Source organism: Dromiciops gliroides, chromosome 1 (assembly GCF_019393635.1).
Source record: "Dromiciops gliroides isolate mDroGli1 chromosome 1, mDroGli1.pri, whole genome shotgun sequence".
In the NCBI taxonomy this organism is placed as follows: Eukaryota; Metazoa; Chordata; class Mammalia; order Microbiotheria; family Microbiotheriidae; genus Dromiciops; species Dromiciops gliroides.
In genome coordinates this window covers 482,395,329-482,467,417 of record NC_057861.1, presented here as the reverse complement: position 1 = coordinate 482,467,417, position 72,089 = coordinate 482,395,329, and positions in this window count along the sequence as shown.

Sequence of the window (72,089 nt, the reverse complement as noted above, 5' to 3'; positions counted from 1 at the left end):
GGGTTTATTCTGCTAATTGTATTTACACTAATATTTGGCTTCTAATATCAATCAATACTCATCAATACTTTGTTTTTCTTTGATTTACTCTGATCCATTTCTCAGTAGATTTCATGAACCCATCTTCTAATGTTGGCTGTTAGGCATGGTCTCTTGTTCTGCTTGAGTGGTCTTTAACATGAGACGATGTTTTTGAGGTAGTTGAAATTAGTTTTGCTTTTGCTTTTACACCATAGACTTTTCCCATTGTCCTCCGTCTTTCTCTCAAATAGCCTCATTCTTTGTAGTAAATGATTCTAAACAATTTGCCTTCTATCCCCTTCATGGCCAGCTAGCCACACCTTTAGATCCATGGTACTCATCAGCCCACTACTCATTGTGACAGTTTGGAAACATTCACTTTTTTCTTCACTTCTCCTTGTGACTATCAGCCTCTGAAGTAGCCTACCTATATTGGCACAAAATTAGACACTTCTCCTGTCTATGCTCATAGATATTGCTGAACTGAATATAAGTTTGCTAAGTGATCACTGATCTTTGTTGTTGTTCAGTCATTTCAGTCATGTCTGACTCTTCATAACCCCATTTGGGGTTTTCTTGGCAAAAATACTAGAACAGGGGCAGCTAGGTGGCTTGGTGGATAAAGCACCAGTCCTGCATTCAGGAGGAATTGAGTTCAAATCCAGATTCAGACACTTGACACTTACTAGCTGTGTGATCCTGGGCAAGTCACTTAACCCTCATTACCCCACAAAAAAACCAAACAAAACAAAAAAACTAGAAGAGTTTACCATTTCCTTCTCCAGATCATTTTACAGAGGAGAAAACTGACACAAACGGGGTTAAGTGACTTGCCCAGGATCACACAGCTAGTACATTTCTGAGGCCAGATTTGGACACAGGTCTTCCTGACATCAAACCTGGCAATTTCCCCATCTTCACAAAAATTCCAGCATTGTGACTTCAGAGTCCAATGATTTCATATAGGACATATTAAATGTTGGCCCTTTGAGACTTTCTATTAACTCTTTCTACTTCACAGCAGCCCCTAATCTCTGATGATATGCATACCCTATCTAGTACTTGGGGCAGCTAGGAGGTGCAGTGAATAGAGCACTGGAGCTGTAGTCAGAAAGCCTCATCTTCATGAGTTCAAATACATATTCAGACACTTACTAGCTGTGTGACTCTGGGCAGGTCACTTAACCCTGTTTGCCTCAGTTTCCTTATCTGTAAAATGAACTGAAGAAGAGATGGCAAACCACTCTAGTATTCTTGTCAGGAAAACCCCAAGTGGGGTCTTTAGACATGATTCAAAAATGACTGAACATCTAGTACTTGAATAATTTCTCCTCAGTGTGACATGGCTTTCTCCTCAAAAAATAAAACAAAACAAAATCTTTCTTAACTTGGGATAATGAAATCCACAAATCTGTATGATTATAATTTGATCTCCCTCTCTAGCTATTTATGATCTTATAGGTATTGATCCCACAAAGAAACCTGCCCTCTATCCTCAAATAATTTCTCACTGTTTGGGAGGATTTTTTTTTTGACCCTCTGTAGTATCTTTTTTTTTTGTCTAGAGAGGGTTTTTTTGTGATTAGCTTGTAGGCACTCTTTCCAAATTTTTTTTCCCTCCAGGGATGCTGCAATGTACCATTGGTTAAGTTAATTTATAGGACACAGGCAGTTTTTTTCCCTTCATTTTCATACAATTTAGGAAGTACTTAAATTATCCATAGGAACACAAAGAGCACTCTCAATGTTTTTGGCCTCAACATCAATGAACACCTAAATACTCAGAGTCGTTTGTGAAGCTCTAAGTACATTGCTGTATACCAGTGCTCTGAAGACATAATATCCATTTTGCTTCTTTTCTCACTGAAATTGCACGCAGCAACTCGCCAAGTATGAAAATTTTATAATAGAACCATGCAACAATGATAAGCAATACCCTAAAACAATACAATACAAATAGAAGCAATAGCATAAAATTAGAGGCACAATGAGAGATGTTCTCTACTTCACGAAAGTAATCCCAAGAGGACCAATATAATAGTCAATACATTGTAAAGCAGGAAAAAATGGAGAAAAACATTTCAGCCAAAAGAAAAACATCTTTAGGCTTAATGAAATACAACCTGTAAGCTTCCAAAGAAAATTGAATTTTAAAAAATAATTTGACCCAGACAAGTTTGCATATGTCACTGGCATTAGAAGATGCTTTGTATATCAATCAAGTTTAATATATCTTCAAGGCAAGTAGCAACTCTCTCCCTAACTTACCCATTAGGTTTGTCCCTGGCTCACTGAGGTTTTTCTATAGATCCAGAGCACTTATTTGTTTCCCAATCAAAATTTCTTGCCTTTTACCTACTTAACCACATCCTTCTCTTAACAGCCCCTGTTGAAACAATTTTGTACAGAGTCATTATCTTAGTAAACAATTTAATTGAATTAGATAAAAGAGTAGCAAAAAAATTAAATTCAGGTATATATGACTGAATAGGCAATTATCTCAGTTCTCCTCCCCTAAGCAAGGGAGAATTCACCCTCAATAGCTCTAAATTCAAGAATGAAATAAACATAAAATTTAGGTACTTAAGCAAATGTCCCAATTGCTATTAGCTAAGGGAGAGGGTGGATTTGTCACTGATGGACTCTACTGCTGGGTGTTGGAGTTCTTGATTGTTGCGCCATTGTTGTCGAGAACCTGGATCTCTTCCTGAACTTTCTCTGCATAGTGCTCCTTATCAGCACCATTGAATTTACTCACTGGTCATGTCTGCTGGCTTCTCTGGCAGTAGAATAAGAATTTTCCTTGTTGGGCAGAAAAGCAGGCCAAGTCATAGAGAGAAATGTCCCCTGAAGTTGCCATTCTTTTGCATCTATTTCCAACATTAATCTTGAATGTTTGATATTTATAATATCCATATATTTTGAATTGTCTTCTGGTAAAATCTACAGGAGTCAGCCCCAACTGGTTTCTGGGAGATGTGATCTTCCGGGAAAGTAAGCAAGACAAAGAAACCATCATCTGTTACAGAAAATGATGAGACCATTTTGTGTTAAGAGATTTAGCTCATTGAAATCTATGGAAGGATTTATAACAAACACCAAAAATATGCTTTCTGTTTCCTTTTTTGTTTGTTTGAGGGACTTTATGCACATTGATTCCTCATTGGTTCCTGGATTTATGAAGAAAGCATATTCATCTTTGATAAAAAAGACATCCTAGAATTATCTCTCATTCTTTTCCTTTCCCCTCTCAGTCTTTCTTGAATAATTAATGTTTTTAGTCCAAATATCTAATTATATTTTATCTTTTAAAAATTGTATATTATCTGAAATTAATAATGCAAGCATTTCCATAATATAATAGAATAGAAAAAGGATGGTTTTATGAGAAATTGAAAATCTATTGTGTACAATTTGTTATCCCTTTTAAATATATTATAAAGTTATCAGATAACTCTCTTTTTCCCACCCTTTGCCCTAGATATGGCTGCCAATAGACATGTATATATATACATATATATACATATGTATACATGTATATATATATACATACACACACATATATACATATATATGTAAAACCATTCTGTACATACTTGCATTTATCAGTTATTTCTCTGGATGCAGATAGCATCTTCCTTCATATGTTCTTTGTAGTTTATTTGTATATTTGGAAGTCAAAATGACTTAGTCGCTCAAAAGTTGTTCTTAAAACAATATTATTGTTTTTGCATATTTTATCTTAAAATGTCTTAGGGTCATAGATATAAAGCCAAATATTCCCTCCCAGGGATGTCAGAGGCCTTCACGACCCAATTTTACAATTGGGGAAATGGAAGTCAGGAGAGATTAAGTGACTTGTCCAAGGTCATCCACTATGCTCAGTGCCACCAAATCTTAGTGGTTCTTTTGACATCTCTCTCAAATTCATATATCGTTGTCATTCTCACTATCAAAAGCCCTGTCCAGGACTCTTTCAACTTGAACCTGGATTATTGCAATGAATTCCATACCCTGATTCCATATTCTCTTTCTAAAACACCTCTTCAATTGTCCTATTCAAAAACCTTCAATGATTTTCCATTATTTGGGGGGCAAAGTTCAAAACCTTCTGCCATTCAAGACTCCTAATCTAATCTCACCCAAATTATCCAATTTTACTTCTTACTGTTTCCCAACATTGAGTCTCTGCTTTTTCTCAGTATCTTCTTTGAGTCCTAAAAATGACATGCATACTCTTGCCTCTGTACCATTGCTTATGGTGTTAACCAAAGGTAGGCTTAAGTCCTTCTTCTCTCTCTTCTAGTCTATATCCTACCCATCTTTTATGCTCCTCCAGGAAACCTTCCTCATTTACTCTCAACCACACTGACTTCTCTAAATATAGCAAAAATATAGCATCCACTCATTTCAAAATTTAATCAGATGTGCAACAAATATTTATTAGATATGAGATTCTCTGCTAGAAACTAGGGATGAAAAAAACTTTATTTCCTTTAGGAGTTTATGTTCTACATAGGGATTCAACACACAGCTATATGTAAATACATAGTATTTATGAAATAATACAAAATAATTTTAGGAGGCATTCCCAATAACAACATGGGAGCTCAGGAAAGAACTCCTGTAAGGAGACCCACATGTCATGTGCTTTGAAAGAAGTTATATAGTCCAAGGGGGTAAAGGTGAGGAGGGAATGCATTACAGGGATGGGATGCCACCTGGACAAAGACATAAAGGTGGTAAATAGCTAGAAAACCAGTTTGACTGCAATGGAAAATGAATGAAGACAAGACAATGAATGAAGAATACAAGGCAAGGCTGGTGCAGTAGCTAGGATAAACATAATCAATGGCTTTAAATGACAGACTGAGGATTTGTATTTTATCATAGAGGTAGCAGGGAGATAACCAAAGATTCTTGATCAAATGCATGACATGGTCAGGTGTGTCCTTTAGGAAGATTATTCAATGTTACTAGTGACCTTACAATTGCCAAATCAATGGTCTTTTATCAATCCTCATTCTCCTTGACCTCTCTAGAGCCTTTGACATTGTTTCTCATCTTCTTGAGTCTTTCTTTCCTCTTTGTTTTTGGGACATCCTTCTCTCCTGGTTCTCCTTCCACCTATTGGACTATTCCTCAGTTTCCTTTGCTAGATCCTTATGCAGGTTATACTTTCTAACAGTAGGTGTCCCACAGGGTTCTGTCCTGGGTCTTCTCTTCTCCTTCTATAATACTTCCCTTGGTGATGTAACGATTGGAATAATGCCACCTGCTGGAGACTTACTGTAGAAGAGTTCCGCCCATGAAGTAAAGGTCTTTGAGGGCAAGACCAGGAGTCTTTTCTTTGGCGACAGGAAGTGATGCGGGCTAGTGGGAGGAGGAAGGAAGAGACTGGCGCTCAATCTGGGGCTCTTTCCTCTGGACTCTGGTGGAGAAGGGAGCTAGAAATGTGCTCTCCCTTTAATAGATAGGAATCTAGGCCTTTCTCTCTCTCTTTACCAAATTCTTATTCTCCTTAATAAATGCTTAAAAGTCTAACTCTTGCTAAAGCTTATAATTTATTGGTGACCACTCATTAGATATTTTAGACATACTAGCTAGAATTTTAGCCCTTAACAGAGATCTCTTCAGCTCCCATGGGTTTAATTATCATCTCTCTGCTGATGATTCTCAAATCTACCTATCCTGCCCTAAGTTCTCTGCTGATCTCCAATCTCGCATCTTCAAATGCCTTTTATTTATCTTGAGTTAGATGTCCAGTAGACATCTTAAACACGTGTCCAAAACTAAACTTGTTGTATTTCCTCTTAGACCCTCCCTTCTTCCCTCCCCCCCCCCCCGCTTACTTCAAACTTCCTTAACACTGTCAGGCTTGGAACCTAGTAGTCATCTTTGATTCCTCACTATCTCTTACCCTCCCTATATCCCATATATTGCCAAGACCTGTTGATTTTGTCTTTGTAACATCTCTCAAATATGTTCCTTTCTCTCCTCTGATACTTCTATCACCCTAATGTAAGTCCTCATTTCCTTATACTTGGACTATTGCCATAACTCTCTGGTGAGTCTGCATGCTTCAAGCCTCTTCCCCCTCCAAATTCATCCTCCATTCAGCCAACAAAGTGATTTTCCTAACAGCACAAGTATAACCATGTCACCCCCTTACCCCCACTCAATAAACTCCAGTGGTCACTATCACCTCCAGAATCAAATAGAAATTCTCTCTTTGCTGTCCAAAGCTCTTCATTATCTAACTGCTCCCTCACCTTTCCAGTTTTCTTATACCTTACTCCCCACCATATAGTCTTTGATTCAATGATGCTGGCCTCCCTCCTGTTTTTTTTTTAAATTTTAAAATTTTTTTAGTGAGGCAATTGGGGTTAAGTGACTTGCCCAGGGTCACACAGCTAGTTCCCTCCTGTTTTATTTCTTGGCTCTGGACATTTTCTCTGGCTGTCTCCCATGCCTAGAATACTTTGCCCCCTTATCTCTACTTCCTAGCTTTCTTAATTTACTTCTAAAATCTCATCTTCTAAAGGAAAACTTTCCTAATCTGTCTTAATTCGAGTATCTTCCCTCTATTAGTTATTTCCCATTTGTCATGTACATAGCTTATTTGTACATATTTGTTTTCTTGTCTCCTCCATTAGATTGAGAGCTCCTTGAGGGCAAGGGTTGGCTTTTGCCTTTTTTTTGTTTCCGCAGCACTTAGCACAGTGCCTGGTACACTGTAGGCACTTAATAAAGGCTTATTGACTCCCTGGTTATTTGGTAAATAGGTGGAGGATGAATTGCAAATGAGAGAGATTTGAAATAGGTAGATTAATGGGCAATACTCCAGTTCTCTAGGTGAAAAGAGACCCTGAACTAGGGTGCTAGATGTTGTTTGGATGCAAAGAAGGGAGTAGATATGAGAGTGTTAGGAACTAATTAATTGCATATGGGGGATGGTGGTGAGGGAGAATTGAGAAGAAAGGATAACTCCAGTGTGCTAAACTGGGGTTCAATAGAACAGGAAAGTGTTTTTTATTATTGTGGTGACAGATTCTACATTTATTGGTGCAGGGAATATATTTGTTGTTATATAATATATGGTTGCTATTACAGTACGTACTCTATGTGCCAAGTATTACTTTTCTTGTGAAAATGGGAATTTAGGGATATGAAACATGACTCATCAGCCTGAAGCTCAAGGACACGGGAAGATTTGGGTAAGAGGAAAAGACGTTTATAGATATAGATCTGGAAGAGCCGTCTGAGGCCATCTAATCCAAGCCTTTCATTTTACAGATGAGAAACCGAGCCCTCAGGAGTTTGTTACTTGCTTAAGGTCACACGAGGAGCAAGAATCAGAGGCAGGATTTGAACATGAGTTCCTGTGATGTCAAAGCCAATATTGTTTTCCATTTCTTTTCTTTTCTTTTCTCTTTTTTTGGTGGGGCAATGGAGGTTATGTGACTTGCCCAGGGTCACACAGTTAGTAAGTGCCAAGTGTCTGAGGCCAGATTGGAACTCAGGTCCTCTTGAATCCATGGCCAGTGCTTTATCCACTGCACCACCTAGCTGTCCCTGCCAATATTGTTTTAATTTCACCACACTAATTTAGTTTGCCCCATATGACATTTTCTCTAGCCACCTTACAATTACCAGTTGACCAGGGGGACCAGGAAACTGAAATAATAGATAGATAGATACTAACAACAAGAAGCATTTATATAGTGATTTAAGGTTTGCAACTCAACATATCCAAAACTAAACTTATTACCTTTCCTCTTAAACCATCTCTTCCCCCCCACCCCCTGCCTAATTCAAACTTTCCTAATACTGTCAGGTTTGCAACCTAGTAGTCATCTTTGACTCCTCACTATCTCTTACCCTCCCTATATCCAGTATATTGGATTTACTAATATTTACTCATTTTTATTAATCTTTTTTACTATTTTTTACTAATTTACTAATCTTCACTAATATTATCATTTTACATACTATTATTATTCCCATTTTACATATTTGGAAACTGAACCAGGCAGAGGTTAAGTGAGTTGGTCAGGGTCACACACCTAGCAAGTATCCAAGACTAGAAATGAACTCAGGTCTTCTTGGCTCCAGGTCTAGCACTCTATCTACTGTATCACCAAGCTCTGAGGTCCAAGAAAATTAGTGAGAAGGCTAAGAAGGTCCCAGGTTTTGAGCAAAAAGAGTAGTTTGGAATAGAAGGGAACCCTAGCAGCATAGAGAGGCCAGGCTCATTGGACCAGATTATTGTGGTTTAGATTAAGTGATCCTGTGTCTAATGGCTTCCAGTGAGAAGGAACTGATATTAAAGGATAAAACTAAAAGGAAAGTCAACTTCATGTGTATGAGAGGAAGCTACATAAATTACTAAAAAAATTACTGTGACTGATTAAAACAGAAAGGAAAGATTTAAAAGTAAGAAAGAAGCTACCAGTAGGCTGGAGTCCCAGGATCCTTAAAATAGGGATAATTAGGGGACAGATGGTTTGAACCTGTAGAGAATAAATCTTAGGACAATTATGGAAGGATAATCTTTCTTATTTAATAATCAAGGATCAAGACAGAACTTCTGTTCTTAGTTCATTGGTCAAGGAGTAGAAAAGAGCCCACCTTTAGGAATGGGTCAGAGAAACTGGAGAGTTCCATTCCCCTTAGACAGGGGCTAGAGAAATGGATTCTTTAAGGCTTGAAACATTTTAAACGTAATCCACTGTTACCAAGAAATTAAGAAATAAGTTGACATTTAGCTTAGGCAGCAGGTTGGTTGAATCTAAGGAAAAAATCCAGTGAAATTAGTGGTATAAGAGATAGCATTACTAGGTTTATCTTCCAAAGAGGTCAAAGAAAAAAGGAAAAGAGCTATATGCACAAAAATATTTATGACAGCTTTATTGATTGTAGCATGGAACTAGAAACTAGGGGAGTTACCATCAATTGGAGAATAGCTAAACAAATTGTGGAATGAGAATGTAATGGAATATTCTTATACCATAAAAAATTATGAAAGTGTTGTTTAAATGTGGGAACATAACAATGTATACAATAGCAAAGTTGTAAAGAAAAACAATTTTGCAAGACTTTACTCTAACCAATGCAATGGCTAACCATGATTCCAGAGGCTTGATGATGAAACCTGCTATCTACCTTCTCATAGAGAGGTGATAGAAGCAAGGAGTATAATTAGACATACTGTTTCAGATACAGACACTTTGGGAATTTGTTTAACTACATATTTATTACAAAATTTTTCTTTTTCTCTTTTCCAATGGGGGAGGTAGGGGAAAAGGGAGGCAATGAGAAGGGAGCAAAAATAGAGAAATGAAACAAAGGATTCACTGAATCATTTTGTTGAAAAGTGCATGCATGAGTACTGAAGGAAGGTCATAAGTAACATGGCCATCCAGGATAGATTTGAGAATTATGTGTTGGGGTGGAGCCAAGATGGCAGAGAAAAAGCAGAGACTTGCCTGAGGTGTCCTCAAAACCCCTTCAAAAAAATTTAAAGGATGCCTTAAAACAAATTCTGGAGTAGCAGAACCCACAAAAGGATGGGGTGAAATAATTTTCCAGCCAAAGACAACTAAGAAGGTTGGTAGGAAATGTCTGTTACATCAGGGTGAGAATGGAGTGTAGTCAAACCAGTAGGAAGCCTTGGAGGCAACTGAATCACTGGTAGCAGTGGCGAATTCTAGACCTTTCAGGTAATAGATGGTAAGGGGGTCAGACAACAGATCAGAAGGAGGCTACAAGGCTCCCTTTTCTGGCAGTGGGGGTAGGACTCTGTTGCATTGCCCATATTTGGATTGGGGTCACTGTCACAGGATGAGGAGGATCACTAACATAACAAAGCTTGTGACCACAGGGTTGCTGGGATCCTGGATATAGTTCCAGGTCACTCATAGACCAGACCATAGACCAGGAGAGTAGTGAACACATCTCTCCCTAGATCCTACCATATTGGAAGGACTGAAAATGTACAGGTCCCCAGAATTATTTCTGAAATAGATGCACAAAGAAACCACTGAAACATGGAAGTGTCTGTGCCACTCCAAAAGTAGAGCCTCACTTTAGCATGGAGTTAAAAGTCAAGAAACAGGCTGGAAAGATGAGCAAATTACAGAAAAAGATCCTGACTACAGAAAGTTACTATGGTGAAAGGGAAGATCAAAACGCAAACTTAGAAGAAGACAAGCAAGTTAAAACTGCTACATCCAAAGCCTCAAAGAAAAATATGAATTATTTTCAGGCCATGGAAAAATTCAAAAATTATTTTAAAAATGAAGAGAGGTAGAGGAAAAATTGTGGAGATATGACAATGATGCAAGAAAATCATGAGAAAAGAATTAATAGTTTGGTAAAGGAGGCACAAAAAATACTGAAGGAAATAACACCTTAAAAAACAGAATAGGCCAAATGGTAAAAGAAGTACAAAAATCCAGTGAAGGGAAGATGCCTTGAAAGGCATGATTAATCAAATGGAAAAAGATAACACAAAAATTCACTGAAGAGAAAAACTCCTTAAAAAGTAGAATTATCCAAATAGAAAAGAAGGTACAAAAGCTCACTGAAGAAAATAATTCCTTAAAAATTAGATTTGGGAAAGTGGAAGGTAATGACTTTATGAGACATCAAGAAACAATAAAAATAAAAAGAATGAAAAAATAGAAGAAAATGTGAAATATCTCATTGAAAAAACAACTGACCTGGAAAATATATCCAGGAGAGGTAATTTAAGAATTATTGAGAGCCATGATCAAAAAAAAAAAAAAGGACCTAGATATGATCTTTCTTTTTTTTTTTTTGGCAGGGCAATGGGGGTTAAGTGACATGCCCAGGGTCACACAGCTAGTAAGTGCCAAGTGTCTGAAGCCAGATTTGAACTCAGGTACTCCTGAATCCAGGGCTGGTGCTTTATCCACTGTGCCACCTAGCTGCCTCCTAGATATGATATTTCAAGAAATTATCAAGTAAAACTTCCCTGATATTCCAAAATCCAGAGTACAAAATATAAAATGAAAGAATCCATCAATAACCTCTTGAAAGAAATCATAAAATGAAAACTCCCAGGAATATTATAGCCAAACTCTAGAGCTCCCAGGTCAAGGAGAAAATATTCCAAGCAGCCAAAAATAAACAATATTCAAATATTGTGGAGCACAAATCATCATAACACAAGATTTAGCAGTTTTTACAAGAAAGGCTTGGAGGACTTGGAATATGATATTCTAGAAGGCAAAGGTGCTAGGATTACAACCAAGAATCACCTCCTGAGCAAAACTGAGTATAATCCTTCCAGGGGAAAATGGATATTCAAAAAATAGAGGACTTTCAAGCATTCCTGATGAAAAGACTATAGCTGAATAGAAATTTTGGCTTTTAAATACAAAACTCAAGAGAAGGATAAAAAGGTAAACAGGAAAGTGAAATCAAAGGGATTAAATAAGGTTAAACTGTTTACATTCTTACATGGAAAAATTATATTTGTAACTCCTAAAACCTTTCTCATTATTAGGTAAGTTAGAAGGAATATACATAGACAGAGGGCATGGGTGTGAGTGAAATATGAAGGATAATTAAAAAAATAAAATTAAGGGATGAGAAAGAGGGATCCACTGAATAAAATGGGGTAAATTATCTGACATAAAAGAGGCACAAAAAAGAGCCTGAGGGGAAGATGGTGGAGGTGGGGTTGGGCAGTAAGGTAACCTTACTCTCATTGGAATTGGTTCAAAGAGGGAATAACATACAAACTCAGTTGGGTACAGAAATCTATCTTACCATACAGAAAAGGAGGTAGAAAAGGGGATAAGAGAAGGCAGGAGGCTGACAGAAGGGAAGGTGGATTAGAGGAGGTAAAAGTCACTTCCTTTATCTATAAAGAAGTTAAGGTTGAAGAACAGACAATATGAACCAAAGACATGCTAGTTGGCCGGCTGCTTCATGGCACAAAAAAGCTTGGCTCTACTAAGGGTGAGGATTCTCCTTTTGGAGAGGAAAAGCTTATCATAGGCAAGGCTCCAAAGACAGAGAGATTCTCTTATGGCATAGAAAAGCTAATGATTTTCCCCATGTCAGCTGGATGTGTAACTTTCTAAAAGGGCTGAAACTTAAATCTCTGGAGCTTAAGAAAAAGATAGCCCACACTTCACCTCATGGGAATGGGGTAGCACCACAACTATGAACTCTAGTTGAAGCCAGAAGCTAGAAGCAGAGGGAAATTCAACAATATTGTGTCTAGTAGATCTATATCTGGAAATGGCAATCAGCAACTATGGGACCAGTACAGAACCATCAAGTGATGGTCGTAAGAGACCAGGAGGAAGTAATGTGTATATTGTAGGGATGCTACATGTCAGAGACCAGGGAGACCAGTATGTTCATAAGCCTAGGAAGGTCAGCAAGATGATACCAATCAGCAGATATTATTGGAAACATGAGTTGTCTCTTCACACATGTGCCTTGGCTTCATGTGTTCCCTATTTGTGACCCTCTATGACTACTCTGGCCACATGTTCCCTCTGTGTAGGTCTTCATGAGTTCTTCCCACATATGCACTTTTCTACATGTATTTTTTTGTGTGAGGGGCAATGAGGGTTAAGTGACTTCCCCAGGGTCACACAGTTAATAAGTGTCAAATGTCTGAGGCCGAATTTGAACTTAGGTACTCCTGACTCCAGGGCCGGTCCTTTATCCACTGCAGCATCTAGCTGCCCCTCTACATGTATTTTAAAGGTGTTCATTCTTCCCACCTAGAGTGGATGTTGCATACATCTGTAGGAGAGTGAACCCCAGGTTTATCAATCAATTGATTGATCAATGTATAAGCAATTGTTTAGCATTCACTATGTTTCATATATCATGCTAAATATACAGCATGGGTATACTAAAAACAAGCAAAACAAAAAGGTTTTTTCTCAAAGAACTACATTCTAATGGAGAAGACTACATATGTGTATACACACACATATATGTATATATACCATGTATATACTAGTCTATGTGTGTATGTATGTATTAGACACAGAGCAACTTTGAACTGTGTCCTTCAGCTCACTGATAAAAGATGTGTTTATATCAGTAGATGATTGGAAGCTATGTTTTTTGAGTAGATGTATATACACAGAGTACTTTAAACCTGGGGCAAGTTATCTGATGGGACCCATGAATGAGTTGGGGGTGTGCCTCCCCAGATGTTGAAATTATTTGTATATTTATCTTATTTCCTTTATTGGATTATCAGTTCTTTGAGGATAAGGCTCTCTCAGTGTTTACCAAATCATTTACGTACAGTAGGTGCTTAACAAGGGGCTTAATATTCATCCATGCGGTTTTTTTTTTTGACTGCAGAAATGACAATTTATGTGAATTTTGGAATAGAAGTCCTTTTTAAAGCTCTAATTTCTTATAAATGTTAGGCTTTATATAGAATAAGGGTTTATAACCTGGGGTTGATGAATTTGCATTTCTTTTAATATGAGACATCAAGATTGTATTTCAATATAATTTATTTCCTTTGGAATCCCATGTATTTTATTTTTGTGCATTAACATCATTCCGAAAAGGGAACTATAGGTTTTATCAGATTGCGAATGGGGTCTGTAAATGATTAAGAGCCCTTGGTCTAGATAGATAATTCTCAAATAACCAGGTAATTCATTGAAAAGAAATTAGGGCAGCTAGGTGGTGCAGTGGATAAAGCACCGGCCTTGGATTCAGGAGGATCTGAGTTCAAATTCAGACTCGGACACTTGACACTTACTAGCTGTGTGACCCTGAGAAAGTCACTTAATCCTCATTGCCCTGCAAAAATAATAAAGGGTCTTCTACTCCTGGGAATCATATGATTTATGGATCTTAGAAGTCATTTATTCCCAGCTCTTCATTTTAAAGAAGAGGATTTTGAAGCCCAGAGTGACTTGACCAAAGGCAGCAAAGCAGAAAGAAGCAGAATGAATGAGGATTTGAACATAGGCACTGTGGAAAGATAAAAAAAGAATATGACCGGGATGGCGCAGTGGATAAAGCACTGGCCCTGGAGTCAGGAGGACCTAAGTTCAAATATGGCCTCAGACACTTGACACATACTAGCTGTGTGACCCTGGGCAAGTCACTTAACCCCCGTTGCCTCGCAAAAAAAAAAAAAAAAAGAATATGACCAAGTTTTTCACTTTTGCATTGACTTTATTGGTGCTCTGTAGGTGTCTCTGGCTTCGGAGGAAAGGGAAATATTGATTTATAGAAGGAGGAAGAGTCAGCAGTGATAATGCATAGTACTGGGAACCCAGGAGCTGGGCTGCCAAAGTGTTGATAGACTACAAGCAAAACACGTATTTGGCCATGTCTATATCAGCAATTGTACAATGCCTACCAGTTTATTTTTAAGGTTTTTGCCCCTCTTTTTCCCCCTCACCACTCCTCTTTATTTTTTCAGGTCAGTGAGTCAGTAGCATGAAAAGATCATGGGACCCTAATGAATTGTTTATTCATTTTGTGCATAGTCTGAAGAACTGCTACATATGGCAAAACTTGATTCTACTATTTCTTTGCTGGATGATTTTTTCTATTTCTTTTTTTGTGAGGGAATATAAAATAGCTTTACCAATTTGGCCCTTCATCTAGAATAGCTTTGTCACATCTACTTTTATTTAACTATTTTATTCATCTTTTGTATTAATATTCATCTTATTTAGAAAAACAAATGAGAATATTCTCTTAATTTGAGAATTAAGGATTAAATTAATGTGGGAGGTAGGAGTGTGTATGTATGCATGTATGTATGTGGGGGGGAGGTAGGGAGGACAGGTAAGATTTTTTATTTCTTCCTTCTTAAAAATAGAAATTGGGGGAAGCTAGGTGGCGCAGTGAATAGAGCACCAGCCCTGGATTCAGGAGGACCTGAGTTCAAATCTGGCCTCGGACACTTGACACTTATTAGCTGTGTGACCCTGGGCAAGTCACTTAATCCCCGTTGCCCCACAAAAAAAAATTAAATAGAAATTACTCAGACATGCCCAATTCTAGCTACTTGATGGAACCCCACCATTATTTCTTATTAATCTATCAACAAGCATTTATTAAAGTGCCTCCTATGTGCCAGACATTGTGGTTAGAGCTAGGGAAGTAAAGACAAAAATGTCTTCTCCTTCAGGGAGCTCACATTAGACTATGGAAGACAACAGGTATCTATTTTTTTGTATGCAAAATATATTTGAAATACAAGGTGATATTCTGGAGAAGCAGTAATGGCAGAGGGGGGTGGAGACAGATGAAGAAGGATTTCATATAGGAGATGGCAACTAAACTGAACTAGGAATAAAACTAGGGATGCTAAGAGACAGAGATGAAAAGGGATTACATTCTAAGCATAGGAGACAATCTGCTCAAAGGCATAGAGATGGATTCTGGTTCAGTTTCAGAATCACCCACATTTTAAAGAAAGAAATTCTATTTGGCTGCGGAAAATGAGCCTTGACTTTTTTTTTTTTGGACTTCTTTCATCATATCACCAAATGACAGGATAGAAGTAACTGGGGTAGTGGAAGGAGGGAGTAGACTTGAAGTTGAGTCCTGGGTTTGTACCATAGCTCTAATAGTTACTAGTTATGACCTTGGGCAAGTCAATTAACATCTCTGAACCTCAGTTGTCTTGTCTGTTAAATGAAGGTAATAGAACTTGTACTATCTCTTTCACAAGGTTGTATTGGGGAAAGTGATTTATAAAACTCAATTAGCTATATATAATGAATTGTTGCTATCACAATATTTTGGGATTATCTTGACAATCTTGATCATTAAAAGCCTGGAAGAAACAAATCCCATGGAAAGCTGCTTTGGGCAATTAAATTGATTAAGACAGGATTGATTTTATATTCAAGCACGTTAATCTGTGACAATTCATTTATATATAATGTGTATTTGAGCTGTGACTATGTCATTATAAAATCATCATTAAAAATAAGAATGAAAATAAATCACTCAAAATGTAGAAAGTCCACAGCACAAAAGTGCTTGCATGTATATGCTATGTACTTTTTCTTTCAAACATCTGAACAAAGTAGAGTCAGCCTCTTTATCCCTCTGACTGTGATGTCAAGATATTCAACATGTACCAGTGTCCATGGCGAGGCTCTCAAATATACAGACCAAGATAAAAAAATAAATATGTGGTTGAAACACTATGGTGCTGTAGAAATATCACTGATCTGGAGTCTGAAAACTACGGTTCAAATCCCAGCTCTGCCACCTATTGTGACTTTGCATAAATTACTTTATGAATGTGGTGTTTTATCTTCATCTTCGGATTTGTGATTTAACATTGCTTCCATCAGGGTTCTAAAGTTATGTTTCTCTAAAACATTCTCATTGTATAATTGTTCTCGTTCTACTCACTTTGCTCTGCATCAATTCATGGAGGTCTTCCAAATTTCCTCTGGAACCATCTAGCAAATTATTTCTTTGGCACAATAATGTTCCATTACATTCTTATACCAGAGTTTGTTTAGCCATTTGGCAAATAGAGGACATCTCCTTATTTTCCAATTTAGGACTACCATGAAAATCATGTTCATAAATGGTTTTGTGCATGTTGAACCTTTTCTTCTTTCTCTGATTAGTTCTGGGTACAGGCTTAGTAATAGTATAGCTGTTACATGTAATTTGGAAAATAAAATTATAAATATTAAAAAAATGAAGTAATGGTATAGCTGGGTCAAAGAGTGTGTAGAGTTTCGTGACTTTGTAGGCATAATTTCAAATTTTGTTCCAGAACTGGTAGACCAAATCACAACTCTGCCAGCAGGGCACTAGTATAATCATTTGTTTGGATTTTCCAAAGCCTTTTCAGCATCTGTTGTTATTAGCATAGTTTTAATTGTTTATATTACCATGGTTATTATATTTATAGTTTTCTTATGCTGAAGTAACCTTGCGTTCTTTGTTTAATCTGGTCAAATTGTATGATATTTCTAATAGGTTGTCGTAGCCTACTTGCTAAAATTTTATTTAAATTTTGTATTAATGTTCATTAGGGATATTGCTCTATAATTTTTTTCTCTACTTATTTCTCTCTGGTTTAGGTATCAAGGGGAGGAAGGAAGAAAAGAAAGAAGGAAGGAAGTAAAGAAAAAAGAAGGAAACAAGCATTTATTATATGTTTACTATATAACAGGCAATGTGCTAAGTATTAATACCATATTCTTAGATATTGCAAGGGTGCTTTTTTCTTAATACAAACAGATTATGTAGTGTTGGAATTAATTGTTCTTTGAATGTTTGATAGAATTTACTTGTAAATCCATGTGCTGGTGGAGATTTTTTTCCTTTGGATGTTCATTTACAAATAATTCAATCTCTTTTAATCATATTGGTTATTTAAATAATATTTCCTTTTTTATTAATCTGGGCATTTTATAATTTTGTAAGTATTAATTTATATTTTCTAAGTTTTAAATTTGGTTAATATATGTGATTGGGCAAAATAGTTTCTCAGAATTTGCTTTGTTTCCATTTCATTTGTTACAAGGTCTCCTTTTTCATTTTTTATATAAACGAATTTGTTTTCCTCTTTTTAAAAGAAGAAAATTAGCTTAACTATTTATATTGTTATTATTAATAATAAACAAGTACTAGTTTTATTTATCAATTCAATGATCTTTTGCTTTAAATTGTATTAATCTTTGAAATGTTCATAATGAATATGTATTGTTATTTAGCTGAGAATTTTTTATTTATTGTTCTTTTATTACACACCCAGTTCATTGATTTATTCACACTCTTTTTTAAAATAAAATTATTTAAAGACATAAAATTTTCCCTCAGAACTGCTTTAGCTGCATCCCATAATTTTTAGTGTGTTGTATCATTGTTGTCATTTTTGCATTAATTTTTCTATTGTTTCTTTAATTTTTTCTTTGATCCACCAGTTCTTTATGTTTCTATTAGTCTCCAATTAATTTATATATTTTTACATGCCCATTATTGAATATAATTTTATTACCTTATGATAAGTAAATCATGTTTCATATTTCTGCTTTTCTACATTCTTGTGAGGTCTTTATGTACCTTTTGTAAAGGCGTTATGTATAGCCCAGTAATATATAAATTCTTTTCTATTTTCAATTAATAATTGTGAAAGATCTAACTTTTTTTTCTAAAATTCTGTTCAGTTCTTTCACTTCTTCCTTGTTTATCTCTTGATTATATTTGTCTAGGTCTGAAAGGGTTACCTTAAGTTCTATCATTATTACTGTAGGGGCCAAATTTAATATGTGGAGAGTTAATTGGGTGGCTTGTCATAATATTGGGCTTCAGAAAATAATGAGGGACCTCTAGGTCCAAAATTTCCTCCCCTCTGAACTGCCTTTTTAGTTATTTCTCCCAGGCCAACAAGAAAGGAGCTTAACAGCCTCTTTTCTACAAATGAATCAGGTTTTATTAATGGGAATAAAATATACAGCAAAGGTGAAATTAATAAAGTCAAGGACAAGGGAATAAAGAAAAGGAAAATGGATAATCCCCCTAACTCTAACAAAAGCCTATACAATCCCCAAACTCACTTCCAGCTCAGCTAATTCAAAGAGCCAGGCTCGTTTTATTAACTCACCACCTGGGGTCTGTAGTTTCAATGGGAAACAGCTATGCAGCCAGGGCCAACAAGACAAATACAACAAGGAAATACCTCTCTCGTCTGCTCCCAGGGCTCACCCAACAGGAAAGAGAGCTCCCCTCAGCGAGCATTTACTCTCCCTCCCCCAAAAAGGGGAGGTCCTTCAAACTGCCTGTGGAGAGTGGTTCTTCTGCTGATATCAGCAGCATACATCACTCAGGGTAGGCCAGGTGTGACCCATCTTCCAATCATCCCTAGCCTTTCCAAACACTACCAGATCATTCAGGTGAGACCCCTGGGCATCTGCCAAATTCCATTAATTTACCACATTACATTTCACTACTTTTCTTCCAATTTAATTAACTTTTATCTTAAGCATTTACATATGATAGCATTAAGTGTGAACAATATTAAGTATTGGCATTGATTCATTATCTATGGTGCATTTAATCATAATATAATTTCTCCAGTTATCTCCTTTAATCAAAATCTATATTTACTCTAGCCATATCTGAGATTATGCTTGCTATTATAGATTTTGCTCCAGCCCCTCACTTTAACTCTGTGTGGATTTTTGTCTTTCCAAATGTGTTTCTTGTAAGCAATATATTATCAAATTCTGTTTTCTAATCTATCCTTATCCTCTTTTTTTTATGGGTGAGGTCCTTCCAGTCTCATTCGCAGATATGACTGATAATTTCCATCCTGCTTTCTTGTACATTTTACTGTTTTTATTTGTATCCCTCTCTCTCTGTACAAATAAGACAATGCTAAATGATAAGGAGTTTCCAGCCACTTGTTCCTTACAACTCTTTCCTTTCTGTTGTAGTTCTCTTTTCCTTACCATGCTCTGATTCCAGGTTTTTACTTTTCTTCTTTTTTTTTAATCTTCCCTTCACATTCTCTTGCTAAGATTTGAGTTTGTTTTTCTTATTGTTATTCTCTTATTACCCCTTTCTTGTCCTTGTCTCTATTGCCTTTTTGACTTTTATATATTTATATACCAAAATCTGTGTGTGTGTGAAGAATGTGTAATTGTACTCAATCTTTCTTTACTTGATTAGGGTGAAAAATAATTCTGTGCCCATTTCCACCATCTTTTTTCTCCATGACAATATATGCTTTATCTTTATCTTCACCTCTTTCCTCCCTTCCTCCCCAGCATAGTGCCTTTTCTCTCCCATTTTATCTTCTCCTAAGACCATTAAAAGAGGACAAAACCACGGCCCTGTGTATATGTGTCTGTGTATATGTATGTAGATGTAGATGTATATGTGTATGTATATGTATATGTGAGTGCCTGTCTGTGTCTGTGTCTATGTATATACACTTTCATTTGTTTGTTTATTTTCCCCCTGAAGCTTTATTCGGACTTGTTGTGGATTTGTTATCCTCTTCTGAGAGTTAACCTCCTGGGCTTCTCTCAAACCAAGATATTTATTTCCTCTTGGTATTTGGAGTTTTCCTTGGTTTGCTCATCAGGGGACCTGTGCTTGTGCAAAGCTTCCAAAAGTCCTGAGTATAGTGACCCAGATGAGGTCCCTCCTTCACAAGGGACTCCAGAGATTTTTTAGCATTGGGATCTTCCTGGGGGCACAAAGCCTCTTGTCACAGGGCTCCAGAAACTTTTCATGCTGTAAGCTCTGCTTGGAGTCTTTTCTTCCTCTGTTGCTGGGCTCACAGGCTGCTTCCATGCTGGGTTCTCATCACAGACTTCAGAAACTATTCTGACTGAATTTTGCCTAGGGCCTTTCTACCACAGTTGGCCTGGACCAGCTAGTGTCTCTATGGAAATGCCCCAAGGCTCTGAGGCTGCTCACTCAGGTTGGGCTCCTGTAGCCGTAAGCTGGGCTTCTGGGAAAGAGGGGAAGACTCCCATAGGGCTTAGGGGCTATTTGACTGAGGCAGGGAGTGCTATGTTAGGGTCCAAGTTGCTCTCTCTGTGTGGGCTTCTGCAGCCACATATTTTTTCTCAGTGTCTACAGCTAGCCTTAGGGAATCTCTGCCACAGGTTTCAAGACAGTCCCAGGATCTCTGTAGGATGCTGAAGTTCATTTTGTGGATTCCTGGTTTGTGTACAAGTGTACAAGTGTAGAGCATCTCTAAGCCCCAGTGGACTGTTTGCAGTGTACCTGGGATCCTCCTCTTAGCAAACTGCTGCCTTTCCACCCAACCATATGTATATTCCACAACTGAGCCAGCATTTGACCCCCAAAACTTGGATTGGTATGGGCAATGAAGGCGAAAGAATTAGAATTTTTTATATTTTCTTTTTTGTTCATTTTATTTTTCTCAATCACATGTAAATAGTTCTTTTAACATTCTTTAAAAGAATGTTGAGTTCTACATTCTTTCCCTCTCTCCCTTGCTTCCTCCCTCTTAGAGTTAGAATCTTAAATTTTAAGAGGATACACTTCTATTCACCAGTCCTTAATCTCTACCCTCACCTTTTCATGGTTAATGGGAGTAGGATGCAGTTGGAAAGATGTTTTCTTAGTCAATAAGAAAAAACTGAAAAAGTTCTGTATTTTAGGAGAAAGGGAATGAATTTGATTAACAGGAGCCCTTAAATTGTAAAAACAGTTTAGTTAAGTTTTAGTTTCTTTAATTTGATGAACAAAACTGTCCTTTGTGACTGGGAATTCAACAAATGTTCACCTTTCTAAAAATTCCCTGGCTGGTCACCTGAGTGAAATGTGCTATGTATACCCACCTTGTGTTGTTGTTATTTGGTCATTTCAGTCATGTCCAACTTTTTCATGACCCCATTTGGGGGTTTTCTTTGCAAGGGTACTAGAGTGGCTTTGTGATTTCCTTCTCCAGCTCATTTTACAGATGAGGAAACTGAGGCAAAAAGAGTTAAGAGACTTGCCCAGTGTCACCTAGACCGTAAGTGTCTGAGGCCAGAGTTGAACTCAGGAAGATAAGTCTCCCTGACTTCAGGCCTGAAACTCTAGCCACTGTGACACCTACATGCCCCATTCATGGACAGAGTGCTAAGCTTGGAGCCCAGAGACCTGAGTTTGAATCTCTTCTCTGCCACTTAACAGCTACTGTATATAACTTCAGACAAATCCCTTAAGCTCTTTAGGCCTCATTTTCCTCGTCTATAAAATACAACTCCAGATACCATTGCAGTGATATGAGAATGAAATAATAGATAAAATGTTTCGTCAGCTGCTAAGCAAATCTCAACTTGTTGGGCACAATATTTCACCAATTACCTATCAGAGTACTGATGGTATGGATGGATAAATAGCTGGCCTTGGAGCTGGGGTTCAAGTCTGACCACAGTACATCATTTAAACTCTCTGTTTCCCAGCAGTTTTCTAAAAGTATAAGTTTCAGAGCAGAGGCCGAGGGATTTTCTTTGGTTAGTGTTCACAGTATTGATGAAATCACAGCTCTATTCCAATTGGCTTGTCACTTCATTGGACTTCAATTTCCTTTTCTAAGAAATATGAATCGAATTATAGCCCTGAGATCCCTTTTCAGCTTACAATCAGCATGTGTATGTTTGCATATTGAATTTTCTTAATTAATGTATAACTGTGTTATCCCAACCCTTTTTATGGGTTCTCTCTCAAGAAGAATTTATATTGCATATATGTACATACACATATAAATATATATAAAATATATGTACATATAAACACACATATATTTTATATGCGAATATATATGAACACATACATATGCATATGTATGTTCCTCCATCCCCATTTCACCATAATAATGCTAATCAGATACTTCTTTTTCTATTACTGGTAAATATTAAAGGTTTTTTTGTAACTGCAGGTACTGTTAGAACCCATCTCTTACCAATGTCCAGAATCTGCCTTTTTTCAGAATGTACAATCAGTGTGTCATCTATGTCATGTCTTTTCAAGTAGGACTTTTTAAGAAATCGTTATGTGCTGGCTAGCATGGTTTAGAAGGAAAGCAGTAAACTTTCTAGCAGAAGGCCTAAATCCAACTTCCTATTCTGTTGCTTATATTACCAGTGTGACCTCGAGAAAATCATTTTATTACTTTTTCACTTGTCTATCACTTCTATGACCTCAATTCTAGGGAACCTGTTTCCTCATCCTTAAAATGAGAATAATAGTTTTATCTATTGTGTTGTAAATTGTCATAAGGATGCAAACCCTTTGAAAATAATAGTTAAGCAAATGTAAAATAAGATTCTGAGATTATAATTATCAATCATTTTAGTTAAACCTTTCATATTATCATTTCATGCCATCCTCTCTTATTGAAACATAAAAGGGACTTTTCCATAGCGAGAAGTAAAAAATGAAATGAATTTAAATGGTTTTATATTCTTTTTATCTGCAGGGTAATATTTGTTAAACTTTTAGGTATATCAACTCAAAAATCAAATAGACATTGAGTTAATGTGGTTCTCCTGTACATAGACATTCCTTAAAAGGAAGAGGCATGGTTTATTTATAATATTTATAATTTAGTCAGAATAATATATTATATATGCTATAATATTATATATTATAATTATAACATAATTATAATAATTTATAATACAAAACACTAGTGGCATACACACAGTGCAAGAATACAAATGCTTATCAGTTTAACCTTCCTCTGCTCCTCCCCAATTTTCAGCTGCCCTGCTCCCAGAAAGACAGAACAGCACATATAGTAGATAGTTTGAAGTTTTTATATTTAAATGATGCCAATGGAAACATGGAACTCTTTTGTGGAGGGTGTGCCCTATTCAGAACTCTAGGTTTTGTCCATGTGGCAACAACATTTAAGGGTAACACTGTTTTGTACCCAGGGCTAAAGGTCCTGGAGACTTTTTCAAATGAACCCATCTGGACCTAAGTACCATTTCAATATGCTAATCATGAGTCACGAGGAACAGGGGTCAACACACATCTATTGGTATGTGGGTGTGGGGCAGAGGGTCCATAGGATCATGAATGTGAGCCTGGAAGTTTCCTTAGAGGCCAGATAGATCAAGAGCCTGCATTCACTGTGGCTCATGAGTATTCCAGTTATTTCTGTCTGTCTACCTGCTATCTCTCTTCCCTCAGAGGGAAGGGGCCCACTCTGACTAGACTGCATAAACATAATCGCATTCTCCTCCAAAAAAAGTTCCAACCATTGGCATGGTTTGAATATAAACATTTAGCAACTAAATGACTTTATCCATCTACAATTCCTGTGCTCAGCAGTTCAGAAGAAATCAGTAGCTTAACCAAGGCTCATTTTTGCTGAGCAACCAGGCGCCCAAAATAAAACATCATTGCATCAAACTGCAGACAAACAAAAATCTGAATACATTTGCTCTATTCTGTGCCTAAACAAGTGCAGCTGAGCCCTGTGACATCAGGATGTTCTTGGCTATTAGGCAATAGTGTTGATGATTACCAAACAACCCAGAAGGGCATTGTCATTTCTTGTGAGCTGCAGTAGAGAGAAAGGTCAGGGGAGGTGGAAAACATTTTTTAATGAAATGGAATGCAGGGAGTTTTGACAGGTTTCTATGACCTTTTCAAAGGCAGGCAAAATTCATGCGTTCATTAATTATTCTGATCAAACCTTAGGCTGGATCTCAGTGTACCTGATCCAGTATCTATATTTCTATAAGAAAAATATAAGCGTGAATATGAGGGCAAGGAATTCATCAGAAATATCGGTTTTGTTATATTCTGCCCATGTTCATCAATTCATTTATTCCTTTGCTCACAGTATCAAGTTATGTAATAGGTACTTAATAAATGCTTGTAGTTTGAATTGATGTAGCTGAGTGCCTAGTATATAGATGGCTATTTGCTGATTTCCCAATTACAGCATAACATTTAGTCTTTAAAATCGGTAAGGGCAAAAATATTAGTCTAACAATAGCTCAGATACTGAATTTTTAGAGACCAAATTGCTTATGATTTTGCTTATTTTTGAAAATTTAAAAAGGCATTATTTTATTTATACTCTTGTTTTCTGGTCTGAGAAAATTTAAATGGAATAGATTTAAATAACATAATTCATTTTCAAAGTCAGACTATTTAAAATGGAAAGGACATTAAAAGGCATATCTTCCTTTTAACAGATAAAGAAACTGAGGCCAAGAGAGGTTATATTTCTTGGAGAGCTTCTTAAATTTGAGGTAAAACAGTATCACTAATGCTATCTTCCACTACCAAAACCCACCCCAGATTTAAGTATTCACATAAATATATTTAGTTTCTCACAGAATTATGTGTTTATTGGTCGAAACTTACATTACATGAGCTAATATTTTTCATGATTATTCCTGGTAGATGTGAAACACTAATTAGTTAAATTGCATAATGGGCTAAGATTTCAAACATTTACAAATCGAAAATATTGCACATTGACATATGATTATCAGTATCAAATAAAGTCAGGCAAATATTCATCCATGATATTTCCTGCTGTCATAGAGGATGCCTTGCATAGAGTCCAGAGAGAAGAGGAACTTCTAATGCATAGTTAGATCATTCAAATGCCCACTTTTACTTGTGATAATAGTCATGGAGCATATTTAGACCATGGTTTAACATGCACAAGCACTCTATACACAAATATACTCAAAACCAGATTTCATGTCCTACCTAAGTTTTCTCCAGTTTAACCATCCCTGGATCTTTCAAGCTATCCTCATGTAGCAAAGACTCCTCCCCATCCTGGGTGCTTTCCTCTGCTTAAACTGTGGCACCCAAAAGGGAACATGATACTCTAAATTTGTTCTGACCAGGGTGGAGTAGAAAGAGATGATTATCTCCTTGCTCCTACAAGTAACACCAGTCTTAATGCAACCCAAGTTTACATTGGTACCTTAGGCTGCTACATCAAACTGCTAAATCATATTGAGTCACTAAAACCTCCAGATGTTTCTTCAGAAAATTTAATCACTATAATTGATCTGAGTTTAGTTTGCCTTTTAGTTGTTTTTTAAAAAATCTCCATTACTCTAGTCAATGTATTTATTGTTCCAGTTTGGTTCACTTTGCTTTGCGACATGTCATACAAATCTTCCCATGTCTCTCCGAGTTTTCTTATTTTTAATTGCATAATTATGTTCCCTTCATCTACTGCAATTAGTTTACTTTTCTTTTCTTGTCTTCATTTTTTTTGCTTCCATGAAAAGTTCTGCTATTATCTCTTCAGTAAATAGGTGACATCATTTTGGTTTTGTCCTTGCAAGATATATGCTTTATAAATGTAACCTTTATTTCTCCTGTGGATGGCAATGCCTATCACTTTATTCAAAAGGGCCTAAGCACCATGGATGCATTTTGAAGGAAATGATTATATTAATTACAGTAGATTGCTATAACAAATTCAGATAGAGATTCTGCAATAAATGACCACACATGACTAGCTACAGATCAATTAATCAGTCCTCACTCATTTACTAAGTTCCTGCTTTGTGCGGGGACCTGGGGATGCAAACACAATACATGAGACCAACCCTGTAATATCCAATGAGAAAAGATAGAGGGATGAGGGGATGCAAAGGGAGATGGAGAAAGCAAATCTCTCTGTCTGGTTTGATGCCTTTGATCACGGGGAGTGTGGTAGAAGAGGAAGAAGTATTGGTTTTAGTTCTAATTCTACAGCAGACGAGCTGTGAGACCTTGTTCTTTGGATCTCAGTTTCATCACCTGTCAAATGGGAGAAGGGATGTTGGGTAGACTAGATAATTTCCAGTTGGGTTACCTTCCAACTGTAAAATTTAAAGATGTGTTTTGTGGGGACCAATTTTTAATTGGGAAGTGTTAGCTAAGTGGCTCGGCCACAATATTGGGGCAAAGAAAGAGACAGGCAGCCTCCCTCAAAACAGAACAAGATTTATTTTAACAATAACGAACTTAAAAAAAACACACAAACAGGATCAGTAGGATCAAGGGAAAGGAAATAAAATGGGGAAAGGGAAATTATACAGCCTGAAAAAATACTGCCACCCAGGAATCAGCTGAGAATACGCAGCAGAACTCCTGTTGCTTTCCAGCGTCCAGCTAGAATGCCCAATTCTCCCCCAATCCCAGAAAAATCCCACACAGCCCCAGCCAATGGGATGGACACTTTGATAGTCACATGACTGCCCTCACTAGGCTTTCAATCATTATAATTTTGCCAGGCCCATGTAGGCGTCGGCGAGTGGTGATGATGTGAGGTGCCAGAGCCATGGCAACGGCTACAACCAGTGGGTGGAGTACCTTGCAGTTTGTGGAGCCTCAGGCCAGTGCTCGCTGAGGCATAAAACCCTCAAATAACAATTAATTCTTTACAATTCTTTATCCCCAAATACAGCAAATTATCCGTACTACTTCAGCATAGTGGAAAGTTTATAGAATCCCAGATTTGGAACAGACCCAAGAGTCATCTTGTCTAAATAGTTCCCATAGGGGCAGCTAGGTGGCGCAGTGGATAGAGCACTGGCCCTGGATTCAGGAGGATCTGAGTTCAAATTTGACCTCAGACACTTGACACTTACTAGCTGTGTGACCCTGGGCAAGTCACTTAACCCTCATTGCCCCACAAAACAAAACAAAACAAAACAAAACAAAACAAAACAAAGCAAAACAAAAAATAAATAGTTCCCATACCTCAATGGATTTCCTAGCTAAATCTTTAAACATGCCACTGTATAGTAGTCAGAGGAAAACTCACTACCTTGAAAAGGCAGGAATGTTATCAAGCCATTGGACACATTTTAGTGCTTTTTAAATGCTGAATATGTAATTTACTAAGTGGTATCCAGTGGCCCAAAAGAGCTTTCTTTCATCCTTAATACACTTCCAAGTTGCAAATAATTGCTTCCTATTGTTCAGAAGATCAAAGGGAGGCATGATCATAGGGAGCTCTCAAATTTTGTCTTTTTATAACCAAGCTGGGCAGTATGCTAATATTCCAAGGTCTGAATGTCTCAGTACCTGTGACCTTAGAATGTTCTAGTCACAGATCACAGTCGCCCAGCCCAGCTGTTATTTGTGGGTGGGATTCTGTAGAAATGTCATGTGCACAAACTACCCAGCTTTTTTTTCTTCCTCATAGTGAATTTTTCCTAAAGTTCTCTACTGCTCAACAATGTTTCATGGTGATAGAGGATTAATTATATGGTAGAAGCCTTAGTTTGTAGGCCATATCATTACTCTTCGGGTCTTCTCTTGGCATACTTGTGACCTATCTCCAGAGACTGTCATTGAGTATGTAAGGAGTCTGAGTGTGGGGTTTGGAGGTGGGGTTGGAAACTGAGAAGTGTCACATGATCTATTTCTGTTATAGTGGATAGAGCCCTAGGTCTGGAGTCTTGAAGATCCGAATTCAAATTTGGCTTCTGACTCTTGCTAACTGTGTAGGCAAGTCACAATCTGCCAGCCTTGGTTTCATCAACTGTAAAATGGGAATAATGATAGCACCTACCTCCCAGGATTATTGTGAGGATCAAATGAGATAATATTTGTAAAGCCCTTAGCACAGTGCCTGATGCATAGTAGGCATTTAATAAATGATTCCATCATGAGTCTGGACTCTATCATGCCTATCATAAGTCTGACCAGATTACACCAGCTTTGCAAGCAATACAAAAATAACTTACATCCCTGCTCCTTCCCAGTATTAGTGATGAGCACCTGTTGCTCTCCCTGCCCTGCCGCCCCAAATCCTTTACTGTGATGTCTGTTGCTAACACAATTAGATTTCTTTTTATCACCTTCAGATTCCTGAGGCAGAGATATTGGTGCATATTGATTTAGGGATAAGTAATATTTTTTTGCCAACTTTAAAATGTAATTTTAAATAGTCCCTACCTACAAATGGGCAGCTAGGTGGCACAGTGGATAGAGCATTGGTCTTGGAACCAGGTACATTCATCTTCATGAGTTCAAATCCCACCTCAGACATTTACTAGCTGTGTGACCCTGGGCAAATCATTTCACCTTGTTTGCCTGAGTTTGCTCATCTATAGAATGAGCTGGAGAAGGAAATGGCAAACCATTCCAGTATCTTTGCCAAGAAAAGTTTAAATGGGTTCAGGAAGAATCAGACACAACTGAAACACTCAACAACAAAGCCTACCAATATTCAATAACTCATTCAACTGGTGCTAGATTTCCTTCCCAGGTAGCTCTCAAGACAATCAAAAGAAGAGGGATTTTTTTCCTCCTTAAGACCTAATTGTGCTATTATTTCTTGAAGAAATTAAAGCTTTATAAAAGTGTGAACCTTTACTCACAACTACTGTTTTAATTAACAGGTTAGTTTCCTCTATGGTTTTTAGCACATCTGACATCCTAATTTTTTTATATTTCTGCCCAATTTTGTAACACCGTTCCACTGCAAGCCACCTCCTACATTTACTAGGGCATACTTGTCATGACTCTTGTGAGAAAACTCAGAATAAACTAAACTTGAGAAGAGAGTGCAAGTCTGTTATGTTTCTAGGGAGGTTTGAATCACCCAGACCAACCCAGCAAACTGACAGCATCTTTCTCACGAAGTCTTATCCTAGGTCTATTCCTGAGAGGCCCAGTAAGGGTATCTTGGGGTAATGTAGGCAGGCAGCAGCCAACCAGAGTGAGATCACTTCTCCATCTAGTGGCATAAAAATAAAAATACAGGTTTCCTGCAAATGAATTTTGCAGACATTTCTCAAGGATGTTACCAAGTGGTGCTTGTGCAAGGGAAAAGGCATATATATGAATTGCTCTAATATAGGCAAGGATAAGATAATTTTCATGGGGAGAGTCAAGCAATGTTCGATGAGAAATTTTGAGGAGGGAAAGATTATCTTGAACTAGGCAGGAAGGACTGTGGGGGAGGAATCTCTCTGATGGAGGATGAGGGAGTAATCAGGGAAGGCTCCATGGAGGAAGTAGCATCTGTGTAATGCCTCGAAGGAAGGGAAGAGGGTCTGCATCCTTTTGAGAAGTGTGAGGGGAGAGGTAGGAGTAAAGAGACTGATTTCTCCTGCCTTGAAAGATAGTATGATCAAAGTTATAGCTATTAGAAGGGAGTAGTTGAGAACAAGGGCAGCTAAGTGGTGTGGTGGATAGAGCCCTGGGCTGAAGTCAGGAAGACCTGAGTTTAAATCCAGCCATGGACACTTACTAGCTGTGTGACCCTGGACAAGTCACTTTATCCTGTTTACCTCAGTTTCCTCATCTGTAAAATGAGGTGGGGAAGGGAATGGTTAACCTCTCCAGTATCTGTGAAGAAAACACCAAATGAGGTCCTGAAGAGTCAGACACGAATAAAATGACTGAACAAAAATGGACAAAAACGGACAGGAAACCATTTAATTTCTCTGGCACTTAGAGAAAAATGGAATAGATAAACTTTTGAGTAGTTTTTCAAAAAGTCTTCATTAAATGCCCACCCTGTGGGTGTGAAAACAAGTGAAACAAGTCTCCGTTTATAAGGAGCTTAAGTTCTCCTGAGGAGTGCAGATCATAGGGGAAACAACATGTAAACAGATCATAGCTCTAGAAGTGGGAGGGATGTTAGAGTCATTAAGATTGGATTTAGGAACATAGCATTAGGGGTGTGCTGGAGTCAGCTCCAACTGCTCTTTAAGCCAATTGTTAAATTTTCAGTGTGAGCATTTACACCTCTGTAACTGGGAAATGCTATAAATCAGAGCTCGATGTATTGTTTTGTTGACTGTCTAAACTTAAGAAAATGAGGGAGAAATATGAATAATGCAAGTTAAGCTTAAAGGGTGTTGCAGGTACATTTTCCCACTCAGAGAGCCTGTTGTTAATGTAAAGAGGGAGTCTATATAGAACAGGTATAAAAGGGCAGGTCTAAAGTCAGGGAGAATCAGCTGAGTTCAAATCTGGCCTCAGACACTTACTAGCTATGTGACCCTGGGCAAGTCCCTTCACTTTGTTTGCCTCAGTTTCCTCATCGGTAAAATGAGGTGGCGAAAGATATGGCAAACCACTCCAGTATCTTTGACAAAGAAGATTCTAAATCGGGTCAGGGAGCATCAGACATGATTGAAAAAATGACTAAACAATGATATGCCAGATATTGTTCTAGGCACCAGAGATATAAATGCAAAAAATGAAATGATCCCTATTCTCAAGGTGCTAATATTTTATTACCTGAGACAAAAATGTACATATATGTGTGTATTCAGAATAAATATAATATATATGTATATATATAATATAGACAGAATTTATACAAAGTAGTTAGAGAGGAGGGCACTAGCAGCAGCAGGAGTGTGGTGGGGATCAGGAAAGTCTTTATGTCAAAGCAAAGGAACTATGCATGGATCATGGTAAAGTCATTGTGAAGACTGGAAAAATTACTCAAAAGAGCCAGCCTGACACTGCAAAAAGAACACTAGGCTTGGAGTAGGAGGTCATGGGGTCAAACAAGGAGACTGTTCCTTACTACCTATATGAACCTCAACCTTTAAACAAATTTTCTCGGAGCCCCAGATTCCTCATGTCTAAAATGAGATGTTTGGACTAAATTTCCTTTAAGAACTTTTTCAACTCTAAATCTGTGATCCTAGACACAGAATCTCAGACACAGGGCATAGGTTGTCCCAGTTTTTTATACATAACTATGTAGGCAGAGCCTCCTCTGACATTATAGAATCATATGCAGACAATTCTAGAAGGTCTTGAAAAGCAGTTGAAAGATTTCTTGTGCCAATGCTATTTTTGCCTGCCGATGAGCCCTAATCCCATTTTAATCTTGGCAAGCCACATTAAACAAAAGCAGAAGGTCAGAACCTTGCAACAGATTAACCCTGACCTCACAGAAATCAGATTGACTAAGTCATCAGTAATCAGATAGTCTTAAATTCCAACTGGGTAGAGCCTTTAAAAAATAAAGTAAGGCATTCCAGTCACAAATGGAAGTGAAAATGATTGCATTGGTTTAGGTTTGAGGCTTAAAACAGATGGCTCCCATTTAGGTAACAGGTTTAGTAAGTGGCATACTGTGCACTTTTTGCATTCAGTTCAGTCTTATCTTGGAACAATGGGATGTTAAGGCTCTTACATAAGTAGAAGGAAATGTTTATGTATATGAGGATGACATATTACAATGTTGTTACAAGAAAGTCAATGCACTTTGGAATTTTATTTCATCCTGAGCCTTTTTAAAGTGCAAAAAGATGGGGCGGCTAGGTGGTGCAGTGGATAAAGCACCGGTCCTGGATTCAGGAGGACCTGAGTTCAAATCCAGCCTCAGACACTTGACACTTACCAGCTGTGTGACCCTGGGCAAGTCACTTAACCCCCATTGCCCCGCAAAAAAAAAAATTTAAATTAAAAAAAAATTAAAGTGCAAAAAATTTCATGTAGGAGAACAAATGTATCTGTATAAACTCTCTACCCTTGCTGAGACCCACTGCTGGGCTTGGCACAAATTTAATATGAAATGAACTCATGAAGCTATACAGATGGGGCATATCTCTAAGTTCGGCTCATTAGTATGAGACGTCACCAGGCAATGGACGATGAATATTTCCAGCATCTGAAAATTATTAATGTTATGGTATTGTTAACATTAATAAAAACAATCTTATTCATATTGCACTTAAGGCCTGCAAAGTGCTTTATATCTTATTTCATTTGATCTTCACAACAATCATATGAGTTACGTGTTATTACTCTCGTTTTATAGATGAGGAAACTGAGACTACAGTGAGTTTAGGTGACTTGTTGAGGATCACATAACTTTTAAGTGTCTGAGTCAGGACTGAACTGATCTTCTTGATCCCAAGGCCAGCACTCAAGAAGGAAGTAGAACGAAAAGGAGTGAGGACAGTGAGATGACAATAGTCTGAATATTGTTCAGGAAAGCCTGCCCCCCCCAAGACTACAGCGATGTGTGGAGTGGATATGAACTAACCCATTTACAAGTAGTGAAAGTGAGTTCCTAAAAGGGATTCTCATGGTAGGCATGGGGCTGGTGGAGAAGAAAGTGACTTGAGTGTGTAGCCCATGAACAACATTCTTTTGATCTTTTAGGCTGGGAGTTTTTTGAGTGGGTGCTGAGACCAAAGCCTACCTTGAAGCCAGAGGTAGCTTTCTAAGGGCTATAAGTGAAGGAGAACCAAATTATGAATGGAATAAGGAATTATCTTGATAAGTTCATTTGGCAGTTTAGATAGGAATTCTATTAGCCCAAAGCATCAACATTTTTGGTTTAGAGAACCTTAATGACATTCCCATTCTGAAAAAAAACCCTTTCCTCCTCCTCCTCCTTATTTCCTTCAGGCTCCTTTAAAGTGACACTCCCTTTCCTGAGTACTCCAATTATTAGTATTCCTCATCTCCCCCACACTACTTTGGGTTTATTTTGTAAGTATTTTGCATGTATTTATCTGTATACATTTGGTTTCTCTCTTGGCAGAATGGGATTTTCTTGAGGTTAAGGGACTATATTATTTTTGTCTTTGAATCTCCAGCTTCTAGCACTGATTGGTATATACTTAAGAAATGCTTATGGAATTGAATCAAATAAACTTCTTGCACTTATCAACTATATAAATGACATTTGTAATAAAGTATAATAACTGACGTAAAATCATGTAATTATTTATATATGTTCATTTCATATTAAATACGTAATGTGATGTTTATGATTATATGATTTATAATTATTTTAATAAGACTAATAATAATGCTTTTTAAAACTTTTAAAATAATACTTTTTATAATGAGTAAGATTTGAAAAAAATCTTTGTAAGCTTTCGAGCACTACAGCAAGTCAGCTACTGTATAATTTAGAAGTTAAATATATACTGGCCTGTATAATTTGCTAGTTCATGTGTATTTGTATTATTTCTACAATTTATGAATAAGAACCACATCTTAAATATACATTTTGTTCCTTTGTAGTTCTAAGCATATAGAATACAATCTATAAAGAGTTGCTACATGATTGTTTTAAGAACTATCATCAGGGCAGCTAGGTAGCTCAAGTGGATAAAGCACCGGTCCTGAATTCAGGAGGACCTGAGTTCAAATCCGACCTCAGACACTTGACACTTAACTAGCTGTGTGACCCTGGGCAAGTCACTTAACCCTCACTGCCCCACAAAAGAAAAAAAAAGAGTATATGATATTTGTCTAATCAAGGGATGATAAGGGTCAGAACTATGGGGTTGGAAAAGTTTTGGGAAGTTGAGAGCTTTGCTTAAGCTCTTGGACTTTGCTGAAAGCAAAGCACAGATGAGATGATGGAACAAAGGAAACCATCACTGGAGCCATCAAAGCAGTTCTAGCACTCCCTGCCTGAGTGCCCAGGCCCAGCCAATTCCAAGACTTCCCTGAGGGCAGGACTGCAGGAAGGCAACTTTAGACAACTTTGGGTTGGGTCCAGCATAAGACAATTCCTACTGGATCTTGACCAAACTCACAAATGGTTTCCTGCTCTAAAGAAAAATCTTAGGGTAGTCAGGGTAGATGGGTCTAGCCTGGCAGGAAGAGTAGCCTTGAGATGCTCCAGGTGGGGTCTAACTTAGAACTAGTGACCAAGTTAAGCTGTGGGAGACAGACCCTGAGCAAAATTCAGTCCAAGTAGTCCCTAAAGCTTGTGGTAAGAGTCTGGTAATAGAGGAGTCCCTAAGCTTAGCAACAGAGGGGAAGGACTCCTGCAACATAGACCCTACAGTAGAGAGATCCCAAAGACAAGAAGAAGTCCCTAGAGAGACCCCCAGCTCTGGGATTGCCTTGAAGTCCCTTGAAAGAGCCTGGTCTGGTACATTGTACTCAGTACCAGATAGGCCTTGCTCATACTATTCAGTTTCTGGGCTTGATTCAAGCAAACCAAGCTGAGATGGGCCTTCAAGCTCGGGAGGAAAAACGAATGAGACGCAGGAACCGATGGGTAACAGAGAGTGCAGTTTTCCAATGTCCTCTTTGCAGCAGGAGCTGAGGCTCCCATATCGGACTTCACAGCCACACTGTGGCTTGTGGCTCTTCAAGGTGCTGATCCATGGTCGTCTGTGACTGGTAGAAGCCTACTACTACTACTACTACTACTACTACTACTACTAATCATACCACATCTAGACAGTGGAATAAAAAGTTAATTGAATTGGAAGTAGAAAGGACCATAATGTATCCCTTTCAAACCAATACAATCCTAACTAAAAAATAAACTAGAAAGAAGTTAAACTGAAATAAAACTTTGGAAAAAAATAATAGATTTCTAGCAATTATTAAATGCAAATAATGGGCCTTCAGAGAAAGAATAAAAATAATTGAATATAATTAAATAACAGAGTAAATTAGATATTAGGACAAATAATGTAATTCCAAAGAACTGATAAAATATAATAGAAATAATAGAAAATTCCATAAAAGAAAATGACATTTATGACATAAAATACCAAAACTGACATAATGCAGGTAAAGTAATTCTGAAAGGAAAATTTATATTTCTAAATGCTTTCATCAATAAAAGAGAGGAAAAAAATCATTGAAGTAAGCATACAAAAAAACAACCCCAGCACCTTTGAACAATTACAAATAAAAAGTTCACAAATAAATAACAAAATTGAAATTATGAAAATTCAAGAGCTTAATAAAATTTAAAGTAAAAAACATTGAATTGATTAAAATAAAAGTAGGAGATATTTTAAAAATAAAAATATGAGGAAAACATAAATCTAACTCTAAAAACCCTAAATGTGAATGGATTAAACTATTCAACAAAATGAAAAAGTAGCAGTGGATGAAAAAAAAAAACCTCCAGGATAAGTTCATCATGAGGAATCCATATAATATGTGGACACAAATAACATTGTAGTGAAACAGAATGATTAAAAGAAAACTTGTTACTTTAAAAATTGTATATAATGGGGGCAGCTAGGTGGTGCAGTGGGTAAAGCACCGGTCCTGGATTCAGGAGTACTTGAGTTCAAATCTGACTTCAGACACTTGACACTTACTAGCTGTGGGACCCTGGGCAAGTCACTTAACCCCCATTGCCCTGCAAATATATATATGTATGTATGTATGTATGTATATATATATGTATATAATGTATACATGCATACACACACAGATATATATATATATATATATATATTTTTGGCGAGACAATTGGGGTTAAGTGACTTGCCCAGGGTCACACAGCTAGTAAGTGTCAAGGATCTGAGGCCGAATTTGAATTCAGGTCCTCCTGAATCCAGGGCCAGTACTCTATCCACTGTGCTACCTAGCTGCCCCACACTTATATATTTTTAAACATTCCCTGGGACAGGTTAAGCCTACTTAAGGGAATACCATGTTTTTAAGGACTTCAACATGTTTATTGTTGCATACAAGTGGTTGCTAATTTTTGCAAGTCTTAGACTCACAGGAACTTAAAACTAAAATCTATCAGGTTATCTAGTTCAAACCCCATTCTTTTACATATGAGAATGTTGGTGTCCGGGGAGAAAGACTTGCCCAGTGTTACATAACTAATAAATAACATTTCTTCATTATAAGAGGTAGGGCATCAGAGTAGGGGGCTGAACCTATTTGACATTACTTTGTTAGTTATTATTTAGTTCCAATGACACAGTTAAAAATCACAAAATTGTATCCCTTAAAAAATATCCACTTCACATTTGTCATCATTTCATCTTGGCCTTGTTCCTAGTCATTTTTTATTTGTCAGGTATGATTATAAAATATAAAAGGAACTTTATGGTTGAGACAATAAATCTGAATAAACTTCATTTTCCTGTCCCCACCAAGGGAAGTGAAGTCCTAGGGAGGCTATATTCCTTGACAGGTGTTAGGTTTGTTTAGGGTCAAAAATCAAAGAAGGACCTCCTGCTTTGTGCAGATGTGTCTGACTAGAGTTCCTAGCATGAAAAAAGAAAAAAGAACTTGGTGGTGGGGTGATAGTGTGAGTGGACAGAAGGCAGTGGATATGGTCCAGGCTTGGAGGTGGCGGGGGGCGAGGAGGGGGGCAATTGAGTTGCCCAAGGTCATAGTGGTGGTCAGCATCAGAAATGAGATATTAATCTGGGTTCAATGATTCCAGAGTGAGTATTCTTGCCAATATATCTTATTGCTTTTAGGTAGAGATGCCTAGCAGGCAGATGGTCATCTGGGACTGCAACAAAGAGAGACACAAGGGATAGATAAAGAGATTTGGGAGTCATATACATAGAAGTAGCTGATGAGGCTCCTAAAAAATATATAGAGGAGAAGGATGCCTCAGGAGAGAGCCCTGGCACAGACCTAAGAGTGATGCATAGTTAAGGATCCAGAAAGGGAGCCTAAGATGTAGCAGGCAGACAGGCAGACAGGCAGGAGGCAAACCATCAGAGAAGACCCTGAGAGGATAAAGTATGATCTCGGGCAGAGAGAAAATGACTATTGTACTTAAGATGATTTGAGTCCCACCCATTCGCCATAGTTAGAAGACTGAGCTCAAAACCCACTTTCTATAGGAAACTTTTATTCAGTTTCCAGGGGACAGCTAGTGTCTTTCCACCTGCTCTTTATATATCTTGTATGCACACAATTATTTTCATGTTCTCTTCTCTATTAGAATATTAACTCCTAGGGCAGCTAGGTGGCACAGTGGATAAAGCACTGGTCCTGGATTCAGGAGGACCTGAGTTCAAATCTGGCCTCAGACACTTAACACTTACTAGCTGTGTGACCTGGGGCAAGTCACTTAACCCTCATTGCCCCACAAAACAAATAAACAAACAAACAGAACATTAGCTCCTTGAGAACTGGGACTGTCTTTTTGCCTTCCTTTGTGTTCTACCAGTTTAATACATTGTTTGGCACATAAAAAGTACATAATAAATGCTTTGTAAGGACAATTAGGTGGTGCAATAATGGATAGAGCCCTGTGCCTAGAGTCAGGAAGATGAGTCTTCTGGCCTCAGATACTAGTTGTGTGACCCTGGGCCAGTTGCTTAACCCTGTTTGCCTTGGTTTTACCATGTAAAACGACCTGGAGAAGGAAATGTCAAACCACTCCAGTACCTTTGCCAAGAAAACCCCAAAAGGGGCCATGAAGAGTCAGACACAATTGAAACAACTGAACAACAATAAAAGCTATTTAACTGACTTGTTGTGAAGTGTCCTGCCTAGGGCCAAATATTGTGTGTTCATAGGGTAGTATCTAATTGGTGGGGGGGAGGGGAGAGACAGAAAGAGAGACAGAAAGAACAGCGAGACAGAGACAGAGTAAGTACAGAAAAATTACTTTTTGACTGACTTGTTGACTAGAGTATTGAAAGAGACAGAAACAGAGACACAGAAGGAGACAGACAGGAGACAGAGACAGAGTGACAGAGAGGAAACAGGGGAGAGAGGAGAAAAGAGTATCAAAGAAGCATTTAAAGACAAATAGAAGAGACCAAAGGTGGTTAGAGGAGAATACAAACAAGCAGAAAAAAGTTGGTGCTACCATGTTAAATTGAATGTATGTTAAAGGAACAACAAGTAAATTGTGTAGTTCTATGTACAATTCTCAGTTGCCAACCCTCTGAGTATGAAAAATTTCATGATTGTTGGTGATTTTCTAGTTCATGATAAAACATTTAATTGTTTTGTGTGTGTGTGTGTACATTAGTTTTAATGATTTGTGTACAGTTCATTTCATTGATAATTTTCTCCAGAATATTTTTAGGTCTATATTCATATGCATAGTATATGAATATATGTATATTATATTTGTTATCTATTTAGATATGTATGTCTTTCTACATATATGTGTGTATATATACCCTATATGACACCTAGATGACATACATACACACATTCACACACATATACACATACCTAGCTCAGGCTCTATCTTGGTGTATATTTAGAATATTACATTTATTGAGTCCAAATGATATTTTGAAATTATTGGAGAAAGATTCCATGAGACAAAGGAGTTGTTTAATGTGTTTTCCATTGGAGTAATATAGCTCCATTTCATCCATGTACAAGAGATTAATAATGTGTCTTAGTTCAATGCCCTCTTTAATTTGTAAGTCATACTTAGTTCTATTTAGGAGAGATTATAATAGACTTGTGTCTAAGCTGAATTATTATGGACTTAAATTTGTTTCCCTGAAAAATGCCATGTTTTATGTCCATTCTTCTTGACTTTATTTAGCTGGTGACATGTTTTAAATACAGAACAATTTGTGTTGTAGAAATTAAGTACTCCAATGTTTTCTTTATATCTGGGTCTACTTTATATATTTTCAGTATATTAATAAACCTTGACTAAGGAACTGAGTCAGAATCTTTATGATAATCTGCAAAAACAGTATAAATTTTATAGTGTCTTTAAGACCTTTGTTCTACAATTACTGAATAAATAATAAGTTGCTCTTAACAGTCCTAAGACACTCATTTTTGCTTATCAGTCAATATAGGTCTTTTTTGTAAGTGTGTGCATGTATAAACACACATGTAACACATATGCATATGTGTATAATCATAGCCATATATGCACTATGTATACGCTATGTATGTATACAAAGACTATATTACTTTTGTATATGTATATATGCATATTTGTAAGCATATATAAAATGTATTCTTATGTATTTATAATAAAAAGTAGTATGAATATGTATATATGTAAAATAGCATACATATATTTTAGCAAAAACTGAATGATTTTTATAAAGTATACAATCGTGCAAGTGGTTTACATTTGTAAGGAGGTGGAAATTCTCATCTTTAATAACAGATATATGCTTTTTTGTTGTTTTTGAGAGAAGGGATTAGGTTTGCATATGAAAGGAAACAGTTAAAGTGCTTTGCTAACAATTTCTGTACCTCTCTGAAGCATTTAAGCCAGTAGTTTTATTTGTTTTCTAATTCTACCACTTTCCAGTTTTTTAGAGAGGCTAGAGTTTTAGTTACCTTCCTCTGATGTAATTGTTTGGTTAACAGTGTGCAAGCTTTATATGTCTTATTTGATCATTTGAATTTTTGTTGTATTGTAATATGCTGCTTGAGTGTTATTCTGCCCAACTAGCTATTGATGTAATTTTCCAATACCTTTGCATATACCTTCAATAGTTCCCTTAAGTCACATGTGCCATGGTTATTTTTGACACTTGCCCTTATGATTATCATTTCATAGTTCCATCTTTCCTCCTATGGTTCTTACCTTGGAAACACTGCAGATACATACTTTCTGTCAAATATTGGAGGAGAATGCATTCTGTTATGATGGGTATGTTCAGTATCAGCTACCAACCTGTTGAGAAGGATATTGCAGGGAAGCTCCACCATGAAGAGAAAGCATGTGACTTGGAAACCATGTGATTTTAGCATCTGGAAGTGACCTTTTCTGGGGTTTCAAAGGTCAGTTTGGCATCAGGAAGTGATGTTTGCTCATGGGTCCTGTCAATCAGAGCTACCAGCCAATTAACTTGGAGCTGTGTGTGTGTGTGGACGGCCCTGTTTCCAGTTTCACAGGGGCTTCGGGGAGAAGCCGAGGAGGGAGTGGCCTCTTCGCGTTCCTGACCTCAGCTTTGGTGGGTGAGATGTGGGGTGCTCTTAGAGATAGTTAGATTTTTACCTCTCTCTCTCTCCTCACCAACTTCTGATGCACTTTAATAAATACTTATAAGTCTAAACTCTTGCTAAAGCTTCTAATTTAAGGCGATCATTCAATAGATTTTAGACATCATAGCTAAAATTTTAGGCCTTTACAGTATAAATGGCCTACTATTTTGTTTCAGGTCATAAAACTTTTTTCCCCAAAATTCCATAGGACTGGGGTGCTAACCCAATCAGTGGTATTTCTAAAATCCAATTGCCAATATGCCAGGGTTTCTGGCCTTGAAAGGTACCATCATAATTTCAATGTATACAAAATCCCAGCCGTACCTCACTCTGACTGCCATTTCCTTACTTTGTCTTTGCCTTTCCCTAACCCCTTCACAAAATGGAGGATGGGTTGGGTTTTATTGGGATTATTATTATTGTTATTATCATCATATCCTGGAACAAGCAAATGGTAAAAAACAAATCCTCGATGCAACCAATCTTCTTTAATCTCTGTATGATGCTACATCTAAATAGGTTTTTGAGATGTAGGCTTAGTTTACTTGATACTCCCAGTGTCTATCTATTTTGAGATCCATTCAACATCAAAGCCAGTTCAAAATTCAGGTATATGAAGATGTCAAAACATTGTCAGTCTTTCTGTTGACCATAGTCATATAAAAGGTGTAGACATATTTCTACCTTCTCATCAACTTAGCCATCTTTGCTGAAGAGCTTTATCAAGCATGATACCATTTTTGGAATAAATTTCAACATTAAGATCTCTGATAGTAGCTCATTTCACATCTCAGTCCTTTGGTTCCTTGAATCTTTGTTGTGTTGTGCATTACATCTCCACATGGAGAATAAAGAGAGTGATCCCGGATCAGGAAAATTTTACAATTTCCTAGAAAAGCTATGAAAGGGCAGGATCAAATCTTGGGAACCCCAATAGAAAGTATGAATTCTCATGATCTTGTTTGTTTTTTCTATTCTTCAGAAATACTGGCTTCTAGGTAGACACAGAAAAGGAAAGATAAACCAACACTACACTCTGTTAGCGAAGAACATGTTTACCCTGACAGAGATTTTAATTGTGTCCTACACATTCAAGAAATTGCTTGGGACTGGGGAATTTCCAAGTGCCCCTTGGTGCCATAGCTTGCAGCTCAAGCAGAGACACACATCTGTTCTTTAATTACATAGTCCTTCAAATAAAAAATAAGCACATACTCACATAAAATAGGGTCGACTGCTTCTCCAATTATGACATTGGCTCATGCTATTCTCTGTGCTCCCTTGGGCAGACCAGAAAGTCACATTGTACACCAAAACCCCCATTGGTATCTAGAAAATCTCCCAATCATCAAAACAACACTGTTTTTCAGGTCAGACTGGAGATCGGCTGCAGTTATAGATCATCGTCAGCAGATGGCAGAAGAGGAATATATTTCTATAAAATGCTAACGTGCATTGAAGAGGAAAGCAAATTTCCTTGATATGTACCTACAATTTTTCTTTCTTACCCAGGTCTCTTTATGTATCTTTTTAAACATCATGTTCCTATATCTTTTTTTTGCTTTTGTTTATTTCTCACCAATGTTTTTTTGTTTTGTTTTGTTTTCATGTAAAATGTGTATAGGGAGCTTCTTCCTTCTAGGAGAAACCTAAGGCAGTATTTCCCTTGAATGAAAATACCTTTTCCCTGAACAGATGACAATGGCTTTTAGGGATGTTCCCTTTCCTGAGCCAAGAGCTAACAATTTCAACCCTTTACTCAGTCCTGTCAACCTGCCTTGACTTGCATTCTACTGACAAAAAATGTTATCCCATTTGTGAATATCATGCTATTTTATATATGGATATAGAATTCATTCTCTTTGGCTTATAGAAAGTGGAAATGCTTTGTTATCACTATCCAAAAGGCAGCACTTATTTGATCATGGGGCAAATTGGAATAATATTAGAGACTGATTGATATTGAAAGTAGAGTAATATCTCCTAAATCAGCAACTGACATTATATTATCGTATTAATAACAAATTGTCATATAAAGAAAAGATGGAGGAGAAGAAAAGGGGAAAAGAAGGAAGGAAAGAGGGAAGGAAGAAAAGAAGGAGGGAGGGAAATTTTAGGGGAGATCCTGGACTACCTAATTCAATTGTTTGTTTGTTTTCAGTTAAAGAGAAAATATTTCTGAAGGAAATGTCAAGACTCTCTTTTTTCTTTCAAATTGGCTATGGGAGAGATAGAAATAAAAAAAATTCTTTTAATTAAAAAATCAAAATGCAAAAAAATCTTAAACTGTGGTAAATAAGAAATAAAAACAAAACAAAGAAAAATAGACCTGTTTTTCCCAGAAGCAAAGAAAAAGCTACAACATAGGACTTTGCTACCACCCAGTGGAGTGATATGGAAGAGGATTCCCCAACTGCACTGGGCAGTGTTGAAAATCCTCATCTCCAAGGGTCTTGATTCTCACTAATTAGAGGTCTATGCTTCCCTTGGGGCACATGTATAACTTCCATTAATGTTAATGGGATTTATGTACATGAAGGGAGAGAAGAATCTAATGCTAAATTTACAATCTAGCCTTTTCACACAATAGGAGGTAGTGAGATAGAGTTCTACCTTTTCTTACTAGACCTAGAATCCCCAAATGATTGGAGTTGGAGAGGGGGAAGACTCAGAGGTTATCTGGTCCAATTTCACATTTAATGAAGAAACAAACCCTTCTACAAGGCGCTTGACAGATGGCCATCTAGGATCTGCCCAAGTACCATCAGTGAAGGGGAGGGAGTTCACTATCTCCCAGGGCAGTTTATTTCATGGGACATCTGCTCAGGCCAGAGGTTGGAAGCTTGCCCTGGCCAGTCGAAAACATAACATCAAATGAAAAGTAGCTTGGTGTCAAATTTGAGATATTTTCTAATGAAATCTATAGCTAGGTGAGTTTCACCTACATGAAGTATGATTATCATGAAACAGAAAGTCAGTCTGGTACCTGAGAGAACTTAGACCAATTTGGGTCATCTCATGCCAAGACCTCTGGCTCATCTCAGTGGCAATGGAGCAATTTAGGAAATTTGGTGAGAACCAGAACTAAGTCAGCTATTCTTCCCTGTGAATTTTCAGGTTGAGACTAATGGAGTATAAACTGAAACCTTAGAAAAAGTTGTACAGCTTTTCTAAAAACCCCTAACCATTGTTAGGGGTAAATAGAACATTGATCAGAGCAAAGCCCTCTTTCTTATAGCTCTAAAAGGTCATAGTGGGTATGATGATTTGGGAAAGATGTCCCAAACATCTTGCCTGAAATAGCAATTGATTGGGGCAGTTTTGTTTCTCTGCAGCAGGACCCATGTGTACACATTAAGCTGCCCAAATCAAGTCAACAAGCATTTATTAAGCACCTACTATGTGACAAGCATTGTGCTAAATGCTAAAGATACAAAAAGCAAAAGACAATCTCAAGAAACTACAAATAAGATGTTTTCAGAATAAATCGACAGAGGGAGGGCACAAATTGGCATTAAGAGGGATTGGAAAAGACTTCTTGAAGAAAGTTGGATTTCAACTGGGACTTGAAGAAAGCCAAGAGGCAGAGAGGAAGAAAGAGAATTCTGGACATGGGGATTTAAGCCAGGGAAAATGCATGGAGTTGACTTCTGAATCATGGAACCAACATTATGGAGGATTAGACATCCACATTGCCTCTCAAACTTCTCCAAAATAAGAATTATATGTGAATTAAAGCATTTTTAGCTAACCCCATGGATTTGGATACCAAGAACCCTAATGAGGTAATGATCCAATGAACTAATGGCAGGAAAAAAAAGCAATCCTTAGCCCCTAACTCACTCATTCAACACCCCCCCCACACACACCTACACAAACATCTACCCTCAACCCCATCCACTGCCTTCCTTGCCGCATAGAAAAAATAGGCTCACAACAGAATTCGACTTTAACCTCTTCATCCCTACCCCCATTCACCTCCTACATCACATACTGAGGAAAACCAACCAAGTCATAAGTTTGCTTCTACATTTTTGTTGGGACAGCAATTAGGCAGCGTGCTGTGCTATAACAGAGCATAGGCAAAGAATTTAGGACTGGAAGGAGCTGAAATGGACAGAAGTATGACATTCTGATAACCCTGAAAGAAAGAGCCTAGTGTCCAGTTAGGGCCAGATATGTTCTCCAAGAAGTCACTTGAAGACAGATAGACTGGTAAGAAACTACCATGTTTGGCGGAGGCCGAGATGACTTTGTGAAAGCCTGAAGGCTAGACCGCCCCCAGGAAAATTGCAATCAAAGGGGAAGGAGTCAAAATTAATGATAGAAGAATGTAAAAGAAGAAAAAGACTGAGAATGCAAATTGACGCATAATATTTTCACTTCATTTTTTTTCTTTTGGTCTGTTTTTTCTTTTACAACATGATTAATATGAAAAAATGCTTTAGATGATTACACATATGTAACCTACATAAAATTGCTTACCATCTTAGGGAATGGGGAGGTGGGGGAGGGAGGGAGAAAATCTCAAACTCAGAACTTTTAAATGAATATGAAAATTTATCTTTACATGTAATTAAAAGAAACAAAATGCTATAAAAAATTTTAGGGGCAGCTAGGTGGCACAGTGGATAGAGTACCAGCCCTGGATTTAGGAGGACCTGAGTTCCAATCCAGCCTCAAACACTTAACACTTAGTAGCAGTGTGACTCTGGGCAAGCCACTTAACTCCAATTGCCTCGCCAAAAAACAAACAAACAAAAAATTTTTTTAAAGAATGAAATTACCAAAGATTTCAAGAAGAGGAAAACTAAAATACTTTGAGGATAAGCACATAAATCAACAAGAAAAATATTAATAGCAAAAGAGAATATAGCTTCCAGATCAGCTAAACAAGTTCACATATCCATGGATAAATATGGCACGATGAGGAGATATGATTAAACACCTGATGTGGCAGAGGTTTCTCTCCAGGAGAGCATAGAACCATGGCAATATGATGCTGAATGTTTTCAAAGAGTACTAAGAATTGTGAAAACAGCAGAAATAATTGGCAGGATAGAAAAACTCAAATATAAGTAGAAAGTATTATTAAAGAGATGAAAGAGAAAATACTTGTTTAGAAATGCAAATATACAGGAGTAAAGAACAATCTGGGAGAAGAAAAGCAAAAGTAATGCCTTTAAGGAAAAACACGGTTTCCATGCAAGCAAAACACATTGATCTTGAAAGCAGGACATGTAGAGAAAACTTAAGGATTATATATTTCCCAGAATGCCATGCTATAAGAAATAAAGAAAACTACCCACACTATCTGGGTACTAAAAACTAAGTGCCAATCAAAAGAATCCATAGATTGCTTCCAGAAAAAAAAAGATACTGAAAACTCCAAACATAGTAGTTAAATAAACAACTCCTATGATCAACAACAAATTTTTCAAGTGTCCAGGAAAAAAAGACCTTCAAATATAAAGGAAAATAAATTCAAGTAAAACAAAACTATTTTGAATTGATCAGAAGTCACATGAAGTGATGCTCTGAAAATCAAAGGAGCTCAAAATCCAATCTGAGGTGACATATCCTGCACACTTGCACTTAACAATTTAATGAAAAAAGATGTGCACATTCAATATAAAAGAGCCATTTAAAGACTTCCTAGAAAGAAAACCAGACCTGAACAAGATATCTGCTTTTTAAATAAACTAGGCAACAGAAATATACAGTAAATTAAGACAACAACCAAGAACAACAATAAAATAACAGAGACCATAAAGATATTTATTTTTAAAAGTACAGAAAGAAAAAGAGTGAAAGCAGAAGTCATATAGTTGTTTGTGGAGAAATAGTCCTTAACCATCCTTTATTCAACCTCACAATGCTTTGCTTATAGGTGAAACAATATTTTTGTGGGACTAAATTATAGAATGAGAGGATACATGTAAGGAGAGAGGTGAGGAAGAAGATAGAAGCTAATATGTGATGTACCATAACCAAATCAAAGGTTAAAAATGAAGGAAAAATAGTTCCTGTAATCTCACAAGAAGAGATCTTACAGGAGAATGGGCAAGGAGGCAAAAGGAGGCATTAAAGAAGGTAGAAAGAAAGGGAGAAATTTTGTTTCAGTGGTGAGAGGGAGTATCACTGATGAACAATTCCATTGAGGAGGAGAAATATTTCATAAAGTAGGATAAGAACCTTAAAATGAATATCTTCTGCAAGGATTTAGTACTTAGCAAGACCACTCATCCTGCTTCTGGAAAAGAGGAATAATTTCACCTAGGGCAATTGAAACCAAGAAGAATATGAGGGTAAGGTTCCAGGAAAAAGATTTCATGGAAAATGGGAAAAATGATCATGGGAAAGTAAAAATTAACAAAGAACTACAATTAGCAATATAGGAAAATTCCTACCATGGTACAATATCCTTTATACCACATATTGGAATTAGAATTCATAAGGGTGAGGGATAACAAAAAAAAAAAAGACTAGGCAGCAAGATTTACAAGGAAATAATATAGAAATTGTTTAGAAGAGGAAAGACAAAACAGGTACCATAGAAGCTTTAATTCCATGAGGAATACAGAGAATAAAGGAGTAAATATGCATTAGGACCATGAATCAAAGAATAAAAGTCTAGAATAAACAGAAAGGAAAGATAAATAATGAAGAAAATGATGGGAAAATACTTTTTAGAAAAAAGGTAGAAAAGAAAAATTTGAAAACTAATGAACAAAGCAAGTTAAACAGGAGGAGAAAGGGAATTTTAATCAAGGAATTTTATTTTTAAAAAAATTGAATAACTGATAAAAACAATAAAGAAAAAAGGAAGTAATTAATAAGTTTAGCAAAACTCTAACATTAGGGAAAGAAGTAACAAATGTGGAAGAGGCTCTTGAAGATGAGGAAAAAAGCCATCGGGAATAGGATTGCTTTAAAGTATATTAAGCTAAAATAACTGGAGACAAAGTATTATTTATACTGAAGAAGATGGGGGAAAATCATAATGGGGGAAACAATTTTAGAGACAAATGAAGGAAATTATAAATCTCTCATTACTTAAATGTAAATGGACTAAAAATCCAATAAAGTGAAAAAATAGTTTGAAATAAAAAATGAAGCCTCACAATCTGTTGCTTAGAAGATCCATCCATCCATCATCTATCTATCTATCTCTGTATCTATCTAAAATACAAATTAAGGTATAGAAAAAAATCACTATGTATCAGGCAAATAAAAAAGCAAGAGTTGCAATTAGACAAAGCAAAAAATAACATTTAAAAAAGATAAAGAAGGGGCAGCTAGGTGGCACAGTAGATAAAGCACCAGCCCTGGATTCAGGAGGACCTGAGTTCAAATTCAGCCTCAGACACTTGACACTTACTAGCTGTGTGACCCTGGGCAAGTCACTTAACCCCAATTGCCCCACAAAAAAACCCCAAAGTAAAAAAGATAAAGAAACTACACTATGCTGAGAGGAGCTAATACCAATATTGGGATTATATTTATGTGCTCCACATAACTGAGCACTAAAATTGATAAAGGAAAAATTAATTCAACTACAAGAAGACAGAGACATTAATATAATTATGACAGAAAATTTCAGTCTCAGTTTTTGATAAATCTAACATAAAGATTAAAGGGGAAAATCTAAGGTTGAACAAATTGCTGGAGAAACTGGAGTTAATATATTCATGGCATCTTCTAAATGGGTATGCTAAAGAATATATATGTTAGCACCCAAGAAACTTGATTCAAAAATGAACAGTTTTGAGGTATAGATATCTTGTAAACAACTACAAAAAAGGCAGAGTAAATACATCTTTTACAGATCATAATACAATAAAAATAGTAATATATTCATGGTTACACAAACAAAAGACATTTACCAAAGTGGAGAATTAGCAATGAAATCCTACATGATAAGTGGGTCAATGAACCAATCATATAAACAATGAATAATTATTTGAAAAATATTATAATGATGAAAAATAGACCAAAATCTCTGGGATGCAGACTACTAGCAGTTCTCATGGGAAGAATCACATGCCTGCAAGCATACATTAACAAACAGAAAAAGAAATGACTAATTAACTAAATGGGAATTTTTCTTTAAATTAGAAAGCCAATAAATAAGCAAGCTCAAAATATGCACAAAAGACATATATCAAAAATTAGAGGAGAAACAAACTGGAAACAACAATCTATAGAAATGACAAATGAAACAAAAAGCTGGTTATTTGAAAAGACTAGTAAAATTGATAAGCCAATTTGATTAAACAGGCTTTGGTCAAAAAAATCCAAATCAACAGAATAGGAAACAAAAAACTGAAAACACAATAAAAAACAAAAGAAATAAAAAGAATTACCATAATTTACTATGCACAGGTATAGGCTAACAAAACTGAGAACAACTAAAGAAATAACAGAATACTTTCAAAAGTATAAAATTCTCAAACTAAGAGAAGACCAAATGGAAATCATAAATAATCCCATTTCAGAAATGGAAATAGAACAAATTATAAAGGAACTACCTAAGTTGTGTATGTGTATGTGTACACCTCCTAATCTTGATGGATTTATGGGAGAATTCTACCAAACTTTTAAAGAATAATTAGTACCATTACTACACAAATTATTCTCAAAAAATATATACAGAAAAGACTTTTGAAAAACTACAACACTTTTCTTCTAAAACTGTATAAAGCATAGACAGAGGGATTTTAAAATATCATAAAAAGCATCTATCTCAAAGAAAAAGGAAATATCATATACAGTGGGGATAGACTAGAACTTTTTTTCAATAAATATAGGAATAAGGGGGCAGCTAGGTGGTTCAGTGGATAAAGCACCGGCTCTGGATTCAGGAAGACCTGAGTTCAAATCCAACCCCAGACACTTGACACTTACTAGCTGTGTGACCTTGGGCAAGTCACTTAACCCTCATTGCCCCACAAACAAAATAGGAATCAACCACTGTTATTTAATATATTTCTAGAAATGTTAACAATGGTAATGAGAAAAGAGAAAGAAATTAAAGACATCTATAAGTTATGTTACAGATAAAGAGGAGATAAAGCTATCCTCATTTGATTACATGATGTTATACATGAAAATTCCTAGGGAATCAAGACAATAGCTTTAGTAAAATTGCAGGCTATAAAACAAACCCTAAAAAAAAATCACCTGAATTTCTTTTTTTGTTGTTTTATTGTTTTTTTTTTTGTTTGTTTTTTGCAGGCAATGGGGGGTTAAGTGTGAATTTCTATGTAATAATAAAAATTAATACCATAGGCAATAATAGAAAGGGAAATCACATTCTCAATAGCTACAAAATGTGTAAAACACACAGTAGACTTGTTTAGATTTAATGAGAAAATGCTCTTTGAAAATAAAGAACTTAAATAAATCAGGTATATTTGATGCTTGTGGCTTGGCCAGGCCACTATAACAAAAATGGCAATACTTCTTAAGTTAATTTACATTTTTAATGCTATGCCAATCTAACTTTCAAAGGGATACTTTATAGAACTTGATGAAAATAAATAAAACTTTTGGAAAAGCATAACATCTAGAATATTAAGGAAAATGATGAAAAGATAGGGTTGAAGAGGGAATAGCACTTCTAGATCTCAAACTATAAAGCAACAGTCATCAAAACCATATGTTACTGGTTAAAAAATAGAGAAGTAGAGCAATGGAACAGACTAAACAAGGTAGAATCAGAAACAATGGAACTCAATAATGCAGTGTTCAATAAAGCAGAAAACAAAATTATTTAGGAAAGAACTCCCTCTTTTATAAAAACTAGGAGGAAAACTGGAAAGAATTCTGGGAGAAATTAGGCTTAGACCAACACCTTACACCATATTCCACAATAAATTCTAAATGGATGCATGGCATTAATTTTAAAGATCATACTATAAAAATTATAAAAGAAGCAAGTAACATGCCTTTCACAAGTGTGAGTAGGTAATGTATTCTTTTTTTCGTTTTGTTTTGTTTTGTTTTTGGTGGTGCAATGAGGGTTAAGTGACTTGCCCAGGGTCACACAGCTAGTAAGTGTCAAGTGTCTGAGGCCATATTTGAACTCAGGTACTCCTGAATCCAGGGCCAGTGCTTTATCCACTGTGCCACCTAGCTGCCCCAGGTAATGCATTCTTTTTTTTTTTTTTGGCAGGGCAATGGAGGTTAAGTGACTTGCCCAGGGTCACACAGCTAGTAATTGTCAAGTGTCTGAGGCCGGATTTGAACTCAGGTACTCCTGAATCCAGGGCTGGTGCTTATTCACTACGCCACCTAGCCGCCCCTAATGCATTCTTAAACAAACAAAAGACAGGCAATTAGAAAAGAGAAAATAGGTGATCTTTTAAAAATAATAATAAACATTTTTATTTAAAGTTTCCCAATTCTATCTCTCCTTCCCTCCTTCCATTCCCCCCCTCTCTGAGGTGGTAAATAATCAGATATAGGTTATACAAGTGAAATTATGTAAAACAGTAAAAATGGGTAATTTTTATCATAGGAAATTTAAAAACCTTTACACAGACAAAACTAATGCACCTAGGATAAGAAGGGAAGTGGCAGAATGGGAAAAATATCTTCATCAAATTTCTTCTCTAAGAATTAGTATCCAAGATATATAAACAAGACACACAGAGATAGATAGATAGATGATAGATAGAACATATATTATTATCTATCTATTATCAAAAGCCATTTCCCAACATATAAGTAATTAAAAAATCAACAAACAATTCTCAATCGAAGAATTATAAATTATTAACAACCATATGAAAGTATGCTTCAAATCACGAATATAAGAGACATGGAAATCAAAACAATCCTGAGTTTTAACCTCATACTCCACAAGTTGGTAAAGATTCACAAAAAAATAGAAAGAGATAATAAGGGAGGGGTTGTGGGAAGATAAGCACAAGAGTGCATTGTTGGTGGGGATGTAAAAAAGTGATTAAAATGTCCATGCCCTCTGACCCCACAATTCAACTATATTATATTCATGTATGTACATGTATATTCACAGTCATAAACTGGAGAGTTTTTTCTAATGTATCCTAGAGCAAAGCCATGATGAATGGACTTCAGTGCATAGGTTGCTACACAATGGAATGAACATTTCTTCAGCAATACACTGTCATCATTTTTTAAAAACCAGAGACAGCATAATAATTTTCTTCTCGCTGTTTCATAATTAATGATATCTTCAGAATGGAAAAGTTGTGATATATTTGGTGGTATTTCAAGTAGGGGATGGAGGTGGTTGAATGATTTCTTCAAAGAAAAGAATTTTTCTTTACAAAAGGATATATGTCATTGTTTTCTGTATAATTTCTACTTTGGCTCATTATTTTTAATTGACTTTAGATTAAGTGTTACAGCAATTTACTCTGGACATTTTCTCATCTGCCCTACAGCTGCACTTACCCATCTCCTCCTGGCAAGATATCCTCCTCTAATACCTTCTACCCTCTGCATTAATTCTTCAGAGATCATGAAAAAAAAGGTTAATTGATTCAGCTTTGGAACTTCACCTTGAATATATGCCCTCCTCATTGGTGAGTGAGTGTAAACTCACCTAATCCAGTATATTGAGCCTACCCCAGATCATGCTTCATTTATCTCCATCTTTGACATGAGGGACATTTGCACTGTTTCTATACATATATTCTCCCTCCCTTCACCCCTTCTACCTGAGATTCCAGGAACAGTAATCAAATCAGTGAAACAATTGCAAAAAGAGTAAAAATTGACGTCCAGGTAATACACTTTTCCCAGACCAAAACTTCCCATTCTAGCCACCACTCCTCTCTATATATTTTCCCCTCTAATAGAATATAATATCCTTGAGGTCATGGACTATCTCCCTTTTAAAATTTGTATCCCTAAGTCCCTAGCTCAGTGAGTTACACATAATAGATACTTAATGTATTATTTTTCATTCATTCATTCATTCAAGATTCTAAAAAGATTCATTAAGAACAAAAGTGGAGCCCAAGTCCTTAAGCATAGTTTTTAGTTGTAGAATATGATGTTGTAATGTTAATTGATGGCAGAGGGAAGATAGCACTACTTAATTCCTAACTTTTTTCAAATCCAGCAATAAGATTGACATATAAACTTGAAAGTGTCAAATGAGCATTGTTTAAGAGAATATTAGAACCAAGCACAGTAAAAAAGCATCTAGTTGCTTTAAATGAAAAAAAAAATCTTTAATCCAGGTGAATTATATTCCAGGGTGCTAAGAGAACTTTTGATATTATTTTGATGTGTCAGAACAGCAATTTTGAGAAAAATTATAGAGAATGTGGGTCATTGGAGGACTGGAAATGACAACCTAAGAATGATGGACAATTAAAGGTTCAGAATTTCAAAATATTTATTAATTATTTACCCTGTGTGAGGCCCTATGCTAAGTGTTGGGTAATTCAAAGAAAAGCAAAAAAATGTAGTCACTGCTCTCAAGGTGCTGACATTCTAATGATGTTAACTGCAATCCTTTCCCATAGAATATTGTCGTGGACTTCCAGGATATGGCATTTTGAGGTGGCATTGGTGGAAGGTCTCTAGAATTTTGGGGGCATACATAAAGGCTAATTTTTATACATCTAAAATTTGAGGGTGAGTTAGCAAGGTTGCAGCAAGCCTTCTAGCTATTCCCAATGTGTCCTTGACCTGAATACATGGCCACATATTCTTAACACTATATCACAATTTTAACATGAAGTTAAAAGTCAAGAAATAGGTTGGAAAAGTGAGCAAACAACAACAATTGACCATAAAAAAGCTACTGTAGTAACAGGGAACATTAAGACACAAACTCAGAGGAAGGCAATAATGTCAAAACAGTACAAGCAAAGCTGCAAAGAAAAAGCCATACACTATTCATTGAACACAAGCCAAACAAGAATTCCTATAGGAGCTAAAGTGATTTAGAGAATAAAATAAAAATGGTAGGGCAAGATTGGGAAAAGAAACAAGAGAAATGCAAGGAAAGTATAGACAATTAACAGCTTGGTAGAAAGGACACCAAAAATACTAAAGAAAATATCTCCTTTAAAAGCAGAATTGGTCAAATGGAAATGAGGTACAATAGCTCAGTGAAAAAAAATCAGTCCTTAAAAATTGAAATTAGATAACTGACTATGCAAGACATCAGGAAATAAAGTAAAAAAATAATATAAAGAAAATGTGATATCCCATTGGAAAAATAAATGAACTGGAACATAGATCCAGGAGAGATAATTTAAGATTTATTGGACTACCTGAAAGCCATGATTAAAAAAAAAAGCCTAGAAATAATATTTCAAGAAACTACTAAGGAAAACTGTCCTGGTATCCTAGAATCCGGGGGTAAAATAGAGATTTAAAGAATCCACTGATCACCTCCTGAAAGGGATCCCAAAATGAAAACTCCCAGTAATATTATGGCCAAATTACAGAGTTCCTATATCAAGCAGAAAATATTGCAAGCATCAAAAAAAAAAAAAATCCTCCATTCAAATAATATGGTGTCACAGGCAGGATCACAAGAGATTTAGTAGCTACCACATTAAAGGAAAGGAGGGCTTGAAAATTATATTCCAGAAGGCAGAAGAACTAGAATTGCAAGCAATAATAATCTACCCAGCAAAACTGAATATAATCCTTCAGGGGAAATGGATACTTAATGAAATAGAGGACTTCCAAGCCTTCCAGGTGAAAGGGCAAGAGATGAATAGAGAAATTTCTTTCAGATATAAGACTCAAAAGAAGCATAAAAAGGTAAACTTTAAAGAGAAATCATAAGGAACTCTAAAAGGTTAAATGGTTTATACTCCTAAATGGGAAGATAGTGCATATAATTCCTAAGAACTTTATCATTATTAGGACAGTCAGAAGAAGTCTACATAGACAGAAATTATGGGTGTGAATCAATTATGTTGGAATGATCTAAGAAAACCAAAGATGAATGAGAAAGAGGGATGCAATGGGAGAGGGGGGAAGGGAGAAGAAGAACGGGAGAACTGGTTTTACATAAAAAAGTATACAAAGAAGAACTTTTATAGTGGAGCGAAAAGGGGGGATGATCTTTGAGTCTCACTCTCTTTGGAATTGGTTCAAAGTGGGAGGTAGATAGATAGCTGATATAGATATAGATGATGTAGAACACACACGCATACACACACAACTCATTTGGGGATAGAAATCTATCTTAACCAACAGGGAAGTAGGAGGAAAAGTGGATAGAGAAAAGGGGTAATGATAAAAGAGAGGGCAGATTAAGGGAGGTAGTGATCAGTAGCAAAACAGACTTTTGAGGAGGGATTGGGGGGGGGGGAGAAAGAGACAGAGAGACAGAGAGAGACAGAATAAACAGAAGAAAATAGGATGGATAGAAATGCACAGTGAGTAATCATAACTATTTATGTGAATAGGATGAATTCACCCATAAAATAAAAGTGCATAGCAGAATTGATTAGAAACCAGAATCCAATGATATGCTGTTTATAAGAAATACAAATGAAATAAAGAGGCACACAGAGTTAAAATAAGGGGCTGGAACAGAATCAATTATGCTTCAGCTCAAGTAAAAAAGGCAAGGGTGACAATCATGATCTCAGACAAAGCAAAAGCAAAAGCAGACTTGATTAAAAGAGATAGACAGGAAAACTACATCCTGTTGAAAGGCATTGTAGACAATTAAGTAATATCAATACTAAACATAAATGGCATAGCATTTTAATTTTTAATGGAAAAGTTGCATGAGTTACAAGAAGAAATATGCAGTAAAATTACATTAGTGGAAGACCTCAACTTTCCTTTCTCAGAGCTAGATAAATCTATCCAAAAGATAAATAAGATAGAAATTAGAGAGAGAAATAAAATTTTAGAAAAGTAAGCTATGATAGACTTTTAGAGAAAATTGAATAGGAATTGAAAGGATGACAACTTTTTTCTCAGATGTGTATGACACTTTGCCAAGAATTAACCATGTATTATGATGTAAAAACCTCACAAATAAATACAGAAAAGCAGAAATACTAAATGCATGCATTTCAAACCATATTGTGATAAAAATACATTCAGTCAAGGGCTGTGAAAATGAAATGATCTCTAAAGAATGTGAGTTAAAAAATCATAGAATTAATAATTTCATTAAATTGAATGACAACAATTAGAAAACATATCAAAATTTATGGGATGCAGCCAAAGCAGTGCGTATGTGAAAATGTATATCTCTAAATACATACATTGATAATAGAGAAAGAACAGATCAATTAATTGGGTATGCAATTTAAAATGCCTAGAAAAAAGACAAATTACAAATCTTCAATTAAACACCACAATAAAAATCCTGAGCAAAGGAGAGATTAATAAAATTGAAAGTAAAAAAACCTAAACAAACAAAGAACTAATAAATAAAACTAGGACCTTGTTTTGTTGGGGGTGGGAAGGCAATAAAATAGAGAAACCATTTGTTAATTCAATTTTTTTTTTGCAGGGCTATGGGGGTTAAGTGACTTGCCCAGGGTCACACAGCTAGTCAAGTGTCTGAGGCTAGATTTGAACTCAGGTACTCCTGAATCCAGGGCCGGTGCTTTATCCACTGTGCTACCTAGCTGTCCCTGTTAATTCAATTTTTAAAAAAGAAAGAGAAAAAAATTAACTATCAAAAATAAAAAGGGTAAATGCAACATCATTGAAAGTGAAATTAAAGCAATTAAAAGGAACTATTTTGCCTAATTATATGCCAGTAAAACTGATAACCTAAGGGAAATGGGTGAATATTCCAAAAATATAAATTGCCCAGATTAACAGAAGAGAAAACAAAATACTTAAACTTATCTTGGAAAAAGAACTTGAACAAGCTATAAATGAACTCCCTAAGAAAAAAATCCCCAAGACCAGCTGTCTTTTCAAGTGAATTTTACCATATATTTAAGGAATAATTAATCTCAGTATTATATAAAGTATTTGAAAAAAAAGATAAGAAGGAGTTCTACTAAACTAGTTTTATAACAAAAATATGATTTTATACCTAAACCAGACAAAAACAGAGAAAGAAAGCTATAGGCCAATTTCCCTAATGAATATGTAAAAAATGTAAATAAAGCACTGGTAAGGAGATTGCATTAATATATCACAAAGACCATACTCTTTGACCATGTGGTATTTATACGAGGAATGTTAGTTGCTTTAATATTAGGAAAACTATCAGCATAATTGATAATATTAATAACAAAAATCACAAAAATAATATGCCAAATCTTTGGACAAAGTATAACACTCAATCTTATTAAAAGCCCCTAGTCAGGGGCAGCTAGGTGGCACAGTAGCTAAAGCACTGGCCCTGAATTTGGAAGGACCTGAGTTCAAATCCAGCCTCAGACACTTGACACTTACTAGCTGTGTGACCCTGGGCAAGTCACTTAACCCTCGTTGCCCCCTCCCCAACACACACACAAAGACAAAAACCAAAAAGAAAAAACCCACTAGTAAACTTGGGAATAAATGGAGTCTCTCTTAAAATGATATGTGGTATTGGGGGCAGCTGGGTGGTGCAGTGGATAAAGCACCAGCCCTGGATTCAGGAGGACCTGAGTTCAAATCTGGCCTCAGACATTTGGCACTTACTAGCTGTGTGACCCTGGGAAAATCACTTAACCCTCATTGTCCTGCAAAAAAAAATGATATGTGGTATTTATCTAAAACCAAGATCAAGCATTCTCTGTAATGGAAATAAGGTAAAAGCCTTCCCAATAAGATCAGGAGTAGAGCAAGAATGTCCTTTATCACCACTATTAATTTTGTATTAGAAATGGTAGCAACAAGGCAAGAAAAAGAAACTGGCAGAATAAAAATAGGTAATGAGAAAACAAAACTATCACTCTTTGCAGAAGATATGATGCTATACTAAAGAACCCTAGAAACTCAACTAAGAAACTAGGTGAAGCAATAAACGACTTTAACAAGTTTGCAGGATATGAAATAAATTCATATAAATCAACATTTCTCTATGCTAACAACAAAACTCATCATGAAGAAATAGAAAAAGAAATTCCATTTAAAATAATTGTAGACATTATAAAATATTTGAGTCTACCTACAAAGACAAACCCAGGAAGTATATGAATATGATTACAAAACATTTTTCACACAAAGATAGATCTTAACAATTAGAGAAATATTATTTGCTCATGTGGAGGCCAAGCCAATATAAGAAAAACAACAATTCTACCTAAAATAATTTACTTATTCAATGCTATACCAATCTTTACCAAACTACAAAAGAATTCAAAGAATTATTTTGTAAAGCTAGAAAAATATTAACAAAATTCATCTGGAAGAGGAAAAGGTCAAACATATCAAGGAAATTAATGGGGAAAAACATGAAGGAAGGCAACCTAGTAAAGTCAGATTTCAAACTGTATGTAATACAATACCACTTTGGTACTGTATGTAATACCACTGCTATGTAATACGACTTTGTAAAAGTGGCAATCTTCAAAATAATGTGGTACTGACTATTCAGTAGAATAGATTAGGTGTATAATATACAGTAATAAATAACGAGAGTAATCTTTGATAAAACCCCAAATACAAGCTTTTGGAGCAAATTTGACAAAATGTCTTGGAAAACTGGAAAGCATTTTGGCAGAAACTAGACATAGACCAACATTGTTTATCAAGATAAGATCAAAATGGGTAAATGATTTAAACACGTAGGATGGTATCATAAGTAAATTAGGGGAGGATGGAAAAATTTACCAGTCAGATCTATGGTTAAAGGGAAGAGTTTATGATCAAATAAGAGACAGAAAGTATCATGAGAAACAAAACAGATATTTTTGGTTACATGAAATTTAAAAAGTTTTGTACAAAAACAACCAATATAGCCAAGATTAGAAGGAAAGTAAGAAACAGGGTGGGGGGGTGGAATTATAGCAAATTTCTCTGATAAAAGCCTCATTTCTCAAATATATAGGGAAGTGAGCCAAATTTGTAAAAATATCCATTCTCCAGTTGATTAATGGTTAAAGGATATGAACAGGCAGTTTTCAGAGGAATAAATCAAAGCTATCTATAGTCATGTGAAAAAATGATCTATATCACTATTAACTTGAGAATTGCAAATTAAAACATCTCTGTGTTACCATGTCACATCTATCACATTGGCTAACATTACAAAAAAGGAAAATGACAAATCCTGGGGCGGGGGGGGCATGAAAAAAAGGGAGACTAATGCATTGTTGCAGAGATAGATGGCTCAATGGATTGAGCACTGGGTTTTCAGTCAGCAAGACCTGAGTTCAAATCTGGCCTCAGACATTTACTAGCTCTTTGACCTGTACAGATCACTTAACCTCTGCTTTAATCCACTGGAGAAGGAAATGGCAAGTATCTTTGCCAAGAAAACCCCATGTATGGTATTAGTGTACTATCATCCAAAGGGTCATGAAGAGTTGGACATGACTAAATGTCTAAACAAAGAAGAACAACAATGCATTGTTGGTAGAACTGTGAACTAGTCCAGACATTCTGGAGAACAATTTGGAAATATGAACAAAGCACTATGAAACTGTGTATACCCTTTGATCCACAAGGTCTCTATCCCCAAAAGATAAAAGGGATATATATCCCTTCCCCTTTTCTTTGATCCTTTTGGGATACAGACCTTGCAAGTCAAAGGGTATATACAGTTTTTAATATATAATATATTTTGATATATTAATAATATATAGATATACATATCAATGTAGAAATAGATATAGATGATATAGATATGGATGTGGATATGGATATAGATAGGTAGAGGAATAGGAATAGGTATACATAGCTCTTTTTTGCGATGGCAAAGAATTGGAAATTGAGGGGAAAGGCTATGTTATATGATTCTGATGGAATGCTATTATGCTATAAGAAATAAAGAGCAGAATCATTTCAGAAAATCTGATAACACATTAACTGATGCAAAGTGAAATGAGCAGAAACAGGACAACATTGTACATAGTAACATCAATATTATAATGATGATCAACTGTGAAAGACTTAGCTACTCTGATCAATACAATGATTCACAACAATACCAAAAGACCCATGATGAAAAATGCTATCTTCTTCCAGAGAGAGAACCGATAAAGTCTGCATGCAGATTGAAGTACACTTTTTTTTGTTTTATTTTCTTTCTTTTGTCTTCTTTTTTTTTTCTTTACAACATGGCTAATATGAAAATATGTTTTACATGTTGTTATGTCAATTTAGTTGTGTCTGACTCTTTGTGACCCCATTTGGGATATTCCTAGCAAAGAAATTGGAGTGCTTTGCTATTTCCTTTTCCACCTCATTTTACAAATGAGCAACTGAGACAAACAGGCATTAGTGACTTGCCCGATATCACACAGGTAATATGTGTTTGATTCCAGATTTGAACTCAGGTCCTCCTGACTCCAGGGCCGGTACTTTATTCACTGCACCACCTAGATTCCCCTTGTTTTGGATGATTTCACATGTAAAATTAATATCAAGGAAGGAGGCTTTGAGGCAGATGGGAAAGGAAGGTGACAAAAGGAAGGATACAGGTCATTGGCAGACTGCATAATCAGGGATGTGGAGTTGGGCTGATCTTGCCGGATTCAGCACACTTCAGGAAGAAAATCATATCTCTACAAATACATATTAACAAAATAGAAAAAGATTTAATGAACTAAGCAGGTATTAAAAAGTTAGAAAGCCAACAGATAAAGAAACCAAAAATAATCATAAAAGAGGTGACAATTAAAAAAATAGCGGAGTGATAGATACATTGATACTAAATATACCATGAAAGTGATAAAATAAAACTAAAAGCTAGTTCTTTCAAAAGGTAAATAAAATTGAAAAAAAATTTAGCTAACCTAATTAAAAAGCGGATATAAAATCAAATCAATAAAATAGCAAATGAACAAGTTGAAATCATAACAAAATCTGAAGAACTAAAAAGAATAATCAGAAATTATTAGGCATAGTTATTGGCTAAAAAAACTGAGAACACAACCCTACAAAGTATAAGCATAAAGGGACCTTTTTAATATCATAAAAACCTCTATCTAAAACAAAAAAAACCCAAAGCATTCCCTAATAGATAAGTGGTCAAAAGATATGAACAAGGGGACAGCTAGGTGGTGTAGTGGATAAAGAACAGGCCCTGGATTCAGGAGGACCAGAGTTCAAATCCAGCCTCAGACACTTGACATATACTAGCTGTGTGACCCTGAACAAGTCACTTAACTCTCATTGCCCTGCAAAAAAAAGACAAAAGATATGAACAGTTCACAAAAGAATTACAAATATCTATAATCACATGAAAGAATACTTTAAATCATTAATAATATGACAAATGCAAATCAAAATAACCCTAACATTTTACCTCACTGAAAATTGTCAAGGATGACTGGAAAAAATGGATATAGACAATTTAGGAGAAGCTGCGGAATAATAGACACACTAATACATTGCTGATGGAGCCATGAAATGGCACAACTATTTTGGAAAGTAATTTGGAAATATGTGAATAAAGTGACCAAAATGTCTATACCCTTTATACCAGGGACTCCATTACTGGGCTTGTACTCCAGTGAAACCAATGATAAGAAAGTCTCCATATATACCCAACTATTTAGAGTAGCATTTTTTGTGTGATAGCAAATAATTGCTTATAGAATACATGCCCATTAATTGACAATTCTTTAAACAGATTGTGATAGGGGCAGCTAGGTGGCACAGTGGATAGAGTACCGGCCCCAGATTCAGGAGGTCCTGAGTGCAAATCCGACCTCAGACACTTAACACTTAACAGCTGTGTGACCCTGGGCAAGTCACTTAACCCCAATTGCCTCACCAAAAAAAAAGATATAAACATATTATGATATGTGAATGCAATACAATAGTACTGTGTTATAAGAATTGGAATATGTGATGGATACAGAAAAGCAAGGAAAGATCTACATGAACTGATTTGCAAGGAAGTAAGCAGAGCTAAGAAAACTTTATACATCATGACTACAACACTGTAAATGGAAAGAACAGGAACACACAAATCAAAAGTTAATGTGACAAAATTATAAATATCAAGCATAACTTAAATGAAGAGATATGAGAGCACACCTCCAAACCACTCCTTCATGGAAGTAGTAGGTCTACTGGTGTTATACATTGCATATGTTTTTGGACTTTTTCATTGTATTGATCAGTTGTACTTTTCCCTTTTTTCTTTTTGTCTTTAAAAAATGCTATTGTGATCATGAGAGGGCTCTCAGTAGGAGAAGAGAAAGGATACTGTGGACAGTTCTGATCACTTAAAACAAAGGGCATCAATGAAAAACTTATTAAAAAGGAATTTTATCTAAGAGATAGAAATAAGCATGCTTCAGTGAGCTTGACACTCACTTGATTTGAAGCCTAAAGATGAGCTACAGTCTATAACTAAGCTAAGCTTGAAAAAAGAATGGTTTGCTTAATATCCAAAGTGACACATCTCTGTTTTCATATTGAAAAATTAAATAATATGTGGCCTTGAAAAAAAGAAGAGAAAAAGGAATTGAGCCCTCATCTCTCTTTTGAACTCCAGTCCAATTGCCTTTTAGATATTTCCACTGGCTATTCTATAAGCCAGTCAATAATATTTATTAGACCCCTACTATGTTCCAGGCACTGTGCTAAATCCTGAGAATTCAAAGAAAATCCCTGCTTTCAAGGAGCTTACACTCCGATTGGGAGGAAGATATTCAAATGTCCATGTATAAACTATATATATTTAATCTCAACATGTCTAAAACTGAACTCTCTCTAAACCTACCCTATATCCTAATTTTCTTATTTCTGTGAAGGGACCCACCATCTTTCTAGTCATCCAAGCAACCTCAAAATTATCCTCAACTCTTTATTTTCATTCATCTCTCTAAGACTTGTAGATTCTCACAGACATATTCCTCCTCTTTATTTACATAGCCACCACTCTAGTCTAAAACTCTATATCACCTGGAAGATCACCATAGCTTTCTAATTGTTCTCTCTGAATACAGTCTCTCCCCTCTCCAATTTATCCCCCACAAAACTATAAAACTGATATCCCTGTAATACAGGTACATCCTTGTCACTGACCTGCTCAAGAAGCTTCAGTGTCTTCCTATTGCTTCTAGGACCAAATGCAAACTCTTTGGCATTTCAAGCCCTTCAAAATCTGGTACCAATATATTTTCCCAGGCTAATTACATATGATTACTCATCATACATTCTGTTTTAACCAAATTGACCTATTTGGCATTCCTTATATATAACATTCCATCTCCCATCTCCATGCCTTACATAGGCTTTCCCTCTTGCTTGAAATCCTCTTGCTTTTCACCTATTCTTCTTGGAACCTAGAGCTCCCTTTGTGGCTCAAAGTACCACTCCTAGGAGAGGTCTTTCCTGATTCCTTCAGGTGTTAGTCTTCCCCATCACTCTGAAACTATTTCATGGCTATTTATGTATCCATGCATATTCATATTGTCTTCCTTTCCTTTTTTCTCCCTCCCTCCATCCCCAATCCCCAATATCCCAATAGAATTGAGATATTTTGTTTAAACATTGTTTAATTTTTGGTTTTAGATTCCCAGGCCCTAGCATAGTGCCTGGTGCTTAGTGGAGGTTAATAAATATTGATTTATTGTTGGACAAAACAATTTAAGACAGTGGAATTGGTTCCAAAATGTGGGGTATAGAATATGTTTAAAAGAAGTTTAGAGACTAATATCAGGATTAAAGTCTCTATGTGAACATTCATAAATGATAGAGAATTGGAGCTTTGACTCAAAACAATATTAGGATTTGTATGGATAACCAAAAGGGAGTTGCATAATTCTGCTAGAACCCAGCAATAGTACCAAGGCCAAAATGAATGTGGCCTGTTGGGAACAAAGAGGAGACTAGCTTGACTAGAGTTTAACATTCCTATTGGGAAGTAGTGAAAAATACATTTATTTTCATAAATTAACATTCATTGTGGAAGACTTGAATTACCTTGGCTTATAGTTTGGGCCTGAACTTATAGGTAATGGGGAAATGTTGATATTTTTTCATCATTGTTTTTAGCAAGGACTTGATATACTGAAACTTAGTGTTAAAGAAGACTAATATGGATCTCAGTATGCAAGATGAACTGGAAGAGGGCTGGGTTGGAGACAGAAAGCTCAGTTATTGAAATAATCTAGGCATAAGGCTGAAACTCCGATGGTGACCTCCTTAAAGTAACAATTTAAGTTCCTCCTAGTCTATGAATCTTCCCTGACTACTCCAGTCAGCATTGGTCTCTCATTTAGCAATGAGATACAACTTACTCTATCTAGTATAAATTCCACCATAGTATAAATTCTTCAAATTCAAGTTATTCTGTGGGTCCATACCTATAAAGCTATATACCTCATGAGCCCAAACTGATGTATTCAACTGTGAAAACAATTAACTCAAAGAAAAGGCATTTATTAAAATATCAGAGTAAGAAAAGCTGCAAAACGTTCCCCCTATAAACCTGGGATATAATATTCCACAAATACACAAATAATTCTAGCATCAGTGGGGAGAGTGACCACACAAAGAGGTCATAAATAGAGAGGTACACATAGAGAGAACCTGTGAAACCATGGTGCACATGGGGAAAGGATATAAACATAACAAGTATGTGTGGCCAAGCCGTGTGCAAATAGGGACAATTCTTGTGTCTGATGTTAACATATTCTTCTGATATCCTCATGCAACTCCTGTTTATCTTGGTTTCACAATTTCTAGAACATGAATAACTGGCAGTAGTTTTGGGAAAAAAAGATGGAAAAAGTTGATATTTCAAATACAAATTGTTCATTTCCTTTCAGAGACTTTCCAGGCCAATTTTATTGTGTACTTTGGCTATACCAGAAACCAAAATCTGTTACTTTTATCCTGATAAAAAGTATTGATTTTTGTCAGAAGTGATTAAATTTATGTTTTAGTAAAAGTTATAGCAACAGATCAAGACATGGAATAAAAAATATCTGTTATAGGAAAAGATATGTAATGATTGGAATGACGCCACCTGCTGGAGACTTACTGTAGAAAAGCTCCACCATGAAGTGAAGGTCTTTGAGGGCAAGACCAGGAGTCTTTTCTTTGGCATCAGGAAGTGACGTTTGCTTGTGGGAGGAAGAAGGGGGGAGCCTGGCACTATGACTTGGGCTCTTTCCTGAGGACGCTGGTGGAGAAGGGAGCTAGAAATGCACTCTCCCTTTAATAGATAGGAATCTAGGCCTTTCCTTCTCTCTTTACCAAATTCTTCTTCTCCTTAATAAATGCTTAAAAGTCTAACTCTTGCTAAAGCTTATAATTTATTGGTGACCACTCATTAGATATTTTAGACAGACTAGCTAGAATTTTAGCCTTTAACAGATAGGAATTCATATCCCACTAAATGAAAATTAAACATTCTTTGGAAGCATGGTACAGCAGGAATGTCATCAGATTTGGAGTCAGAAGACATTTTCAGACCCATATTTGGGCATTTGTTACCTATGGGACCTTGGGTAGAGCTAAGCCTTATCATTTCAGTGAAGGAATGACAATACACATAGCTAAAAGGTATTTCAACATAACTCACACATTGAGGCTAGCTAAGTAAGACAACAAATCTGACTTGAAAGGTCAGGGTAGTCATTGTCAGGTTTGTAATTTTGACTTGGTTAGTTTTCAAAATCAAGATAATGCAACATTTCAGAGTTAGACTCAAAGGAAAAAAAGTGAAAAAAACATTCTTTATAACTTTCCCACTAAACAAATGAGGTTTCAAAGAAAACACAAGTTTGCAGCAATCTTTAATCTCCTTCCCCAATCTGTTCTAAGTAATACATTTAGCCATACAAAAAGTATTGGGGCACTCCTCTCACATGCAGGGCTATTTTTAAAGGTTCAGTGTATTTTGGTGTCAAAATTCTTAGCTCATGAACCACGATTTTTGTGTTTGCTTTTTTCTAATTAACCAAAGGGAAAATTTAGACCAAAGCAAGGTATTTAATGAAATAGCATAGTAAGAAAATGAAACATAAGGCATAGCCCCATAAACCTGGCGATCACTCTCCCACAGATACATACACCATTAGTGGGAAGAATGGACACATGGATCATAAATGAGGGGCAAACATGACAGGAACTTTAGATACTGTGCGACTACTGATGTCTTTTCAAGTAATTTTGTGATGATTTCTAGGAATGATCATCTCAGCAGGATGTTCCTCTGCTGGCCTCAGTTGGTTTCATGGTGGGTGGTCTTATACACTTGCTATATGGAGTGTGGCTCCTTGTTATTATTTTCTAGACTTCATCTCTTCAGAGAAAACTGTTGGCCATCTCAGTTCTATGATGCTGAAGTCTCTGAAAAACCTCTACCTAATAAAGACAGACTGACAAAAATTCAAACATAACTGCTACACCCAGCTAAAAACAACAACAAGAATAGAACGTCTCTAGATTAAGAGTAAGCGTTTTTCTATTAGACTTCTAAGTCTGAAATCTCTAGATCACAGTCCTTCACTGTAGATGACTATCTTCTTGGACTCAGCATGCAAATGAAATTGATCTATACAAAAAGGTAAAGTAAGGGGACAAAGCCATTTTTCACCACTCATCTAGTCATCATCCCCCTCTGCCTTTATTATATTCATTGTTAGTATTAAAACCCCTGTTGCTTTGCATCTATATTTTAGCCAGCACAAAAATTTCAAACTGTCTCCCTACACAAATAAGCTAAATGTAAACTTATTGAGGCTGTTATTGTTTTGTCTTTTTATCCTGCTATCTAGTATAATGTCTTGAATTTGGTAGGCACTTATAAATACTTTATTGAATTGAATTGCATTGAAATAAAGAAAAATAGTGGTATTCTATTTTTATAAAAATGCTTTTGGAATATTCATATATTTTTATAAATAATAAATCTCTGATGTCTAGATGACAAGAAATAATGGAGCAGTTAAAGTTCAGATTTTAATTTTATTATAGATTTGGATTTCAGTCATTAATTACATGGGGGCAGAAAGCATATGCTTTTCAGCATTAATATCCATATATTCCAGAATAAATATTGAATAAATAGCACATAGACCATTTATCACTTCACAGTGATAAAATATCTCCACAATTCTGTTAAGAAAAATTCAGGAGGGGCAGCTAGGTGGCACAGTGGATAAAGCACCAGCCCTGTATTCAGGAGGACCTGAGTTCAAATCTGGCCTCAGACACTTGACACTTACTAGCTGTGTGATCCCAGGCAAGTCACTTAACCCTCATTGCCCTGAAAAAAAAGAAGAAAGAAAGAAAGAAAGAAAGAAAGAAAGAAAGAAAGAAAGAAAGAAAGAAAGAAAGAAAGAAAGAAAGAAAGAAAGAAAGAAAAAAAATTCAGAACATCAAATAGATACTTTACATGCACCAGGCCAAATTATTAGTTTGGCAAAATAATCTATCAATTAATTAATTTGGCATAATAATTAACAATTTAAAAACCAAATTGACTAGATGTTTTTTTTCCTGAGATTTAATCTATAGAATACCAAAACACCTGATGGAAAACATATGAAAACTTCAGCAAAGCATTATTTTGCATAGTACCTTTGATGATAATTGGAGTGGATTTTTTTTTTTAAGAAAGTAATGGCATCAGCTTAATTCACTCAAAATGAGTAAAAATGTTATTCAGATACATAGGAACACAATCAACTGCATTGACTGGATCCATTAATACTAGACAAAATTTATATTCTTCTATAGCTAATTCTCTCTCTATGTATATGTACATCAAAACCCACATATTGGTCAAACTATACACAAGACAGAATCTTAGAAGTTATGGGGAACCTAGAGTTCAGTTAAGCTAAATACCATGACAGAAGTTGTGACTAGGTTTTGTGAGAAAACTAATTAGTGGCAGAGCCCAGATTTTAACCTGGATCTTCTTTTCAGATGCCTCTAACTCTAAGACTAGTTTTCTTTTCCATTAGGTCACCCAAGAAAACATTAAAGCCTGTTAATACCCACTAAAGAAGCTTTCAGAAGAACTGCGAAAACAATAGACATGAATAAAAGAGACACCAATATTTGCCTGAATTTCTTGGGACCTCAAAACATACACATTTTCATCTTGACAGTCTAAACACCTGCACTGTCCTTTATGTTTCAGTTTAAAGAACTGAAGCGCAACATGATATAGAAGATCCTTCTTGACCCTGGTGTAAGAAAGAGCTGGGTTCAAAAGCTCCCTCTGATATTTATGAGATAAAGCACCATAGACACACCACTTAACCTTTTACTATTTCAGGCAGTTTTCTAGAGATGAGCTTGAGTTTTCTCCTCTGGAAAATGGAGATAAGTATATCTGCAGTATTTACCTCACAGACTTGTCTACCTGCAGGACTCAAATGATCTGATAATTTATGTAAATCACTCTGCAAACTTGGAAGCGATATAGAAAATAATCGATTATTTTAAAAAATATTACTCATGCATAATAATGATGTGAATCTAGCTTCATCCTATGTTGTAGAATTCTGTTCTTAGAAGGGCCAAAGAAAGTAAAATATTAATAATAGTGCCATTACAAACAGAGAAGAATAGAGCTGTTGGCTCTTCAGTGAAAAGGGCACCTAAAATTAATGTAAACATTAGAGAAGGGACCAAACCCACATAGAAAGCCCTTGGGCTTGATTTTAGATGTAATTTTAACATGGGGAGGGGAGTGCTTTTGGAGGGTCAGTGAAGGATTTGGTTATTGTAGTGATGGGCAGATTTGTCATTTTCCAAATGACAGCATTTCCTATGCCTCCAGAGAGTTTTCGTTCTTGCCTGCTTAGGGGCACCTGACTCCTCCCATTTTCTCTTGCACACATGTGTCTGCAGTCAGCAGAAGGCAGCTCAGGCCATGCCCCTTGCTGGGCTTGTTAGCCCTCTGTAATGCCTGCCTGCTGTAGCCTGCTGGGGCTGAGGCCAAACACACGGGCAGCACATCCTGATGAATTTAAGTAGTGATTTCCTTTGGGGTTTTCACTCAAGTGCAGCCCTGGGAAAATCACGGCTAGAAGCTTTCAGAAGGGAAGTGTTCAGCTGGAATTCCTGGAGAGTTTTAAGGACGGAGGACTTTCCCTCTTACCTGAGAGCATCAGAGGCTAGTTAATTAACAGGGGGGAAGCTAGGCCTCATGCTAGTGGCAGGAAATGAATTACATCCCTCTCCCCCTTCCCCATTTTGTTCTTCTATAGAGAGAACAAACACAGGGTTTAAATTAAAAGGGATGGAGTGGAGAAGGGAGCTCTCAGAGCAAGAGAAGCAAATAGAGGCACTAAAATCCCATCCAAGCTGCATTTGCGGCTTTTCTCTGACGCTCCAGAGTAGCCAAAAGACAAACAAGCTTAGACTAAGGTCTAATCCACTACTATAGGGGTTAGCCCTCTTTTTTGGAGGGTGAGATTGGGAGTGGGAGGTATAAAAGCTGCCAGACCCCATGAAGGTTGCCCGGGGACACAGGATACCAGTGAATGAACTGCTAGAGATGAGTACTAAGAATTGTTGTCAATATCAATCGATCAATAAGAATGTATTAAACAGCTACTGCAGTTATCCCTTCCACAGCTCGGGGGTTATTTATGTGGCTCTGCTGTGATCTGGAAAATCCACATAAAATTTTTTGGCCCTCTCTTCCGACCAGAGAAGTCTGATTTTTTTCTTTTTCTTTTATGGGGTGTTTACAGTACCTAATTATAAAATTTGGATTAAGCATTTGGTCATAGGCTCTGCTTTGTCAGCTGGCCTTCATATGTAGTCTATGGCTTCCACAAAACTCCCCCCACAAATTCCCATTTAATTTTCTTATGCCAACCCGAAACCTATCAGAACAGCAACAGGGAAAGTCATGATGTGGAAGGAATTAACTGTATATATTAAGCACTCGGTGGTAGGCACTGAGAGATTAAAAAGACAAAACAAGAAGAGTTCCTGCTCCCTGGAAACATGTTATTTCAGGAGGAAACATCATGTACATATATAAGGAGATTTATATATGTGTGTATACAAGATATTTGTATATATAGTACGTATAGAGAAGTATTTATACATATAGACACATACACACATAAGGTAATATGGCTGGAAAGGAGGCACTAACAGCTGGTGTGATTAAGAAAGGCCTCATGGGAGCAGCTAAGTGGCACAGTGGATAAAGCACAGGCCCTGGATTCAGGAGGACCTGAGTTCAAATGTGGCAGCAGACACTTAACACTTACTAGCTGTGTGACCCTGGGCAAGTCATTTAACCCCAATTGCCTAACCAAAATAAAAAGAAAAGCCTAATGGATGGAGTTTACCTTTATTTGAGTTTTGAAGGAATCTATGGATGCTAAGAGGTGGAGGGAAGGAGAACACGAGTTCCAGGTATTTTGTGCAGCACCGGCCCTGGATTCAGGAAGACCTGAGTTCAAATCTGGTCTTGGACACTTGACACTTACTAGCTGTGTGACCCTGGGTGAGTCACTTAACCCTAATTGCACCCCCCCCAAAAGGTATGAAGACAGGAGATAGAATATAGGAAGAACAAGAAAGGCTCCTTGAACTGGAATTTAGAGTTGATGAAAAGTAAAGGGGAATAAGATGTAACAGTCCCAGAAAAGTAGCCTGGAATTAGATTGTAAAAGACTATGAATGTCAAACAGAAGAGTTTGTAGTTTTTCTCTTATTGGCAATAAGGGAGACACAGGAGAGTTTTTGTTTTTTTTCTTTGTTTTGAGCATGGCACTGATATAAGACATGCATTTTATAAATATTACTTTGGCAAGTAGGTGGAAAGTGGATTAGGGAGGGGTAAAACTTGAGGTAGAAAAGCTAACTCAGAGAGAGAGAGAGACAGACACACACACATACAGAAAGACAGAGTGACAAACAGACAGAGACAGAGAGACACAGACACAGAGAGACAGAGATAGAGACAGAGACAAAGAGACTCACAGAGACAGAGAAATGTCTATATATGAAATGATAATAGGTATTTATATCTTTCATTTGAGAAATCCATATATTCAATTTCTTAATAAAAAAGAATCTCAAAAGCAGAAAAAAATAGACATTAAAAAGCAATGGGATTTGAAGGACAAAAAAGCCCTATTCAAACATCATTCAAATGGAAGCCTCTGCCTATAAAAAGCAGATAGGGATAGGGACAAGGTTAGGTGCTGGATGTGTCCTTTCATTGGTATAGGGTGAAGTGAGGAAACTCCCTATACTGTAAAAACTGAAGAAAATAAAATAATCCCCCACCCAAGCAAAAGACATTCTTGCTAAAATAAAGAGTTGTATATTGGCTAAGGTACTGAGACTGGTCTAGACTAAGAGTGCAGAGGTTAACTCATTATCTGATTAGAACTGTTATAATTGCCTTAAGTACATGGTTTATTGTTCATTTAGTGCTTGGCTGATAGCTGAATAGCAGGAAAGGCTAAGTCTAGTGTGTTGTCTTTAAGGCTGTCTCTCCCAGACAGTATTAGCTGTGCCCTCTTGCATCTGATGGTCTATCCCTGGTGAATTCACCAGGTGTGAGGAGCCCATGTGACTCAGTCAGTTACAGTGTCGGCTGTGTTTATCTTCAAGGTCAGAGCTGAATGTGTCAGCAGGTTAAAAAATGTTAGGGCACAAATGCTTTCATTAAGAGTAGACCTATAAACCCTATCTCATGACCTGGAGCAAACGGAATGAATGACTCTGGAGGAGGGAGGGAGGAAGGGGGAGCTGCTTCTCATCAGAAATAAACAGAAGAAGGAAACAGAGAAAGACTTTCCTTAGGAAAAATTACCCTCAAAATAATGCATATCAAATAAAAAATACCCTGAAGGACATTGAATGGTCAGAGAATAGAAATAAAATTCCAAAAAGAAAGAGAATTTGATCATTAGAGTGTGGGATTTCCAGTTCCAAATTTCAATTTAACCTTTGAAATTCAGCCTGGTACAATTTTGTACCTGAGATTTTGGTCAAATCATTGACCCTCCCTAAGCCTCAGTTTCTATAGCTGTAAAGCCAGAGATTTAAGCTAGATGACCTTTCAGGTCCCTCTCAGCTATAAGTCTATGATCTTATGATCCCTATATGTACTGAATACACAGGCAGCCAGGTAGCACAGTGGGTGGTGCACCAGACCTGGAGCCAGGAAAAACAGGAATAAAATCCAGTCTCAGACAATTACTTAAGTTGTGTGATCCTGAGAATGACACTTAACCTCTTTCTGCCTCAGTTTCCTCATTTAAAAAATGGGGATAATATATATCTCCTACCTCCCAAGGCTATTTTGAGGATAAAACTAAATAATAGTTATATTCTTCAAATGTCAAAGTATAATATTAATGCCAGCTTTTATTGTTAATAATAATTATTAACATATATGTATAATATATTCACATATATGCAATATAGGCTCATACATAAATATATATGTGTATATAGATAGACATAAATATATAATAGCTAACATTTATATGGCACTTACTGTGTGGCAGATGCCACATTACCTCATTTGAGATCCTCACAACAACCCTGAGGAAATTGAGGCAAACATGTTAAGTGACTTGCCTAGGGTCACACAGCTGGTAAGTGTCTAAGGCGCAATTTGAACTCCAGGCTTCCTGTCTCCAGGCCCAGTGCTCTATCTACAGTACCACATTCAGAAGTGCGCCCCACCCCCACCTCCCTACTAGCCTGAATGACTACATTTCCTTATTTTCTAGCACTTCATTCCAGACACTGGAACCTCACCATGAATTTCTCCTAAGGGTCCGCACTGCAAAACTGCTTTATAGGAATAACTACCTTATAAAGGTCCTTTGGGCATTTTATTAATTGTACTTCCTTGGATTAGATCCAAAACAGAG